This window comes from Mus musculus, chromosome 5 (assembly GCF_000001635.26).
Source record: "Mus musculus strain C57BL/6J chromosome 5, GRCm38.p6 C57BL/6J".
In the NCBI taxonomy this organism is placed as follows: domain Eukaryota; kingdom Metazoa; phylum Chordata; class Mammalia; order Rodentia; family Muridae; genus Mus; species Mus musculus.
Window position 1 is genome coordinate 42,489,944 of NC_000071.6, and position 72,089 is coordinate 42,562,032.

General features: G+C 38.4%; 1 long non-coding RNA gene and 1 pseudogene across 1 annotated transcript; both read right to left on the reverse strand.

Moving 5' to 3' along the window:
• Gm7181 (predicted gene 7181) lies at window positions 8,922-10,485 on the reverse strand (annotated as a pseudogene).
• Window positions 24,025-35,857, reverse strand: Gm40295. The gene is made up of 3 exons (XR_868395.1): window positions 35,753-35,857; window positions 33,020-33,047; window positions 24,025-24,188 (listed from the first exon to the last, which is right to left on the reverse strand). It is a non-coding gene; the product is annotated as a predicted gene, 40295 (long non-coding RNA).
• Between the last annotated feature and the right edge of the window lie 36,232 nt (window positions 35,858-72,089).

Sequence of the window (72,089 nt, forward strand, 5' to 3'; positions counted from 1 at the left end):
GGGTTGTTTTGATTTGCATTTCCCTGATGATTAAGGATGTTGAACATTTTTTCAGGTGCTTCTCAGCCATTCGGTATTCCTCAGGTGAGAATTCTTTGTTCAGCTCTGAGCCCCATTTTTAATGGGGTTATTTGATTTTCTGGAGTCCACCTTCTTGAGTTCTTTATATATATTGGCTATTAGTCCCCTATCCGATTTGGGATAGGTAAATATCCTTGCCCAATCTGTTGGTGGCCTTTTTGTCTTATTGATAGTGTCTTTTGCCTTGCAGAAGCTTTGCAATTTTATGAGGTTCCATTTATCGATTCTCGGTCTTACAGCACAAGCCATTCCTGTTCTATTCAGGAATTTTTCTCCTGTACCCATATCTTCAAGGCTTTTCCCTACTTTCTCCTCTATAAGTTTCAGTGTCTCTGGTTTTATGTGGAGTTCCTTAATCCACTTAGATTTGACCTTAGTACAAGGAGATAGGAATGGATCAATTTGCATTTTTCTACATGATAACCACCAGTTGTGCCAGCACCATTTGTTGAAAATGCTGTCCTTTTTCCACTGGATGGTTTTAGCTCCCTTGTCAAAGATCAAGTGACCATAGATGTGTGGATTCATCTCTGGGTATTCAATCCTGTTCCATTGGTCTACTTATCTGTCACTATACCAATACCATGCAGTTTTTATCACAATTGCTCTGTAGTACAGCTTTAGGACTGGCATGGTGATTCCACCAGAGGTTCTTTTATCCTTGAGAAGAGTTTTTGCTATCCTAGGTTTTTTGTTATTCCAGATTAATCTGCCCATTGCCCTTTCTAATTCGTTGAAGAATTGAGTTGGAATTTTGATGGGGATTGCATTGAATCTGTAGATTGCTTTTGGCAAGATAGCCATTTTTACAATGTTGATCCTGCCAATCCATGTGCATGGGAGATCTTTCCATCTTCTGAGATCTTCTTTAATTTCTTTCTTCAGAGACTTGAAGTTCTTATCATACAGATCTTTCACTTCCTTAGTTAGAGTCATGCCAAAGTATTTTATATTATTTGTGACTATTGAGAAGGGTGTTGTTTCGCTAATTTCTTTCTCAGCCTGTTTTTTCTTTGTGTACAGAAAGGCCATTGACTTGCTTGAGTTAATTTTGTATCCAGCTACTTCATTGAAGCTGTTTATCAGGCTTAGGAGTTCTCTGGTATAATTTTTAGGGTCACTTATATATACTATCATATCATCTGCAAAAAGTGATATTTTGACTTCTTCCTTTCCAATTTGTATCCCCTTGATCTCCTTTTGTTGCCTAATTGCTCTGGCTAGGACTGCAAGTACAATGTTGAATAGGTAGGGCGAGAGTGGACAGCCTTGTCTAGTCCCTGATTTTAGTGGGATTGCTTACAGCTTCTCACCATTTACTTTGATGTTGGCTACTGGTTTGCTGTAGATTGCTTTTATCATGTTTAGGTATGGGCCTTGAATTTCTGATCTTTCCAAGACTTTTATCATGAATGGGTGTTGGATTTTGTCAAATGCTTTCTCAGCATCTAACGAGATGATCATATGGTTTTTGTCTTTGAGTTTGTTTATATACTGGATTACGTTGATGGATTTCCTTATATTGAACCATCCCTGAATCCCTGGGATGAAACCTACTTGGTCAGGATGGATGATTGTTTTGATGTGTTCTTGGATTTGGTTAGCAAGAATTTTATTGAGGATTTTTGCATCAATATTCATAAGGGAAATTGGTCTGAAGTTCTCTATCTTTGTTGGGTCTTTTTGTGGTTTAGGTATCAGAGTAATTGTGGCTTCATAGAATGAGTTGGGTAGAGTACCTTCCGTTTCTAGTTTGTGGAATAGTTTGTGAAGAACTGGGATTAGATCTTCTTTGAAGGTCTGATAGAACTCTGCACTAAACCCTTCTGGTCCTGGGCTTTTTTTGGTTGGGAGACTATTAATGACTGCTTCTATTTCTTTAGGGGATATAGGACTGTTTAGATCATTAACCTGATCTTGATTTAGCTTTGGTACCTGGTATCTTTCTAGAAACTTGTCCATTTCATCCAGGTTTTCCAGTTTTGTTGAGTATAGCCTTTTGTAGAAGGATCTGATGGTGTTTTGGATTTCTTCAGGATCTGTTGTTCTGTTTCCCTTTTCATTTCTGATTTTGTTAATTAGGATGCTTTCCCTGTGCCCTCTAGTGAGTCTGACTAAGGGTTTATCTATCTTGTTGATTTTCTCAAAGAACCAGCTCCTTGATTGGTTGATTCTTTGAATATTTCTTCTTGTTTCCACTTGGTTAATTTCACCCCTGAGTTTGATTATTTCCTGCCTTCTGCTCCTCTTGGGTGAATTTGCTTCCTTTTGTTCTAGAGCTTTTAGTTGTGTTGTCAAGCTGCTAATGTGTGCTGTCTCTAGTTTCTTTTTGGAGGCACTCAGAGCTATGAGTTTTCCTCTTAGGGATGCTTTCATTGTGTCCCATAAATTTGGGTATGTTGTGGCTTCGTTTTCATTAAACTCCAAAAAGTCCTTAATTTCTTTCTTTATTCCTTCCTTGACCAAGTTATCATTGAGAAGAGTGTTGTTCAGTTTCCACGTGAATGTTGGCTTTCTATTATTTATTTTGTTATTGAAGATCAGCCTTAGTCTATGGTGATCTGATAGGATGCATGGGACAATTTCTATGTTTTTGTATCTGTTGAGGCCTGTTTTGTGACCAATTATGTGGTCGATTTTGGAGAAGGTACCATGGGCTGCTGAGAAAAAGGTATATCCTTTTGTTTTAGGATAAAATGTTCTGTAGATATCTGTTAAGTCCATTTGTTTCATCACTTCTGTTAGTTTCACTGTGTCTCTGTTTAGTTTCTGTTTCCATGATCTGTCCATTGGTGAAAGTGTTGTGTTGAAGTCTCCCACTATTATTGCGTGAGGTGCAATGTGTGCTTTGAGCTTTACTAAAGTTTCTTTAATGAATGTGGCTGCCCTTGTATTTGGAGCATAGATATTCAGAATTGAGAGTTCTTCTTGGAGGATTTTACCTTTGATGAGTATGAAGTGCCCCTCCTTGTCTTTTTTGATTATTTTGGGTTGGAAGTCGATTTTGTTAGATATTAGAATGGCTACTCCAGCTTGTTTCTTCACACCATTTGCTTGGAAAATTGTTTTCAAGCCTTTCATTCTGAGGTAGTGTCTATCATTTTCTCTGAGATGAGTTTCCTATAAGCAGCAAAATGTTGGGTCTTGTTTGTGTAGCCAGTTTGTAAGTCCATGTCTTTTTATTGGGGAGTTGATTCCATTGATATTAAGAGATATTAAGGAAAAGTAATTGTTGCTTCCTATTATTTTTATTGTTAAAGTTGGCATTCTGTTCTTGTGGCTGTCTTCTTTTAGGTTTGTTGAGGGATTACCTTCTTGTTTTTTCTAGGGCATTGATCCCATTCTTGTATTGTTTTTTTTTCTGTTATTATCCTTTGAAGGGATGGATTCCTGGAGAGATAATGGGTGAATTTGGTTTTGTCGTGGAATAATTTGGTTTCTCCGTCTATGGTAATTGAGAGTTTGGCTGGGTATAGTAGCCTGGGCTGGAATTTGTGTTTTCTTAGTGTCTGTATAATATCTGCCCAGGCTCTTCTGGCTTTCATAGTCTCTGGTGAAAAATCTGGTGTAATTCTGATAGGCTTGCCTTTATATGTTACTTGACCTTTTTCCCTTACTGCTTTTAGTATTCTATCTTTATTTAGTGCATTTGTTGTTCTGATTATTATGTGTCAGGAGGAATTTCTTTTCTGGTCCAGTCTATTTGGAGTTCTGTAGGCTTCTTGTATGTTCATGGGCATCTCTTTCTTTAGATTTGGGAAGTTTTCTTCAATAATCTTGTTGAAGATGTTTGCTGGTCCTTTAAGTTGAAAATCTTCATTCTCATCCACTCCTATTATCAGTAGGTTTGGTCTTCTCATTGTGTCCTGGATTTCCTGGATGTTTTGAGTTAGGATCTTTTTGCATTTTGTATTATCTTTGACTGTTGTGTCGATGTTCTCTATGGAATCTTCTGCACCTGAGATTCTCTCTTCCATCTCTTGTATTCTGTTGCTGATGCTCGCATCTATGGTTCCAGATTTCTTTCCTAGTGTTTCTATCTCCAGTGTTGCCTCACTTTGGTTTTTCTTTATTGTGTGTACTTCCCTTTTTAGGTCTTGGATGGTTTTATTCAATTCCATCACCTGTTTGGTTGTGTTTTCCTGCAATTCTTTAAGGGATTTTTTTGTTTCCTCTTTAATGTTTTCTACCTGTTTGGTTATGTTTTCCTGCAATTCTTTAAGGGATTTTTGTGTTTCCTCTTTAATGTCTTCTACTTGTTTAGCAGTGTTCTCCTGTATTTCTTTAAGTGAGTTATTTAAGTCCTTCTTGATGTCCTCTACCATCATCATGAGATACGATTTTAAATCCAGGTCTAGCTTTTCAGGTGTGTTGGGGTACCCTGGACTGGGCAAAGTGGGAGTGCTGGGTTCTGATGATGGTGAGTGGTCCTAGTTTCTGTTAGTAAGATTCTTATGTTTACCTTTCGCCATCTGGTAATCTCTGGAGTTAGTTGTTATAGTTGTCTCTGTTTAGAGATTGTTCCTCTGGTGATTTTGTTAACCTCTATCAGCAGACCATGGAGACTAGCTCTCTTCCCTGAGTTTCAGTGGTCAGAGCAGTCTCTGCAGGCAAGGTCTCCTCTTTCAGGGAGGTGCACAGTTATATGGTGTTTGGACCTTCTCCTGGCCGAAGATGAAGGCCCAAAACAGGATCTTTCCCAGAAGCTGTGTTGCTTTGGCCTGTCACAGAAGCCTTTGTTTCAGTAGTCCACACTCTCACCTGTGTAGACTACTTTCCGTGGAGTCCCGGAACCAAGGTGGCCCCTGCGGAAAGTGAGGCAGAAGCCTCTCGGGCTGGGCAGACCCCTGTGCTCTCACCAGGAAGGTGGTCGGTTGTCTGGAGCCGGAAATGGGGCCGCCTCAGAGGCTCTGTAGCTGTCGCTTGTCCCAGGAGCTGCTGGCCTCTGTGTTCCTACATAAATTATTCTATGCAGATTTCAGAACTAGTCTATAAATGTGCTAAATATATTCTTCCTATTTTACAGTTGGGTTCAAGAAAACTCAGACAACGTGGATGATTGGTCCATGACTGCAGCTGGTTAATGATCAACTTCTGCCTGAACCTATAGCCCATGAACCCAGTCACTATACTTTGGTGCTTTTCTGTTTATTTCTTTATCCTTGCGTATATTATATTGGATCTTTTGATAGCATTACCAAGTTTCTGATTCCATGTTTTTCCTTGGAATTGGAGGGAAGACTTGATTTTAGTTAGTTCCTACAAGAACCCTTATCAGGTCTTATTCACTTTTCATTTTTAGTAATTATTTACTTTTTAAAAATTTTGCATTGTATGCATTAATTGGGCATAATATATTTTTGCATTGTGTATATTCACTGTACATATGCTATATAATATGAGGATAATTTCACACAGTATACACTGTATGTTGACCATATCATTTCATACCATATACAGCTACATGTATTAATGTGAGATTCTGTACTTCCCAAATTCATGCCAAATGTCTAATGCCTGAGTGTCACTCAGTGTGGTTGTGTTTGAAGATGACACCTTTATAAGAGAAATAATCTTCTATATGATGATAAAAGACACAGAGAAATTGAGCTTATATATGCCCCCCTCTCCTTTTCTCCTGTCTTCCCATTCTTTCTCCACCCCTCCAAGATCTCTTCCATTTGCCCACAGAACATGAAGCTGGCACTCTGGTTGATCTTGCTGTTTATCCTCCATAATAAGCCTCTGTTATTTAACCAAATTGTCTGTAAGATTTTATAACAGCCTGAGCAAACTAAATTAATACTTTTTATATGCTACATTATGGGTTCATATGATATTGTATTTCATTATAGGCATTATACTTGTATTGTATCTTGCTTTATGATCTCATTCACTCAGTCTGCCCCATTTATCACATATTTGAAGACACATATTATTCAGCACACAGTAGGCATATAATAATAGTTAGTATGCATGCACACATGAATAAATAATTCCAGCAACTCTGAAAAATCTATAATTGTCAATTGATAGATTCCCTAAGGCAGCTACAGACTGCTTGATCAGTATCTATTGTGAGCCTCTTCTCAGGTCCTGGGGAGAGCCGACCCATTAGTTCTGTAGTCTAACTGGTTTCCTGAAGTGACCTTGGTTTTCTTGGGAAACCTTGGGCAGGTCACCTCTCTTCTTTGTATTCTGGTTGCCTCATCATTATGTATATCACTTTGGGCTCCAGTGGCTCTGACAGAAGAAAATTCCAAAGATCATCAGCTATCATGAAGATTAAAAGAGAAAGACGCATCAGGAATCTCTCCAGGTCATTAATTCATCTAAGAATAAAGGGATAGAGATGCTAAGAATAGCATCTCTAAGCTTTGACTATGGAGACAGAGAAGTCACCAATTGCCTTCACATGCCCATCTCTAGGTCTGGGAAACTTCTCCGGGCAGGGGCTGTGTTTTTAAATCCCCTTTCAACAGGCTATACATGTGTAGAAGCATTGCAGATCACATTCTGGTGCTAGCATGCTTGTAGCCTTTATGGAAGGACTTGAATATTTAACAATGCAAATGCCAGTTCTAAAGGTGGGAGGGCTTGAGTTGGTTGACTTGTACCAGCCACTGCCAGAAGGATAAAACTGAAAAGATAGGTTGGACAATGTTTTATACTGTTCAGACCATTTTCCCCATACTTTCTTTGTTGTTTTAAATCTATGAACTGTGCATCTACAGGCTTCCCATTTGGATAATCCAAAACACTCCCCATAAGTAGATAACTTGACAGGTTCCCATTTGCACCTGAGCCCTCAGGAGCTGTGTTAAAACTCCTGCTTTTGCATCTTTACAGTTATGAATCTGTGATTCATTTGTTCATTTTTTCACTCAATTCAGCCGGCTGTGACTAAGATTCTCCTATGTGCTTTCTCTGCAAGAAAGATAAGCAAACATATTTCTGTGTTGAAGATGTTCTCAGTATGAGAGCAGACAAGTGTGAGATGCAGTGGAGACACAGTAGATAGCATGTTTCCATGAAGGAACTGCATAAACCTTTGCATGGAACTATAGCCCTCCTTGCTTGGGCTGGGTGTCCAACTTATCACAACAGACCTGCTTCTCAGATTTGATTTCCACTCTTATTATCTTGAAACACTCAATAGTCAAATAGGTTAGTTACTGAATATCCTGATAGTTCTATTGTTCAAAGCGGTTTGATTGAACTAGGTCTTAAAAGATTTCCTGGACGCCCTACAATACTCATCCTAGAATGTGGGCTGTACCTGTATGGGAAGCCATGTATCTGAATTACTAGAAAACTTTGAAGTTAGAAAGAGATTAGAATAAAGGTTCCCACTGTACTGACTTTTACTATTTCCTGGAAAATAACATTTAAAACTCAGCGACCCTAAATTTCCTGCCTCAGAAATAGTATTTATCAGGGCAGTTTATTCTTAGAGAGCCTGGTAAATGACATTTAATTTAAAAATGTTGTGACTGTGAGTAAATATTAGAAACTATAGTAAATGTATATATTTGCTGAGAGGCTATTGGTTAACATATACTAACAGGTAGAAATGTGTCTATGTGTTGCAGCCATGGATAGTTTTGCATTACAAGGGCCATAGGTAAAAAAAATCAAGAGATATTTTTGGCCTTTGTAATTTGAGGAGGAGAAGGAGGATCTTGGTGACATATAAGAAGAAGGGATGCTGATTGGAATCTTCTAACACATAGAAGAGCTGTCAGAGCAAAATGCATCCACCTAAAATGCATTTAGAGTTGAGAAGCTGGGGTTTGGCTAAAGGCATCAGTTTATGGTGACAGGAGGTATAGTTGGTAGATACTTACTCATCGACCCAGAACTTTGTCAATCTTCTCAGTCTTCCTCTTCTTCCTACTTCTTCCTCCTCCTCCTCTTCTTCTTCCTCCTTCTCCTCCTTCTCTCTTCCTATTCCTCCTCCTCCTCCTCCTCCTCCTTCTTCTTCTTCTAATGGAAACTTAGTATGTCTTCCAGACCCCTCCCTTTAACTAAGAAACAGAACTTTTGGTTGTCTGGGAGTGATGTCTTGTAAATGAGGCATGAAGAGGAAGGCTGAACATCACAGTTTTGCATTGTTTCACGAAAATAATTTAAACTCAGTACATAGTAAAAATGGACCTGTAGAAGAATGTAAAAGCCATGATTGTATTGAGATTGTTGTCACTGTGATACAGAAAGGCAGGGTTTATGACAAATTTGGCTAATAGAGTAAACCTCCACTCAACTTCTCTGTTTACACAACGTTGTGTGTGTGTGTGTGTGGGGGGGGGTGCTTTCACAATGACCATTTAGTACTATAAACCAGTTAGTATGTTCTTTCCAAAGGAGAACCACCTCTTCCAGCTCCAACCTTCTTCAGATGTTTATAGTTCTTTAGATGGAGTTGAAGCCTCGTGGGCTTTTCCCCATTCACTTTAGAGTGTCTGTTGGTGTCATCCTATTTTGGTTCACATTTAGACAGACATGTTGGTAAGAAATTATCCATATGGCTTCTGACCGTACCAGGATACACAGTCTCTTAATAATATCCCTGATTCCTTGGATTTCCCAATATGCTCTCTCCCATTTCAGAACATTCCCTTAGGTACTAGAGTGTTCTGAAGGCATATCCACTGGGACTGACCTTCACAAACTCTGAATTTTGATTGATCATGGTTTTCTTTCTTTCTTTCTTTCTTTCTTTCTTTCTTTTTCTTTTTCTTTTTCTTTTTCTTTTTCTTTTTCTTTTTCTTTTTCTTTTCCTTTTCCTTTTTCTTTTTCTTTTTCTTTTCTTTTCTTTTCTTTTCTTTTTTCTTTTTTTTAACACAATGGATTGCCTTTATTTTGGTATGCATCCACATTTCAACACTTAGTGTTCCTGAACAGAGTGGGGAGTGTGGCAGTGATCCAGGAGGCCAGGCCCACGGATCTGCAGATGATCTGCAAACATGGGGACACAGAGCTCCTCCCGGTCACTGCAGAAGGTCTGAGAAGCAACACTGAAACCTGAGTCTACAGAGTCAGGGCCTCCTGTTCCAGCTGTTAGGCTCCACATCAGACCCGATGGGTGGCCAGGGTGACTCGAGAGCCCTGTTCAAAGCTCTTCAATGTGTAAAAGCAAAGCAATTATGGGAAAAGGAACCAACTCAGAACCGTGTGCACTGAGGACTCTCCACATGGCCTTTCTCTAGGCATCTTTTCACCAAGAACCCTGAGCACTGGCCGGTCTGAGTGGCCCTGTGACTGCTCTGTTTACCTCTAGACCTGAGCTCAAAGCTTGAGGGCTGATGGTGGCAGCAGGGTTGAGGACCCGGCTCTCCCTTCCCAGGCTGGTGGCAGGTGAGTGTGGTCCGGAGCTAAAGGTGGGGGACACGGGAAGCCCTGAATTCCTTACCCGCGGCCAATTTCAGAGGGAGAGGAGGATTACAATCTAAGCTTTGGCCAAGGGTGGGAGTGGAGGAGTGGGGACCATGGCTTGGATGGGGCATCACTTAAGACTTAAGAAAGCAGGGGTGCAGCCAAAGCGCCCCAAGCCCAGCAGTAGTCAGTCCCACAACTGCTACCTGGGCGGGGCGGGCAAAGGCAGACCCAGGCCAAGGGCCAGCAGCAGGTGATTGTGTGACGTGTTTGTTCACAGTTGCATTAGCTGTGCCCACTGCTCCCACAGGGAACCGATTTCAACACCTTCTTGATCTCAGAAGTTCAACCAGGCAGACAGCAGTTACACTCGATAGTTGATGTTATACAGCACAATTTAGGTATTTCAAATGGACAAGAAGTTATTATCAGAACAGTGTCTCAGTATGAAGGCTGAGTGGAGCTGAGTGGAGCTTCCTCTCGGGTACTTTGAGGTCTACAGATGTATCTAGAAAATACACTACTGTGGAAAATGAAGGCTTGGGTTGGATGGGGAAGGGAGGCCTGGGCCTTGGTGACTAACTGCTGTAACACTGTTTTTCTGGCAGCTGTGGCAGCTTCATGTTCTCTTCTGACATCATCAGGAGCCGCAGTTCCTGCAGGATGACTTTGATGCTGTGGGAGTTCTGCCACTTTGCCAGCACTGCTGTGGCTCTTGGATCCACCACTCCATTCAAACTGCTCATATTGACTCTTGTTATGAATCTTACAGACGGGGGTGCCTCTGGGTACTTAGGCCCACACTCTATCTTAAGGCTGTATATTCGGTTTTCATAGATTGTTCATGGAGACCCAATTATCATGCCTGTCCATCTTGTAAGGGTGTCATGTCCTCGTTGTCCTCCAGACCCCAGCTAACTGTGCCGTCGCCTCCTCCTTTCTGTCCTTCTTCCAGCTCTTCCAACAGTCGGAACTTTCGAGGGACTTTTACTCCCGAGCCTGTGGTGGCTGCCATCTTGCGTCACTGTCACCCCGTGATTGTGGTTTTCTATAATGGTATCTATTACTATAAAGACTTTTCTTGATGACAGGTAAAGGATATACTTATCTGTGGATATAATGAGAAATGTTTATAGGTTGTTATTAGAGATTATGCTAGTTTAGTAAAGTGAAGTAATTTTAAAGATGTCAGTTCTAGACCATGTTTTCCTAGTCTCAGTGAAGAATATTTCTAAACTTCATGTCTGCTCCATTAAGCTCTGTGTATATAACCTGCGTACTCCTACAGTGAACAACCTGACCCAGCTCTCCCTTTTCCTGTTGCCTGCCACTTGAGATCAAGGTTTTTATTCCAAGGAATCTTTTGTGTATCTAATGAGATTAAAAGATTCTGTTTATTCATGTGGTGGAGTATAATTCATGTTTGTGCATGTTGAAAAATTCTTCCATCTTTGGGTTGAAGATTCATAGGAATAAGGTAGAGAGAAACATTGGAGAAGTCTAAATGTATGAAGGACATGTAAGGAGATGGAATGAGTGAGATTGGGAACTTAGACAGGGGTTTAGCTTTGATAATCCACACATAGCACCAAATGTTATGGAGATTTATATTTATTTGTTTGTTTGTTTGTCTTCAAAAATCTATGTAAAGATATTAGAAAAAGAAATTATCATCTAGAGCTTTGAGCTCATGACCTTGTCAATCTGGACAACAGCCACTGTGCCTTTGGAGAATAGGGCTCATTGCTGTGCAATTAAGCCATTGCACTTTGCCTTCCTTTAAAAACTTTAGCAATGTGAGAAAAAAAAAAAAAACAGAAGAGCATCATATCCATAGCAGAACCAGTGTTGAAGCCTGAACCCAGTTGCCATGACTACGTAACAACATAAATATTCTCTTCAGCTCTAAACAAGCTGGAGTCTGGTTGTGGTACTTATTTTGTCCAGTGTTGACTAGAGACATTTGGAAGAAACTGGTGTGGGCCTCAGTTCATCCAGGTACCACTGACAAAAAGAAAATAGCACTTTCACATAGCACATTTTAATAGTAAGTTTGTAAGAAGAGTACAAATAAGTAACTCCACTGAAAACTATATACAGTAAGCTATATGCACTGAAGACTATATACAGAAACATTGGTGATTACAGTAAAATGTTACCTCATAAAACTTGGTAAAAAATAATCAAGAAATGCATTCCGTTGCAGACAACAAATATGGGAAGTGCATGGGAGAATAAAAATGAACCTTGATTAAATCTCCAGAATAAAACTCCGTAATTTCAGTTGTCTTTCCACATATACCTCAATTTTTAAATGTTATTTTCCTCTTCGGGATCAGTTAGTAACAGAGTAGTCTTTGAAGAGCGAAGGAGGAAGATCCATTAATCTCAGGCTTACACTTATTATTTCTAGCTCCAGTCCAGTACTGGAAAAGGAAAAATTTTAAAGTTGTCCCATTCTTTCTGCCATGTTTTAATTAAAACAAGGAAAAGTGCAAAAATGAAAAAGAAAGAAAGAAAGAAAGATATCACAAAGAAAAGGACTCATTTCTTAGACATTTAGCTACAGTAGAGACATTTAAACTTGGGGTGTTCTGAACTTATTTTCATTGTTTTTAATGAAGTGCCTGTGTCTGTGTGTTGGTATGTATGCATGAGGACAGATGTTGATGGAGCGCAGCGCCTGTGTTGTTAGCTGATATGTAACTGGGGTGCTTACCTCTGGATGCGAGCTGGAGCACATTCATTATTAGTGAGTTTTGACTACAACTTGTTATGGAGATTTCATTGCTAATGTGACAGAGACATCCACAACTTTCATTTCTGCTCTGATACTATGAACAGGCAAGTACCATCACCAAAGTCGGAGCTCTCTCTCATCCTATGCTTAGTCTTTTCGGTCGCTGTAGCAAGATGATTTGACACCAATCAGGCCGATTCTGGTTTTCTATAGAACAGATGCATGTTTGGTGCTGGGGTTTCCAAACTTTATTTTAATATTCTCTCTTGAAGGTGACTCCTTGTCAAGAAATACTGCTTGATTTAAGCCAAAACCACACCACAATCAAGATGAGAAGCTAGAAGTGCAAATCGTAACTCTCCAGAGCTCTAAGCACGGGGCTTCTGAGGATTTTCTACAGTTCACAGAAAGCCAGTGATGGGATTTCTCTGTGGCAACAGCCTCTTTCATTATTGGGGGATTTGCATTAATGACACGACTGCCCAGCTGTTGAGGAATAGTACACTCTCCCATGTTCCTTTTCAGTGCCCTTGGGCCAACTCTAGAACTAAGCCCCTCGCTCCCAAGGTACCACAATGCACACGCTCTATCACTCCCAACACCGCACTGTTGCTTGGCAACAGCAATCCTGTTTTCCCTTGTAAGATGGGAAAAAGACAAATGGATAACCAGGAAAACCTCCAGCCTTGTAATTCCTCATACCATTTGTAGAAAGGCAAAATGTGAGTCTCAGCCTCAATGCTATCTCACAGTTGCAGCCTGGAGATATTTTGGTTACATGAAAGGACTTTTAGTGTCAGTCACAGTTAACATCAGGGGCCATATAAGTTCCCAAAGCTTCAATGGTTCAGAGAGTAAATCTGTATTTAGTAACCTGGTTACAGTGCTGAAAACTAGGAATATTAATAGCAAATACTCTGAGAGTTAAGGTACAGGAATGTTGCTGTAGGTAAATCCGTCAATCACTTGTTCAATATCCATTGAGGACTGTTTAGGAGTAGTAATAGCTACCATTTAGTAAATACTTTCTAGGTGTGAAACTTCATGCTTAATGTTCATATATGTCACCATGTTTAATGGTCATGAGACTCTTGTGAGACAGGACCCTTATTTGTACCTTAGAGGTAAGAAAATTGCTGCTCAAACACGTTGAATAAATGGTTCATTTTTATACCAAGTGTCAGTTTTGAACCTTGGGCTGTTTGACTGAGTCTCTTAACCTGCTAAATCATCTTTCTTCTCTACCTGAAGTTCACATATCCCTTGTTGGGCTCTTAGTCATTTCACACATCCCAGTTACTCTTCGGATTCTCATGATTTAGGAGAATAGCCCAAGGCTGGCCAGTAAGGGCTGCCTGCTTGATTAATTCTAATCATATCCATTAACTTCTTTGTATATTGTATTAAGTCTTAGATACAAATATTGGCTCCAAAAAAAAAAAAAAACCAAATATTGGCTCCAATACTAACAGGCTTGTGGTAACACTGTTGAATCCAGTTGTTTTCATAATTATCAATCTGTAGTGATTATGATCTATATTTGCATCTGTCAAGAAGAAATGAAGGTTTTGTTTGTTTGTTTGTTTGTTTGGGGGGGTGTTGGGGGGTCCTTTCCTTTTGCAAGGCGGCGTGTTAGTGTGTCACAAGAATATGTCTGCAAGATATATGAGAATCCTGTCTCAGAGGCATAGACTTTATCAATGTCAACCCTGCAGGTAATAGGAGCTTCATGCTCACATGAGTTTTCCTTACCCCACCCACTGTTCAGGAAGTGTCTGTGTTTTCACTGGGGCTACATCACATCTAAGGATATGAAGAAGAACTCCCAATACTTGCATCAAAAGTGAATGTTTATTACACTATTCAGGGAAAAATGCTTTCTCTGCTTAGAAGGGAGACACTAATTCTACCTTCTTAGGCAAATTGCAAAACAAAAAAATTGAAAAATAAATCAGAAGAATGTTTGCTTCAAAACGTGTAGGAATCCATGCAAGATACATGGAAATTATTTTAGAGTATTTAAAAGGAGTATTATGAAAAAAATTTCCCTGTGCTCTATCTGCCATAGAGGTAATAACTGATTCATGTTTCATGGGTGAGTGGGTAAAATAATACACGAATGGAAGCTGATGCTAAGATGCTAAGAGTGGACTTAAAGACATAAAAATAGGAAAAAGATTTATATGAGAGCCAAAATGAAATTGATTCATATTTAGCTCCACAGTAATTAGCAGTAGGGTCTTATAGATGGGATATAGTACTTATGACTCTTGTTTTATCTGTAAAATGGAAGCATAATATATTTATTCAGAGGTATAGTGTTATTGAATGAGATGCTCTGTGAATTACATGTATACACGTGCATATAATAAATATTACATATACATATATCTACATAATATTACAGTACAATAAAATATAAGACATGAATACACAATAATTTATGCAAACAAATTAGTGAATGCATGCACGTTTTATGGAGCTTAGATTATAAAACAGCTTTTAGATGCTACAAACAATGGGAAAGAAGGACTCCATCGCCCAGGAGATGCTTCTGTTTCTCGTTACTATTATTTTTATAAACTTTTTACTGGTGTACCTAATTCCTACTTCTCTTTCTTTCTCTAGACCAGTGGCTCTCAACCTTCCTAATGCTGAGACCCTTTAATACAGTTCCTCACATTGTTACCTCTAACCATGACTATTTTGTTGCTACATCACAACTGCAATTTTGATACTGTTATGAGTTGTAATATAAATATCTGATATCCAGGGTATTTTATATGTACCCTCTGTGAAAGGCTCACTATTTCTATTTCATTCTAGGTCCAGGTACCTAGGGAAAGGTGGCACTTGGTTCCTCAAGGAAGACTATTTTCATCAGAGATGACTCTACTGTGGGCTGGGGATGCAAACTGCAGGGAGTGATTTACTCATAGGAAGTTGTTTTAGTAGCATGCTCTATGAGAAAGAGAAGCTTTAAGAATCCTGGAAAACATATGGAAGGCAGAAGCCCTAGTGTTATGAATATATATATATATTGGTGGTGACTTTTAGTATTTGTAACCAGAGACCTGAGTAGCATGTATTATTAAGAAAAGGAAAATTGAGATATGCAGGATGTGTCAGAAAGATGAGATTGGTTGTGGAGTGTTATAGCCAGGAGGAGAGTAGCTTCCTTTCCTAATAGGAAATGAACTATAAAGCGAATAAAACTCTGCAGCTAGGAATATGTTCTTATTCACTGTTATAGTAGAACTCTGTTATGTTCTAAGTCAGCGTGAAGAGCAGAAAGTAGATGAGAAGTAGGTCTCAGATGGGTAGGGGAGAGAAAGCTATGGGAACTAAGGTGGGGGGTGCAAACAAGATCTAGGTCCTACAGATGGCTGAGGAGCATGTCCCATCCTCACAGAGAAGCAAGAAGAAAGCATTGAGATGCATAGGAAGAAAAATCCATAATCACAAAAGACTGGGGCATTATAGAGGAGGGCAGACCCAGGTAAATAGAAGACAGGAACAGCATTTAGGAGTCACTGTAAAAGAGAAGAATTGATATGCTGTGATAACATGGAAATCAATGTTGTAAGGGAATAGTTTCAGTGGAACAGCCTAGAATGGTGGTCTAACAGATTATGGCACGTGAAGAAAAAGCAGTCATCTATGAGAAAAGCATGATACATTACCATGCTCACTTCACAACCAAGAGTGTTTCACATCACAGGTGCATGCTTCAGAGGTCCAGCCATGTTCAAAGCATTATAAAACAAATACACAAACTTATATGCACATTCATCTGAAATTCAATTGCTGTCCAATAGCTTAAGAAAGAAATGCATCTTAAATACACCATTTTATTAATTCTTTGAAAGTTTTATGTATGCATACAGTGTATCTTGATCACATGCAACACACTCCTTCTTGTTCTTCTCCCCATTCTCCTACTGCTCTCAACTTTATACCCAGTTTGTCTTTCTATTACCTTTATAGTCTACTGAGTTCAATTTGTGTTTTCCATATGTTCATGGCCATGGGGCCATCACTGGGTTGTTATCAACCTACCAGAGACTTTTCTTTCCACCAGAAAATGGATTTCTCTGTTGGGGTAACATGATTTTTATGAAAATACACTGGGGTGAAGAATGGGATAGAAGCTATAAGCACAGCTATGCCATTTAATAGCGTTTCCATTTTTTTAAATTAGGTATTTATTTCATTTACATTTCCGATGTTATCCAAAAAGTCCCCCCCCACGCTCCCCCCCCACTCCCACTTCTTGGCCCTGGCATTCCCCTGTACTGAGGCAGATAAATTTTGCACGACCAATGGGCCTCTCTTTCCACTGATGGCCGACTAGGCCACCTTCTGATACATATGCCACTAGAGACACGAGCTCTGGGGAGTACTGGGTAGTTCATATTGTTGTTCCACCTATAGGGTTGCAGATCCCTTTAGCTCCTTGGCTACTTTCTCTAGCTCCTCCATTGGGGGCCCTGTAATCCACCCAATAGCTGACTGTGAGCATCTCTGAGTTTGGTATTTACTTTTTATTTTTTCAGAAAAATAAAACAGAAAAACAAAATAACTAGACTGCAGATTCATGTAGAGACAAGCTTTGGACTGTAACCGATTTCTTATTTTTTATTTGTATAAGCCGGGGAAAGACATCCCAAGAGCTTATTTTTATTTGCCTTTTTAACCAAGGTGTGAATACCTCCTGTCCTAGTTCATTGCATATATAGAGAATCATCAGGCCTGGGTTAATATTATCACCTATCCATTGTAAATCGATAAATGGAACTTTAGAGCATTGATAATATATTTTATGAAAGAAGAGAAGTTAGTAGTTAATTCTAGAAGAAAGTAAATAGTTAATTCCATACCAGTTAGAAGCCAGATTAGGAACATAGACAGTCTCTTCCGAGAATTCAACTGAAAGCAGTTTGCAGTAGGTAATGGATTTTCAGGGGCTTTCCATATTACTTCCTGTGCCTATTGAATTTCCTGAAACTTCTATCTTATATTCACCAACTACAAAAACAATATAATTTTAACCAATAGCTGTTACAAAATCAATTCAGAGACACTGTGTTGGTAAGAATTTTTAACGGGAGATATCAAGTTAAAAAGAACTTGAATTCTAGTATAGTCTTCCACACTCGAGGGACATGGAGGAAACTGATGATTTCCTGATACAAAGTTCATTTGGCAAGAACAGCTGAACAGTTGTTTGCATCAAGTAGATAGTTAAAGTCAATGTCTTATCTGACAGGGATGAGAACCCATGATTTGCTTTTAAAGGACAATCCTTGAGCTAAATTGTAGTCTGTTCAGGGCAATGGGTAAAACATCCCATTTCATTGAGGTAACCATTTCAAGAGTTTTAAGTGAAGGGATAAAGTGGAATTTCTCTTTAAAATGTTCTCCATCCAGCTTTGATATAAATGCTACCTTCCAGGGAAGTTGCAGGGTTGAAGTTCATCTTTCTTTACTGATTCCTAAACACTTAACCCCAGCTTTCTCCCCTCTTATTATTTTTATTAAAATTCCATCTATGAATATATTAGTTGATACAGTTTTCTATTGTAGCCTTCCCATTTATATAAGACTCTTAAAAAATTGTCATGTTTGCTCTTTAATTTGCATGGTTTTCTCTATTGTGGCATCATCCTTGGTAGAGAAATGACAATGTAACTGCTTATTGGGCCAAGAATAACAAAACATGGGAAGTATTTTGTTATAACCACTATTAGTTTAAAAGTTTGTAAGGATACAGGAATGTCATGAAACCAATAAATCCTAAGCTCCATTCAGCCTCACAAATTTAAAGCCTCCTTTTATTGTTGGCATGGTTCACCTATTGGGTCAGTTGGTTCATTATAGCTAACCTGTGCATTGTTGGGTGTCGAACAATATCTCTGAATTCAGTGTTAGCACTCGCATCTTATTGTGACACTCAAGCAGACTTAGACAAAATTGTACCATGTTGATAACCACTAATCTAATATGATAAATTAAACCAAAAGAAACTACAGTCTTAGCCTATGACAAGGTAAACTGCTTTTGTATACTGAGACCATTTCCCTTCATCTACTTTATGAATAGAATTCCTTAATAGTTTTTTATAATTATTTTAATAATATTTCTTATACCATGAACAAGAAGGAGTTTGTTAGCCCAGAACTTTAATAGAAATACAAAAACTTGGTTTGACAGATACAAAGGGGAGGGCTTTATTATAAACACTATTTAGGGAAGGCAAAATTGTTATGAATGTTGGGGAGCCAGGGAGAGAACAACAACAACAACAACAACAACAACAACAAAAAACAGAATAAAGCAAAGCAAAACAACAAAAATGACAACACAAACAAACAAAGGGCAACAAGAAAAAGACAAAAGAAATCTAGGCTATTCATCAGGACACTAGCAAAAATCATTCTTAATGTGTGTTTGGTAGGCATTGCCATTATTATGCATTATATTGTTACACATGTGGTTTCTTTGATTATCTTCAGTCCTACCATCCAAAAATTTTGACAGTGTTGCCTCCACAGCCATTAAACTAACACATTTTCTAAACCCCTGCTCTTTTGCATTGTTCTCTGTTGTAAGCATTTGATTATCTGGCATTTAGGAATATGCTGAATCTTAAAAGTCAAGATAGGCTATCCAAGTGCACACATGGCCTTTTGGCTTCTAAGGTGGAGGCAGGTTCTGTCTTTCACTAGGGCTGTGCCCTGAAGAATTTGCTAAGAATTAGATAAAAGTATAAATTTCAGAAAGTTGCAAAGCAATATGCTCTAACATAAACTACAGCAATAACCAATGGTACTTAAAGTAGAAACAAGCTATCTGCATATACCCTTTGTCTGTTGAGTGAGTAAACATTAGATGGGTCTAGTTATATTTATCTCTCAAGAGAAGTTTGGCCATTTGGTCTCTTGTGGAAGTAGGAATCCACAAACTAATCTTTAGCCTCCCACTGCCTATGAAACCCTTGACTGCACCAGCAGTAGATACAGGGAGAAGGAAGAACTCTGCCATTCTCTGAAGGCCCATTTCCCCTAGCTCTATTCCTCAATATGCCTTGAGTGGCTCCCAAAACAAGGACAGACACAAGATGCTCCGACTATCAAATTGCAATAGCATTTGCTAGGTTTCCAGAATGCATTGTGTTTCAGCGTGGCAACCCTGTCCTCTGCGTGCTAGTCTGCAGAACAGTCAGCACCCTCACAGATAATTCAAGCTCCAGCAATTTCTCAGCTCAGATGGAACAGTACAGCTTTGCTAGAGTGGAAAACAGATTACAAACTGCAAACTAATTAATTCTACAAATGTTTGCTATACTTAGGAAAAGCCGTTTCCCATCATTTTCTTCATCTCCTTCTAGAATCAAGTTGGCTCTGTTTGAACACTTCCTAGTAAAATCACTCCAATGAATATGCAAACTCGGGAGCACAAAGGAATTGTGCTTTAAGTTTGTGAGCAGGGAGGAGAACTAACTTTTCTAAGCCTCATTTTTCCTTTTTAATACACTCACTGTAGTTTATTCTGGAGGTGCCAAGTTGTGCCAGTGTAGCAAATTACTCCTAAATCTTAATGACAACACAAAGTTGCATCTCTAAACAGATTAAATCTGTCATCTTCTCCCAGTGGAGTTTGTTCTATATAATTTACTGTCACAGGTATGTGCAGGGTATCATAAGGACAGAGAATGGTAATTAAACCACATTGAATAAGGACAAAGAGTCATTCTGGACCATGAAAAACCTGGCATGAGACCTCATGGATGTGGAGAAGTTGGACTTTAAGTGCAATTGTCAATATGAAAAAGTGCATGTGTATGCAGAATGTTAACATTGTGAAGTCAAAGATGCCACAAGACAATAAAGAAAAACAAAACTAGAAAGGATCAAGTTACTAGAAGGGATAGACATTTGGAAGTGTGGGCTTTAAGCTATGTAGGAAGGAAGTTTAAAGAGGCGTATCTCAGAGTATAAAATAGTCAAATTTATTTCTGGAAATGTATAGTTAATATATTAAGACAGGACCTAAGGACAGGGAGACTAGCAAGGACTGAATATCCAGAGTCCAATATAGAGACTGAGAAAAATTAGAAGAATGAAGAGGAAAAAAACAAACAAACAATACCTTTGGAATTACAAGTGACAGAGAAAGTTTGTGATTGACAGGATGAAGGAGGCAAGAAAGTTAGGTTATAAACCTTGTTTCTTTAAACTGATAACGATCAGACTTTCAGAGAATGAGAAAGATAACCTCAACAACTTAAGAACACATGATTCATATTCAGACATCAATAAGATTGAGCAGTTAATTAGGTTAAAAAAATGCTGTCAGATGGGCATGGTGGCACATGCCTTTAATCCCAGCACTTGGGAGGCAGAGGCAGGTGGATTTCTGAGTGTGAGGCCAACCTGGTCTACAGAGTGAGTTCCAGGACAGCCAGGGTGATACAGAGAAACCCCTGTCTCATAAAACAAACAAACAAACAAACAAACAAAAACAAAACAAAACAAATGCTGTCATTCAAAAGAAAAGTCTATATATATTCATATATATATATATATATATATATAGTGACATATATTCACAGGAGTATCATTATGTAAATGACAGACCAAATCCTTAAGGTAAATAACATCAGCCATAGTAATTTAAAGACAAAAGTTTGCAGCCCACACGAGAAGCTCCAATATCCTTTCTTAGGTGCAAAAGAGAAGATGGAGGAAGCCATTAGGTAGGCTGAGAAGGAGCCATCACAAAAAACAAGAGTTTTAATAGTCCTGGATCATCAAAGAATTAGAAAATTTAAATAAAATGATCCAACTGAGGGTGCAAGGTACAGAGCAGTCCAGGAAACTAAAAATGGAAACATATCCATTAGATTTAATCATGAACTTGTCACTTAGAATCTCAGTTTATGTCAATCACTGTGGACCTATTTGTTGAATATTTATTGGATATTTGTTCATTTACGATCTTGCACTGAGCTGAGTACTGCGAATCAGGGTGAATAAAACAGGTGTAGACCGTGGGGAACCTAGACTCTAGTGAATGACAAGGACATAGTAAACAACCCCATGTGTAAGAAAAGCAATTACTTTGCTGATGCATTATGAAGATAGGTTTTATAAAATAAATTAGAAGGGTCAATAGAACATGCTTTAGAGACTTGATCATCAAGGACTCTTTTGAAACCAACTTAAACTAATATGCAGAATACAACCTTAATTCAAGGTAATTTTTGCAGTGAGATGTATGAAAAAAAATGTGAAGGTTCACACTGGTAATTATGTAAGAACAAGGAGGGATAATTGATAAAGCAAGGCCTGAGAGACACAAAGGAGCCCAGCGATTCCTATCAAGAGTTGGATTTGCTTCAGGAAAGAAAACTTCTCTTGAAGAAAGTCTAAAAGGCTGAAAAGAATAGACTGAAAGATATGGTGAGATTGATATTATTGCTCAAGGAGGAACCTAATCTCTTCGGTAAGGACAAGAAAGGTGACATTTAATTAGAAAGCATGTAGAAGGAAAATAATTTGTTTTCTTAATGAATAGCTTCCAAATGCTTACAAACTCATGTAATGTCTTCAGAGGCAAGGTCACATATGCCTGACACTTGGAACTTTGGCAGTGTACTCTCTTATTCCTACATTATGTAATTCAACATTGGACCATGTGACTGGGCATTGGTGAAAGCAAGCTAAATGAACAGACGTTGTACTTATGTTCAGACCCCCAAGGTATCCTATGTGAATTTATAGTTCCTAGAAAGGGCAAGTTCTACATGACAGAGCTCTCAGACATCTGAGACATCATCAAGCAAGATAAAATGAATTATATTTATTGACTTTTATTATGACATAAATGAGACATAAGAATTTTTTTCCTAACTTAAAACACTGGAATTTTAGGGGTGCATTTTTAATGAGTATATGTGATGCCTAATTTTAATTATCAACTTGTTACAAGAGAGAATTATCTGGGAATGGGGTATCAGTGAAGAGCTGTATAGATCAGGTTGGCCTGGGGGCAAAGCTTTGGGTATTATCTCGATTGTCTGAACTGAGGTGAGAAGATCTTCATTTGTAGGCAGCAATGTTTGGATTTGGGCCCTGGACTGTATGAGACATACAACACAGACAGGAACGTGTGCATCCTTTCCCTCTCTGCTCCTGAATGTGGATGTAGTATGAGCAGTTGCTTCAAGTTCCTGTCAACACTCGATAATTACTGAATGTCACCTAGAGTTGTCAACCAAACAAGCCCCTCCCCAGTTAAAGTTGTATTTGTCAGGATATCTCACATAGTAATAGGAATGATAATAGGACACTCCCTTTCCTGACAAACACAGCTGGTATAAAGTATCGAGACATTAACTTTATCTTATGTTTTCATATTCATATGCTTCATTTGTTATTTGTTGTTTTATAATCAAACATGGGTCTAACAAGACACAGTTATGCTTATTATTTGAATTTTCTGGTTTATTTCTTTTGGAACTAATGTAGAAAGGCCTGGGGCCTATATAATAACAGGGACAAAGACCTCACTTCTTAAGAGCACAATTTGTCCTATTGATAAGATCCCGCACTCAACGACTTGGACACATTTCCCAACCCATTTTTGTGCTTTCAGCATCAAATTGCTCCTCTCCACGTCTAAGTCAGAACTTAGGTCTCCACAAAGAGGCAGGTATTGATCAGCCAAGACAAAAAGAAAAAGTATCTCTTTTTCTTGCAATAATAACCATACCTTCCAATTATCTCTGAAGGGAGAGAACATGTAATATAAGACCTTTCAGAAATGTACCATCCAAGATTACAGACCTCAGAGCCTCTCTACTTTGCCTTCATTTATTTATAAATAAATGCCTTCTAACCTCATTCTTGTCCTTTTGTTCACAAAACCTTTAAACATTTCAAGCTCCACTTTAACCACAGTTGCTTTTTTTCTGTTAGATTTGAAGGATATTAATAAAAGCCACTACAAAACATAGCAGCACAAGATTTGGGCAATTTAATGAGAATTGAAAAAAAGAAAACCTTTTTGATTAACTTTTTCTCTGTAATTTTTGAGTCATTACACGAATTTATGATATGTATAATCTGGACTTCGTAGTTAATTAGAAGAATCTTTCATTTTCTCTTTCACAGAATAAGAATAATCCCATTTCTAATCGCAATCTGAGTAAAAAGTATACCAAATATATGTAACACACTTAGTACAGAATTTAGCACATATTTCTAAAAATTTTAACTAATCAAAATTGTAATTATGTATAGAAATATAGTATGTGCTAGATAGATATTATTAGTATATTATCTCTAATTCTAATTGTCATGTTGGCAAGTGGAAATTTCTGTAATGATAAGAACCATTTTTGTGTTTATTATCTTTTATAGACATAACAAAATTCCAGAGATAAATAACTTAGAAGGAGATTAAGGTTGTTATTGCTGGGTTTTGTTTGTTTTGAGTTTTGTTTTTCATGTCATGGTTTCAGAAGTTTCAGTACATCATATCCTGACCTCATCATTTTGTACCTTTGAGGCAGCAGAGGATGCTGGTTAGGGGTATGTGACAGAGTCAAACTGCTCATCCCAGATGATCAGTGAAATAAAAAAGAATCTGAAGGCACAGGATTCCAATATACCCTTTGTTACTTTTGTCTTTCAGTTTGACAATATCTGTAGTTATTTGAAGAAGTCTTCAGGCACAGTTGTGAAAAATAATTTGTACCAGGGTGTAAATCACCTTTTGTGGTTATGCCTATAAGGAATTATCGTCATTAGATTAACTGAGGTGAGAAGAATCACTCTAAAACTCTGTTTGGATCCTGGACTACATCAAAAGAAGAAAGTTAGCTGGGCACCAGCATACATTATTCTCTTCTTGACCATGGACACCATGTGACCAACCAGCTGCTTCAGGCTCCAACCGGTGTGTCATGGTAAATTACACCTTCAAGCTGTGAAGAAAATTAAATGCTTAAGTGACAGTGTTATGTAAGTTGCTTTTGTTAAAATGAAAGCAACACACACACAAACATACACACATACAAAGGATTAAGACACTGTCTTAGGATTTCTGTTGCTGTGATAAAACATAACTAAAAGTAACTCAAAGAAGAAAGGACTTACTACCCCTCATAGAAGCCATGGGGACTGTGGCTTACTGACTTGCTCCCATTGCTTTCTCATCCTTTCTTAAAGGCCTCAATAGTAATTTGTGTCCTCCCTCCTTAATCATTAACCAAGAAGATGTACCAAAGGCTCCTACACAGGTCAACCCAATTAGGTGCACTTTCCCAATTGAGGTTCCATGTTCCAAAAGGACTATCTGGCTAGTTGACATAAAACTAGCCAGTGCAGACACCCTTCAAAAGACTGTTCCAAATGGTCTAATTCTTCCAATTAAATACAGTCTCCTAAAACTCTGAGGACAGAGTCTTCAAAACATGATTTTGATGGGCATTTAAGGACTAAACCATAACAGTGTTATGTCTATTATGTCTCCCATTAACCACTTGTTGCTACTGCACACATTTCAAGAGTGCCTACTGCTGCTGGAATGACACTTAATGTTATTTATCTTGAATAATATAAATTGTAATGCTCCAATATGCCTAGCATCTATTGTCTTGGTCAATATCGTATTAGAACAGCAATCAATGTGCACACCACCCTTTCCTTGTAGAGCACAGAGTAATGACAGAAATGTTTGGGAACCTATTCAAAAATTTACAAACAAATGTGTGAGCTGGGATTGTACCCAAATTTGACCCATTCCCTCATTATGCATATTGTTGCATTGAAAAAGAAACTTAAACTCTATTGAGTCCTCAGTCCTTTTGTAAAGGTCACTTGAAATGTTTAAGTAGTTGCCTTACACTATAGTCATCAAACTGAAGAAAGCCTCAACCTGTTAATTTAGTTCAACGTCCTTCTTCCTGACCCAGGCCGTTCTCCTGCATATTTTTGCAAAGGTAATGCTCTATGATGTATGTTTCCACAGATGATGGTCCAACCTCCTGCTGTACATATACTGCCAGTGCCAGATGGCTTGAAACTTCACAGTGTAATGTTAGTTGCTATCACAAATTCTGTCTTTTCCTTGCATTCATATGCAACTTGATGTAGATTCCTGAGGTAAATGATTACAATCTGATCAAGCTGTTAATACAATGTTTTCTCAGCTTGCAAGTCTCTGTCAAGCCATTGCATACAAGCTTTAGTTTTGGGTACTGGGCATACGATGATGGGAATAAAGGAGAGAGAGAGAGAGAGAGAGAGAGAGACAGACAGACAGACAGACAGACAGAGACAGACAGTCAGTGAGAGACAGAGAGACAGAGAGAATTGTGCTTGTGTGTAAGATGGGTTAGCATATTAGATTTGTTGGATAGGTCCATCTGGGAAATTCATGATGATGAAAATGCTGAAACAAGAGGATTTGTCAGAGTGTGATTCACACACACCTGTTAACTGTGTTCCCATGGAAACTAGCCAAAATTGCCATAGGACTATTTGATTAGAGAGTAGAAAAGTGAGTTGAGAATAGTCCTGGGACTTTGATACTGGCAGAACCACCATCCAATTGATCAACAATGAGAACCGGTTCCTTCTGCTTTATAAATAAAAGAACCACTTCCTCTGAATTTGATGAGAGTGGCTTTTATCTCAGCTCTTCAAAGAAGCCTGTGAGGGAGATGAGATGAGTCAGAGGGAAAAGTTCATAGGAGACCAAAGTCACTCTCTGCTCTTCCAGGTTTTCCCAATTAGCAGTCATTCAGGAAGAATATCTAATTTGGACTTGTCTGAAATTTTAGAAGTTAGTCATCTTACTTAACCACACTTGCCACAAGTTCTTCCCTGTGTTAACAAGAAATTAGAAGCTCCTGAAGCTATAGAAAATCTTCAGGTACCAGTAAACTTAAAAAGCTTATCTATACCAATACTGGAGAGAATGATGGGCCATCTTCTTTGTAAAGGTAAGGACCTTTCCCAATAACCCCACTGTTTTGATTTGATATTTTCTTTGTTGTGTCTTTAATTTTGTCCTCAGACATCACTTTACTTGACTTTGAGCCCACTGTAACCTCCCTTTTTTGAAGCCCGACATGTCCAACATCAAAACACAGTTAATTATCCATACTCTCCAACCAGGGTATTTCCTTTGTCTTCACTAAATGGTAAAGGTTTCAGAAGCATTACCTGAAATAGCTGTCTCTGGGTCCTCTTTTCACATTCCTCCTTCTATACAATGCAATTGGTTTTACTTCCATCAATCTGCTGGAACTGTTATTTCTCAACACTGATGCATATTTTTCTGAAGGGTCCTTTGGGTCCCTTCTCTTACCGAATTGCAGTGTCTATAAGTAGCAGAAGTTTTGCTACTCTGCTTTGGCTTTTGGTGGGTCATGCTATTCTAGTTACCCACCCAGCAGCTCTTTGGATTTGCACTGAAACACACACACACACACACACACACACACACAATGCCAATTAATTTTAATCTGCTGTGACTAGATCAAGACTGCGCAATTCTAATACTCCACCTGCTACCCCAGGCCCAATAAGGTAAGTGGCCATTGGCCACTTACCCAAATTCTTATATGGTTCCTTGGCTCTCTCTCCTGCAGCTCTAAATCTAATGCATCTCCCACTGCATCATGGTGATCCTCTGTCTGCTCCTATCTCCTGTATCCTAGCCTGCAGGAACCTAGAGGACCCAGCTCTCTTTCTGCTTATCTATTGGCTGTTGGCTCTTTATTGTTTAAAAAATTAATTAATTGGTTAATTAAAAAAAAACAATTGGGAACAAGGACCTTCAGCGTTTGGACAGGAAGATTTCCCATTAAATCAAAGCATTAGAAGCAGTCCCCAACATCTATACGTTATTTACTATTTCTCCAGAAAATGCTTCCTTCCTTTTGACCTGTGTCCAATATACTTTTGTTTATCACTTGATACATTTTTCTTAAAATACTTTGGGTGCTCCAGTTTATATACATTTACCTATTGCTTATGGTACAAACATGTCTTACTTCAACATAACACTTAAGTAATTTTTGAGTGAGATTCCATCTTACATGTGGCTCAGGTCAATTTTCATATTATATTTCTATCCATAAGGCATTATTTATTATTTTGTGCTTTTAGTGATGATACATACACATATAACACATTAAAGTCATACAATTTTAGAAGGATCAGAACAATTCAAAGTCTTTTATAATTTTAGAGTGATGTTTATTAGTATTTAAAAGATTGCAATATATATATATATACACATATATAGTCCAAATGCAACAGATTAAACACACTGTGAACTCTTCTTTCTAAATTCAGATAGCTAAAACAAAACTATTATCTTTGCAACATTTTGTAAGGATCTAGTCTTCATTTTAACCGGTTTGTCTAAGTTTATTTATTTTTTATTATCTTGTTCATTTCTCTTTCCAAGTCTACATTCAGTCAACCAAATCTCATTCAGTCTCTTGGGTGTTGAGCACGTTTTCTTCTCTTTCCTATTTCTAAAGCCTTCCTATAGGGCACTGTTGATAATCATCCTCTGGACTGCAGGTACTGACCAATTTTATTTGATGCTTTAGTTTATCATCCCCTCTTCAAACCTCATCTTCATGCTGTTTTTATAAGTCCTTTAAGACAAAACCTAAACATGTCACTTCTTTCCATAAAACTCATAAATTTTTCATCCCCCAGAGGCTACCAAGCAATCTTTGAATACTATTTAAACATCACTCTAAAATTATAAAAAGATTTTGAATTGCTCTGATCCTTCTAAAATTGTATGTCTTTAATGTGTTATTTCTTGACACTTGCCATGGCTTTGTTTCTCTATGATTTTTTTTTAATCTACCAAGGTTTCAACAGGCATTTTCCTTCTATGTGTGTTTTAAGCTCTTGGAATCCAGCTATCACAGCGAACTCCAATTTTCTATACCCCAGTCACTCCTGGGAGAAGGACTTTTTTTTTTTTTTTTTTTTTTTTTGAGACAGGGTTCCTCTGAGTACTCCTGGCTGTCCTGGAAGTCACTCTGTAGACCAGGCTGGCCTCAAACTCAGAAATTCACCTGCCTCTGCCTCTCAAGTGCTGGGATTAAAAGTGTGCATCACCATGCCGGCTGAGAAGGCCATTCTTAACACAGAGATATTATGGAGACACTCAGATCTCAGTAGAAGTAAGCCCCAACTTGTAGAGACCAAATCTCAATTTGTAACTTGTCCTTTATACCACTGATGGCTACTTGAGGAGGTCATATAAACATTCCAAAAGTCTAAGTCAAGATAGATTTCATGGGAATTCTAGTAATGAGTCAACAGGAGCATATTATTACACTGATGAACTGGGAAGGCTTTCACTTAGAACAGTCCCTGGCTAGTTACCAGGTGAAGAAGTTTAAAGATGTTGGCTTTGAATAACAGCTAGGAAAGAGAAAGAAAGGATGGTGACTTTTAAGATGAAGGATCTAGGGTATCTATAATTCTGTGGCCACATGCCTCAGCCCCTCTACCTAGACCATCTCCTCTGCTTTGTGACTTGCTTTTGACCCTAAACCAACTTCCCACCAAGGAATCTACAGGCAGCATATGTGGCAAGGATTGAAGAGCACACTATTTGTGTTCTCCTTCTCCTTCCTTGTCCATTAAGGTGTCCCTAGGGCCCCCATGAGACAGCTCCTGCTACCTGCCTCTGTCCCCTCCTCACAGCCTATTTCCATTTCTTTGGGGTGACTATACTAGTTCTGCTTTCTACCAAAGACCAACAGTTTCCACATGAGATAAGGACCTAGGCAGGATGCCTTAACTATCCCTTTCTGTCACTCCGATGAATCCACCCATGTGATAATCAACCTCTAGATCTTACCTAGAACTCACATCCTGTGACCCCTCCAGTAAATTCACTGAACCTTAGTATACCCAAACCTGCTTCCAGGCTTAGTTTAAGTCTTATACCCTCCTTGTGGGTTCAATTCAATCAGATTCCGTTGCACTATTCCAACCCCTAGATGTACCCAGTGTGCTAACCTAGCCTGGCTGGCCCTCCTTTTTTTTTTTTTTTTTCCATTTTTTATTAGGTATTTAACTCATTTACATTTCCAATGCTATACCACAAGTCCCCCATATCCACCCACCCCCACTCCCCTGCCCACCCACTCCCCCTTTTTGGCCCTGGTATTCCCCTGTACTGGGGCATATAAAGTTTGCAAGTCCAATGGGCCTCTCTTTCCAGTGATGGCCGACTAGGCCATCTTTTGATATATATGCAGCTAGAGTCAAGAGCTCCGGGGTACTGGTTAGCTCATAATGTTGTTCCACCTATAGGGTTGCAGATCCCTTTAGCTCCTTGGCTACTTTCTCTAGCTCCTCCATTGGGAGCCCTATGATCCATCCATTAGCTGACTGTGAGCATCCACTTCTGTGTTTGCTGGGCCCCGGCATAGTCTCACAAGAGACAGCTACATCTGCGTCCTGATCATAGCTTTCCCCACAACCTTCAACCTGTAGTTTAGCCTCTGTGAAGTGCTAGGTTAACGATCTCTCTGACTCCATGAACGTATCCTCCTCAACCTCTAGTCCTCACTCCACATTTTAGCTGACCTATACCATGTCACATATCTTAGCTTTGCCCAGATTATACATTTTTCAGAGGGTCCACACTGGTGAATACCTGGAATCTCGTCATCTAGAACCCTCAGGCTTGCTGCATAGACTACATACTGACCTAATTGGAGACTGTTTAAAATCATACATTTGAAACACAGCCAAAGAATGAACTGCACATGCCATGGTCTTATAATGACACCAATAATATTAAAGGTCATGGCAGTATGGATATCACCAGTCTTACAACAAATGCAGTGAGAACTGCTTAGATTCTAGATCTAAAGCACAGGACACATAACTCAATTGGAAATCTCATGGGTAAGCCTACCAATTAGAATAGACAGCATGGATGTTAAAATATCAGGACTTAAAGACAAAGTAGAGGAACTAGACCAGACATACTAAGAATATGGAAAATAGATAAAAGCACATGAAAGGAATATTCAGGGAATGTAGAACAGCATGAGAAGATAAAAACCTCTTAATTATAGCCAGATGAAGGAAAAAAATTCAGGTCAATGCTGTAGACCAGGTCTTTGACATGATCATATTAAAAATACACTTCCCATAGTAGCAGTATTCATAATAGTCAGAAACTGGAAACAACCTAGATGTCCGTCCTTCAAATCAGAAATAAAATGTGATACATTTACACAATGGAGTATTGCTCAGCTGTTAAAGTAAATGACATTATGAAATTTGCAAGCAACTGGATGAAACTAGAAAATAAAATAAACAACAACAGCCAAAAAACATTGCACATTTGGTAACCCAGACACAGAAAGACAAACATGATATGTACTCACTTATAGGTGGATATTATCTGTTAAGTAAAATAAGCTTGCTACAACATACAGACTCACAGTCTAAGTAACAAGGTGACCTCAGGAGAGGAGTCATGGAATACCCTGGGACTGGGAAACAGAACTGATTTCGAGGGTGGATTGGGGGAAAGTTGGAGATAGAAATAGAAAGGATCAGGGCTGGGGTGCAGGATGTGTGGAGAGAGAGTACTGCTGGAAAGGATTGGAATTGGGAGCATTTCAGGAGTGATGTGGAAATCTAGTGAAGTGGGAACTACCTGGAATCTACTAGGGTGACCCTAGTGAAGTGTGTTAGAAATGAGGGATATGGACCCTTAACTAGCCAACTTCTGTATGATCAAAGCTGTTGCCTTGCTTTAATCTCATGGGCATGTTCTTTATGTGTCTGGAAAGATGCTATTGTAGAGTGGTTGTTGATGGACTCTTCAGCCACCCTTTCCAAACTCAAAGTTAGTTTTCATCTGATGGTTGTGAGAGTTGGGCAAATAGATGAGACCTTCTTCTTTTCTTATCAACTTTAATCTTATTTTACAGTACAGTTGTTATATCCCCTCCCAGTCTGCTTCCTAACAGTTCCTCATCCTATTCCTCCCCAACCCATCCATCTCCAAGATTTAGTCCCCACCCTACCAGGACTCCTACACTCCCTGGGGCCTCAGGTGGGGTTAGGTACATCTTCTGTCACTGAGGCCAGGCCAAGCAGTCCTCTGCAGACCCCTTCTGACTCCTCTTCCCTCCATATTGAAGGAGAAAATACAGTATAGAGCACCAGCATACTGAAAAAAATACAAGTTTACAATATTGGGCAGAGATTAAAACAGTATTTTCTCAGTATGTGTTAGCAGTTAAAATGAAGAGTTATGGAAGGGGGAACATCACAAAATGTTACTGAGACTCCATGTTTAATAGGAATGAATGGCTACAGTTTGGCCAAGTATGATCTTACGCAGGATGAAAATATCCAGCCTCTGCTCAGGGATGTGAAGAAGCAAAACACCACCCCTTGCAGGGAGCAAGTACCAGTAAAGTGCCTGCCTTGCTGCAGGTATTTGAATCCTCCCAGTGGACAAAGCCCACAGATACAAGAAATTCTCTGAACCATTTGTGGACCAGAAACACTAAGAAAAAGAGTGCAAAGATCAATGTGTCCTCCGTCCATTGTGAATAAAGAGAAAGGCACTGACTGAGAGTCAAAATAACATGGCTTATTACTAAAGGGCACACTGCCTAGCCAGAGGAGTGAGACGCTTACCAAAGTCAGAGCTGAACATGTCACTCTGTTTTATAGCTCTGCTTATACCCACACAGTGTGTCCAGAAGAGATTGCTAGGTTAAAATCTGATCATACTGTTGAACAAATTCCTTGGTAATTTAGTGTTAAAGTTCTTAATCTAAATTTGACCCCCTTCTTTAAATTTTCATTATAATATTCACATAATTACATAATTTATTGTCATGCAATAGAAAATATAATTCTCTACATACAGAAAGTATAATTATCAAAGTATGTCTCACTTTCCTGCATCTCTTTTAAAATGACTTGCATTATGTGGTTTTCTCTTTTAAGACACACAAACACTTCTCATATTGTAGGTTTCAAACACACACACACTCACAGAAAGCCAAGGCCACAGAATCTTTTTCTGTCTGCTAACTCCCGCAGCCTATCTCAGCTCACTCAGTCTCTTCCCTTTGTTCTCATCTATAACACCTGTGAACAGCCTAACACACACGATGAATTTTCTCCCAATCAAATTATGTGTGGCTGTATGCACTCTGTCTCAGGAAGTATGAATTTGCAATTTTTTGACTTGAATGATATCACTTCCATTTTCTATGTGACTGCGTGTTTCTCAATATTCAGGTGCCAGGGCAATTGTTGCTTTTTAGAGCTGTATTTTATGATTGAAAATAAAGCCAGCCTGCCCATTTGAAATCACTGCCATTCACCCACTGCTATATTCTCTCCCATTACCCTATTTTGTCTGTATACATGGTATCATCTTATTTACTGTTACCAGTTGTTTTCTCCATTAGAAAATATAGTCCCTTGACGGTGATGATTGTCAGCTTTATTTATTGCAGTAGCTCTATACCTTAACAATATCCTCAGCAGTTACTTTCAGTAAACATTTGTTGACCGCCTGATTGACTATCATTCCCACTAAACAATAATCTGCCACCTGATGGAAACTGTACCTTCTATATTCAGATTTTTATAAGTCCCAGCATGTGCTATGCACTTAAATATATGTTGATCAAATGTGTGATGGTGAATTAGCCAACCAAGAATAGCTATTCAATGAAAGATCAAGAAGGCAAACAAATTCAGGGACTGCTGTTACCTGGGAGGGTATCTCCAGTAAAGGTTGGCTGAAAGAGAGCAAAGGAGTTAAAAGAAAGTCAATTAGGATACTAAAGAAGGCTCTCTGCTTAGCATGAGCTTAGCATATGTTTATAACATTGATTTGACAAAGTGAGTTTTATACTTCAACACAATTAACTTTTTAGAAAGTACCATGTGAATCCTGCTCTAGGCTCACCTGCTGCTTCATTCAAGAATGTGTGAAGGGGATGAGTTTCTGTGTGACAGGTGTCCAGCAACATGCTAACAGCCAAATCTATTGAAAGCCCAATGTTGACTCTCAAGAAAGCTTTTCTTTGAAGCTTTTCCCCACCCCCATGCCACATAAAGAATGTTATTCTCTTGAGGCATCACAATGGTAGTCCACAAATGAACCTTCATCCTTTGAGAGAGACTAACTGTAGGGGAAAAAGATAATTACTTAGTTCTTTTATCTCCAAATTATTTGTAATAAAATCTGAAATCGCACCACAAGGTCTTTCATGAGGATGTCATAAATTAAGATGCATCAGTGTATCTGGTACATCTGTTCCATTCTCTGGCCCTTTGTCTTCTGCAAAGAGCACACCAACCTCAATACCCAGCAGACAGCATTTACGCAAATGATGTCGTGGTCTACAGCATTAATATTCAGTGATTGTCTGTCATAGACACCTTACTGTACATCTGTTATGCAAATGTATGTTAATTCTGACTCCCTGACAGCTGCCTAGCTTCCCTCCCTAAAATGATCTTTTCCATTTTGAAGTTTGCAATCTGTTCCCCAAAATGTTAATCCAACAATTAGCTGAAATTGCTAAACAGAAATTGTACATGTTCAGTCTAAAATAGAAGGTAGCATTTTAAAATAGATGATGAACCTTCTTCCCACATCATTTATTTTATATGTGCTTGCACACAATGTAAACATTGATCTCAGCACAGCTTGGATGGGGCTAAGTGGCAGTTTTTCTTACCCAGGCCCTTGGAGTGTGACAAGAGAGGAGACATCATTCCTATCATCTACACGACTTTGTGGTCAAGGATGATTTTAGTGCTGCACTGTTTATTTCCAAGTTCAAAATGTCTCTATCCCAAAAATAGTTTTTATCAAATACTTGTATATTAAAAAATAGCAACATGGAATTATAAATGATGAATGACCTAAGGGAATATCACAGGACACATACAGCATAGCAAACACTCTCTTGGTACACAGTTGATGATTGATAAGTAAAATATACGTCCATATTTACTAACTGCTCATCCCAAGGCATAGGTGAGAGCCCTTGAGGAAGTCAAATGCATAAGGATTTCCAAGAGGATCATATAATTTGAAACAATAACTTATGACATAAATTATACCAAATACTTGGAGAAAATCTGCCAAGTCAGAGGAGATACACTTGTAGGTCTATTACATGTTGGCCATATGAGTAAATGCTTAATCTTCTTTGGAGGTTTGTGCCATTAGGCATCCTATTTAAATCATGACAATGAAGGTGGGAAGTGACTTCTGAAAACATGGAGTCTTCATGAATTTTGTTCAGTTATCTGCTCTGAAGCAAGCACACAGAGGAGAACCATTGGATATTTGTAGTGCAGCAGGATACAAGCTTCTATTTTCGAAGTATGAATGAATGAATGAATATGAATGTCTGATAATTGATTTGTATGAATGTCTGATAATTGATCTTCTGGAATATTCAAAGCATAATTAAAGGATATGGTTTTGGATCTATTCTTTATTCTATTTTTAGGAATTGGTACATTTTTATTTATTATCAGATCCATACTTTTGTCGCTCTCACAATCTACTTCTACAATGTTGGTGCTAAAATTAACAATGTACAGTGTTCTATTGTCCTGTGTCCTTTGTAACCTATTTCTACATTAGTAATGAGACAAAACATGGATAAAATATCTTAAAGATACTCTTAATGTGTAATAAACCTTCACTGATTTTCAATGGCCCTATTAGGGTATAACCATTATAACTAAAATATTGTTGACTTTTATGTGATTGTATTATTTCAAGAGTGTCCAAGACATTTAAAAAATTATAAATCTATATGCATATCCACTTCAGCCTGAGAAAGTTAGTCTTAGATCCAACAGTTTTTAAAAATTTGCTACTTGTATACTATAATTTCAATAAGTCACTGTAACAAAATTTCACAACATTTTCTGACTAAATGTGTCTTTATATAACTCTTTAGAGATGCAAAATGGTGAATGTGTATGCAAAACCCACTATCAGTAAATTCACTAAGTCCGCAGACTCCAATCAGAGATTGAACACAGAGATCAAACACTGATGTATATGTCCCATTGAAGCATAGATCATTAAATGCCACAGGGTCACAAGTCATTATCTTCCCTTACTTTGAAGTAGACAATGGGAAAAGATAAAGAGACAAAGACACGAGCAAAAGAGGAGAGGTTTCTCTCCGAGGAACTCCAGGGCAGGACTGTTTGGAAGAAGCTCTATTTCATTCATGCACAAGGAACTCTTGTGGAAACAGCATAGAAATTATACGCATTTTTAGTGATACAGCGAGAATTTTGAAACCCTGCATATTCACGGCTCTCCTAGAATCTAGACTCTTCCTACTAGCCAAACCTCAAAGAATTGGGGTGGGGGCCAGGGGCTTCTGCTTCCCAGGTTTATTTTTTTTTCCTCTTCCCCAGATGGTGTGTGTGGCTTTGGCTATCACTTTCAAGCTTCACTGACCTGGACGATGGACGAGGATTTGCTTTGGACCTTTGAGTTCAGGCTGGAGTACAGGTGTCAGACTCAGTATGGGTTTTATCCACTCCTGCAATAGCTCCAAGTTGAACTGTTCCTAGCAAGTTTATGAAAATTTAGAATCATGAGTTATTCAAGTCATGGAGAGTGCAACCTTTCCATTCTTTGAAGCAGTGCTGGAGGGGAATTTCCCTCAGCATGCTGCTGATATTGTTTCTGCATCTTACATACACTGCAATATTAGGCACAGAGACTAGATGGAATGGATCCAGCAAATGGAAGGAGCCAGTAATACAAGCACACCTCAAATCAAAATATGTAGTTGTTCTCATTAAGGACATGGCATCTCCCTCTCTTAGGGCATCTATTTCCAAAGGCATATTTTCAGTATTTTGAATTTCAGTGAAAATTCCTTTATTTAATGCCATTGGAATAAGTTATTAGTTGGCTAACAAGAAAAGCCAGTTAAATTAGAAAATCATAAGAAACAACATATGCTTTTCTTAAACATTCTAAATAATTTTCAACACAAGAGTGTACACTAATTAAGCAACGTTTAGATGTCAGGGCAAGCCATTTTCTTTAAAAACCAGCCCCTTGAAAATACCCCATTATATCTTTTCTATAACCCTGGATCCTAGTGAATACCTCATGGTGACCGGTGTCAGTTGTCTTAAAATGAGGTAAGACATCCTGACAGCTCTGAGATTCTCTGAGTTTAATCTTTGTGGAATAATATTAATTTTCTATTTTTCATCAGTCTTGCTTTCATGTTGTTTAATTTTTTAAGTGAATTATTTTCTATACTCCATTTGAAGCATTGAACTTTGTTTCAATAGGAACAATATCAGTAACTTTCTGTTGATAGCTCTGATGCCTCAGGAGACTTAATATTTAATTTAAATTTGTAATTATGGAAGCAAATACGACCAATGTAAGTACACATGTGAACAAAAGCAGTCTACTATTGCTAAATCAATTTGGTTTTGTGTTAAAAAAAGACAGAAATATCTATGTATAGTCCACTATCTACAATTATGTTGATAGTATTGATAGTATTAAGACCATCTGTCCATAGACTTGTGAAATTAGCTAATATAGATTTATCTAAAAAAAAATACTTCCCGCTGGCCAATCATGTTGTACTCTATTTTCTTAGGGTCTTATTAATGACTCACATTTATTAAACATGTTGCAACTATCCAGAAATCCACACCCTTACATCATGGTGATTTTATGATTATCTTTCATGGTATATTTTTTAACCCATATTCACTTTAGGGTTGAAGAACATTTTTCTTTTGTTTTTCTTCTCCAATTCTATATTCTTTCCCTCCTAATGCTATAAAGAATATATGCACAATTCTCACCTTTAGGACTTAACCATGGACACTTGTGTTCTCTTGTTCATTGGCTGTTTTCATTTTCCAAACTTGACATTTCTAAGGGTCAGCACATGGACCTGCTATGTCAGACCAACCTGGTAGACAGGCCTCAAGTCAGTTTTTTCCTTTTTTTTTTTTTTCATTTGTTTGATTGATTTTTCATTGAAACCTCTATAACAGTCAAACATTGTAACAAAATATGAATATGGGAGAGAAATAAGATAATAGAAGCTACACATGGAATATATAGGTAGATTGTGGGGCAATGGGCTATACACAGACAGTATGGTCTCCAGTCGACCTGAGGTTATGAACCCTGGTGAAACCCGGTGGTGGTAGAAGTTTTCACCTACATGGGACAGAAGGAGTTCCCTCATGTCTCCTGGACTCCTGGCTCCTGTTGAAGGTACTGCCTCCACAGCCCCCACAAGAGATGCATGTGGCTAGTAGTCACATAGACATTGTTCAAAGCTTCTGACCTTCAGGTTAAACTCTTCCCAGTTACCGAGCAACAACAAGGTAACAGCCCACCAGAAGAGGGGCTGTTTGGTCCCACCTCTCATTCTCTTACTCTCTCCTCTCATCCTCTTACACTCTCTCCTTTCTCTCTCTCTCTCTCTCTCTCTCTCTCTCTCACGCTCGCATGCGTGCGCACGCCTTTCTTCTTTCTTTCCTTTTCCCCCTTCTCTACTTTCTCCCTGCCTTTCTACAATAAACCTCTAAAACCATAGACTGTCTCTGTTCATCAAGGCCCACTGTGCTTGGACGATGGGATAGGCTTTGTCCTAATGAGCTGTTTCTAATCTCCTGATGGAAGGCCTTTCTGTGCTCCAGTCACCAACCGAACTTAGGATTCTCACCTGCATGGGAACCTCTCTCCCTCTGCCCTCTCTCCCATATCCCTGGGGCCCCTGGTATTGGGGCTATCCCTTGTCCCACATGTGGGGACAGTGGCTTAGATGCCTACCTAGGCCAAGAGGAAAGCATCTGGCAGTCCTCCCAAGTCTACCTGACCAGAGCACAGCAGGAACTCTGGCCTGATGTCAACTCTCTCCCTCCCTCCTTTCCCCTACACCACTCAGCCCCACAGTAGATGGGCTCAGGCATGAATGTGTGACTTTGTGTGTGTGTGTGTGTGTGCGTGCGTGCACATGTGGTGTGCGCACATGTGTGTGCATGAGTGTAAAAGCAGAGTTTTATCTTGCTAACAAATACAAGCTAATATCTATACATGTAGAGCTGACTAGAGACACCAGGAGGCTTCACAGGCTGGACAACAGTGAGTCTCGTGGGAACTCAGTCTTGAGATTTCAGCAAAATGCAAATTTGAACTAGTGGACACAATGAGGTCACCATGCCCTACTAGGTGATATCTGCCTCACTTATGGGTCATTAGGAAGAGGAATTGGTGACATACAGTAAAAAGATCAATGGAGAGGATCTTGGCTCTGATCATAACGTATAAGTATACAGGCTGGGTTTGGAAGATTAATGAATTTCAGGAATAAGAATCCAAAGTCAAGGAAACTTCCCTTATACATCTCAGGGAAAATCATAAAAAAAAGCAGTGACAATTATCCTGAGTACTGAAGCCTTTTCTTTCTTCCTATACCCTCTATAAAATGTCAGCTCTCAAAGAGGTGTTAACAAGCACAAATATGATTCAGAAAGATGATTGCTTTTCTAGCACATGAGATTGTCTTGGAAGATGAATTGAGCTCAGAGATGCTTACATCACTAGCAAGTAATGTCATTAGCATCTTAGAGGCTTTGTTCAAATTAACAAGGACTCTGATTCCTTTTAGATTCCTTTTCACAAAAGCATAGTTTGTTACACAGGAGTCAAAATTAATATGTTTGAAAAAAATTAGACATTCTATCAGGATTACATTTTGTCAACTTAACACAAACTAAGACATACCTGAAAAGAGGGACTTTCAACCAAGGAATTGCCTTTATCAGATGGACTTGTAGGCATATTTGTTGGGCATTATCATCATTGCTAATTAATGGAGGAGTACCCAGTTCCCTGTGTGCGGTGATAAGCTTGGACAGGTAGGTCTGAGCTTTATAAGAAAGATAGCCATACAAAACAGGAGCTAACTAGTAGGCATCTGGACTCCATGGTTCCTCCCTCTGCTTCTTCTCGACTCTTTGCCTTGATTTCCCTCAATGATGGATTATGATCTAGACTTGTAAACCAAATAAAACCCTTTGTTCCTAACTTGTTTTTGATTATGGTGTTTATCATGGGAACAGAAAAGCAAAGTAGGACATATCCTCTCAATTTATCTAGTTGATGTGGTCTAGAAACAAGAGGAATAAATAGCCTTAGATGCCCCCATCAATCCTGTTTCTCCACTTTCTGACCCAGGATGAAGGCTCTTGATAAATGAGCCTCTATTCAAAGAGGCAGAGAATTCATTCACCTATTGTTCCAAGCCTGAGGCACTGAGACACCTTTTCTTGTTCCAAAACACCAATAGCTTTAAGTAGGTCACTGAAGAAACTCAGAGGTCTATCACAAATTATAAACAAGAATAATTCATATGAGAACACATCAGTCTTACTTTTCATCATCACTTCCACCTTTATGTCACCTTATTTTTACCCAAAACCCTTTTGTAAACATTAATCAGAGACTCCTATCTCTAGTAAATGGTGGTGAATACAAAGACTCATGGCAGCTCAAAGTGCGCTGAAGACATGTAGTGCTGGATAGCTTAATGTCACCTTGACAAACTAAAGTCATCTGAGAGGAGGGGACCTCAATTAAGAAAATGCCCCATAAGGTAAGGCTATAGGCAATACTGTAAGGCTTTTACATAATTAGTTATTGATAGAGGTGGACACAGCCTATGGTTCACAGAGCCATCCCTGGGCTGGTGGCCCTTGGTTCTATAAGGCTGAGCAAGACAGTAAACAGCCTCTGCACCAAATGCCTCTATCTTCCTTCCTTGTTTGAGTTCCTATCCTGACTTCCTTGATGCTGAACAAGAAAATGAAAGTATAAGACAAATAAATTTTTCCCTGAACCACTTGTTTTTTCACTTTGGTGTTTTATCACAACTATAAAAACCCTAACTAAGACAGGTAGCCTATGAATAATAGGTAAATAAAAAGGAAAACTTAGGAGATGTGTATGCTTGGACTCTACTGATCACACAGAAGAGATACTTGTGCTAACTCACAGATGTTTGTTGGGGAAAGAAGATCTTACTGAGATACCATTGCTCTTCTTTCCTACTCTTAGAAAGGCCATGCCTCACATAGCTAAGGGTCTAGTTTTCACTTTTCTTTTCTAATATTCTATTCTTTCACCTTGCATATATTGGGACAATCTGGACTGGATGAACTGGAAAGGAGAAACAGGAAGTCAAAAAGTTTCCTAAGCATTTGGACATTTTGGGCCAAATCCAGTTTTTATTTAGTATATGCCAAATTTAAAGAGCTCTCTAACACAAAGATCACCAACAACATTTAGCTACAGGTTATGAGACATACATTTCATGTCAAGTATGCAAAGGATTTGCCATCAACTTTCCTAGTGCCTCATTTGAAGGTCCTCAGACCTAGAGGAGAAGGGCCTGATCCAGACTCTTAAGCCAGCCTGTTTTTGAGAGCATATGCAGGCCATCTGGGTGTCCATTTCTGTTCAGTGTAAAAATAAAAGTTAAGTCACAGTTTGCAAAGCCCAAGAGTGTTACAGATATCATATAGACCAAAGAACTTATTTTGCAGAAAAAGAAATAGTGTATACAGAGAAGAATTGGTGTATACCTGGTTAGGTCATACACACTAGATACTGGCATCTGTCTACTGACCTTGAATCTAGAGGTGGCCCCTTTTAAGCTGATGAGACCCTTAAAGAGGTGCAGTTGAATTCTGAGACAGTGTCAAATGTTAAGAGTGATTACAAGGCCTTAATTTTGCAAATGCCATTGAAAAGCATTAGGCTAGAAAGTCCTTGCAAGGTTTGCCTCTCTCCTAGTTACAAACTGACTTTTATTCCCAGTCAAATGATATAATGCCTAAGACTTTTATTACATAAGTCTTTGCTAACTGGATGAATATTATCTATTTTACCTTGAAATGACTTTATCTTCTAAACGTTTTTACCCATAAAACCAATTCTGGAAAGTCCAGTTTGGTTGTACAGGTCAGATTCATTGAGAATTAGGTTGTTGAGAAAAGATATTCTATTCTCTTGGCAAGTCGAGTTTATACTGTGAGTTTTAGAATTAGAGTTGCTCATGTATACAAGAAAAGTAAAAATGTTGCCTTTACTATTTTCTCTTATCATTTCTTGTTCTGATAGCCCATTTTACAAATTTTGTACACATTTGGGAAGCAAAATGAAGTGATAACAAGAAATTCTGCATAATAGTGGAATTATAATATTTGTTCTTGTTTTATAGGGATACTATTAATTACTACTTTATGTATTCATACATTAAATTTTGTGAATGAGTCAACAGTTTTATAACATGTATTTATCTATTTTTAAGATTAATAGTGAAAATTTCCATTTTTATTTATCCATTTTCCATTTTTCCATCCATTTAAAAGCATTAAATATCACTAGTATCATATTTTTCAGTTGTCTGTTACAAATTTCAATAGAAATCTGTACTGCTTGGAATAACCAGTTATTATAAACATAAACAACTCTGCTGGTTGCATTTTATGAATTTGACACAAGCTAGGGTCATCTGGGAATAGGAAACTCAACTTAGAAAATGACTCAATCAAATTGGTCCATATTTCAGTCTGGGTTGATTTGCTCTTGATTAATGACTGGGGTGGGAGTTTACAGTCCACTGTGGGCTGTGCTACTCATAGGCATATGTTTTTGGATTGTATAAGAAAACAGGCTGGGCAAGCCACTGGGAAAGGGAAGTAAATGGCATCTCTCCACACTCTCTGCTGCAGTTCCTAACACCAAGATCCTGCTATGAGTTTCTGAGTTTCTGCCCTGACTTCCCTTCATACTAGATTGTTAGCTGTAGGATGGAATGAACCCTTTTCTCTCCAAGGTGCTTTTGGTCAATATTCTATCACAACTAAATGAAACAAACTAAGATAACATCCTCACACTGATATCTGTCTTTTGATTTTCTTGAAAATACATCCTGATTTTATTTATTTATTTATTTATTTATTTATTTATTTATTTATTTTAAAACTCTTTAAGCCACTTTTTACTTTTTTCATTCTTGAGTATCAAGAAGGTTTAATCTAAAGCTCCAAAAGGGACAACCATACCCATTGCAGAGTGATTACACCAAGAATGTAATAACATGCTTAGCATAAGCACAGAAAACAAAACTGGTCTGCCTGGTATGGCTACTGAAAACTGTGAAAGGCAGGGAGTTAACACTCTCTCTAAGGCACAGGAAACATCTTGGAAGAAGGTACAGAAAGAGTATCAGTGCAGAGGATGGGCAGATGCCCAGCAAAAATATGCCTTCTGGACATGAAATGGCCATTACACCTGTGAACTGCCACAACTGTAGTTACCTCCTCATGACTGGGTAGATTAGAAGCCCAGAGGGAAGATTGTTGAGACGGTGTCAGTGGAAGAGGGAGGAGAACAGAAGATGAGATAGAGGGGAAAATAGCCCAAATTCACTATGTTATAAATGTATGAGAGTGTTAAACAACATTATTCTCTTGATTAAATCCCCACCATCTTTTAGGTCTGAGGAGACAGACCTCTACAGTGGCCTGTCAATATCCCCTAAAAGACAAATGTGAGGAAAAAGAATGACTCATACTTAGAAAGCAAGTCACCCGTATCCCAGAACAATCTGTGTGGATTGGGATTATTGATGCTTCATTCCACCTATTTAGTGGAAGAAACTATGAGCCTCTTTTCCTTTTATCATGCATGACCCATCACATTGTTCTGATATTTTTATCTAGAGATAGCAAGAAAAACTATTGGATGAACAAAGATGATAGAAAATATAAATGAAAATAAGAGCTAAACAGAGATTAGAAAGAAATCTACCTAAGGCACAGGATTGTGAACTTAATGGGAAAGGTCTTTAAAAATAACTAGGTTGATTATAATAAAGGAAAATGTGGACAAAATGGGGAAGTATTTTAAAGATATATATATATATAGAAAGTGGATGATTAAGAATAGGAAAGAAAAATAAGTAAACATGTATAGAGCTAGAATTATGAAGATGCTGGATAATTTAGCAGAAGCCAGGACAGGGGAGATGATAACATCAAGGACAGGGAACAGGGGATGTACTTGATCTTTGGCACAAAGGGAGAGGGACAAGAAAAACAAACCCATGTGCCAAAGGTTCATGAATGCTTCCAAATTCTTTCCCCTGTGTCAGGGGTAGATAGGAGAGAATAGTTCACAAGCAATACCTAAGGGAATATTGACCTAAAAGTTAAAATGGAAGCAGAGTTTTAACACAATTATGTATTTATAAGAACATAAATATATAACTCTACACGTATAATTTAATAAACAAAATTAAATGCTTCACAATCTACTCCGTGATAAAGGGAAAGGAAAATGTTAGAAGTACATAGGTGTGGTTTTTTCTTGCTCTGATTTGGCTCTTTTGAGGTAGGCAGTCAGCACATAGCCTACGCTAAATTCGTATTCACTGGAATCCTGTTTCATCCTTCCTAGTGCCGTGATTAGCAGTGTGAGCCCTCATGGTCAGCTGTGCTCATGCTTTGTTGGTGCACATTAACTGTATCATATAATATCAGTGAACAACGGAGTCATGCAAACATCAATACTTCTTGCAGGCCTGGGAGGAAAACAGTGCTAAATTTATTTGAATTCAAAATAGAAAAATGCTAGAAGGACCTGAAGTATCAGATTTTAAATTATGTAACAGAGTCACAAAAACAAATCAGTACTGGTCAACCTGGCATAAAAAAAAAAGACATGCTTAAGAGAGTAGAGTAGGATGGAGGACAGCCTAATAAACCTACCAGCTACAATAATCTGGCTCTTGACAATGGAACCATCAGCATGCCTGGGGAAAACTATTTTCTTCAAATGGCACTGAGAAAACTCAATACTCACATACTTCTTGCAGTAAACAATGTCAAGTGCACCTTTTAGTTTGCCTAATTAGTTTCTCTGAATTCTGTTTTTGACATAGAACTATCAAAATGTTCAATATCTATTATATACTGGTCTCTAAGACAACATTCTGTCACACTGAGTCCTAATCTCCACTGGCATGGATCATATTGAGAAGCAAACAAATGATTAGGATGATCACCAAGCACACATGCGTGCCATTTGGATGGAGCCATGACTTCTCTACAGACAGTCAGCTAGGTCATCTCATCATTATGGATCCAGACCTGACAGATTTCTATAAAAACAGTCACCTGGAAGAAAGACTCTGCCGGACCCATGAGATCCTTTATTCTGAGATTTTATTCTCTTATAGTTCAATGTCCATTGGCTTTTTATTTTTCTGATATCTGTTTGAGGATCCCAAGACTCACGCCACCACCCACACCTCTTGAAGAAATGTGGTGATGCTTAAGTCATCTGTAGAAACCACATCACTTAAGTTTATTTCGGTTGCTCACCCTTCGTTGTTTTTTCATTTCTCTCTTGCAAAGAGCATTAATTTCTTAGAATTTCTCAATTCATCCTGAAATCTTAGAATTTAGACTCTTGAGTGTATTTACATTTAAATGGAGTTCTTGGGTCTTTGGGTATTTGGAAAGTCTTTTGAGATTTTTTAATGAACTTTTAAATGATGCTTGAGTTGAATCTATTCATAAGGTTAGGTCTGTTTTGAACAGCAAGAATCTTGATTAATTAGGAACTTCAATAGTCCTTAATGCAGAAAGAAAGTGAGGCTTTAAATATCTGCATTGTTCTTGAGTCCTTACTTTCAATAAGAAACTTTTCATTGATACTCATTTGCCAACCTGCTCTGTCAGGTTCATCTTTCACAAGAGCTTCACCAGACTGTCTCTTCCTTATTATCTTGAGCTTGATGCTTGATATGCTTGATCCTGGAGCATCCTTCTTCCAACCTTATTCAGTTAGTTACCTTTCAAATTGATGTATGTGCTCTCTTGGAATGATTTTTACCTTAGCAATTATTTATAATTTGTTCTCTGTGTGCGTGTCTGTGTGTGTGTGTGTGTGTGTGTGTGTGTGTCTGTCTCTGTCTCTGTCTCTGTCTCTGTCCTTCTCTCTGCCTCTGCCTCTGCCTCTGTCTCTGTCTCTGTATCTCTCTGCCTAAAAAAAAATACCTAAGAAGGTATGATGTGCTGTTTCAATACAAGCCACCACCACGTCAAACACCCTTTACAACTTTGTGGTGAAATAGCTAGTCTTCTTTAATTGTTTTGAAACACTGCTGTTGATGTCATACAGTAGAACACAAGAATGTATCTTTTTTTCTCTCAGATTTTTAATTTTAGTATTTGAGAGTGAATATAGTTTCATATAGGCTAGCATTGAAATCACTATGTAGCAGAAGATAACCTTGAACTCCTGATCTTCCTGCTTCTGTCTCTTAAGAGCTGAGATAACCAGTATGCATGACCTTAAAACTGCCTCCTTTTATCTAGGACTAAATTTGTAACTCTTAATTGCTCAACCCCATACCCCATGTGCTCTTAAGGCTATAATTTTTTCTGTCATTTGATGATTTAAGAGAAATAATGTGAACAGGTCTCAGAATTCTTTGGATTAGAGATTCACATGAATCTTCAGAGTCCATATGAACAATCACATAATTTTGGTAAAATGACCTGTGGTTGGTTTTATATGAGTTCTTATAAATATATGCTTGATTATGAAGTTCCTATTCTCAGAACAAAATCAATCAGTATGCTTCACTAGCTATGGAAATTAGGGTGAGTGACTTTCTGTCTCTGTGTCCTAGAATTCTCATCTGAGTTTCAGATTTAATAAGAAGCTATGTATGCAAAGGACATCGAGAGGATTAAGTGAAGAAATGCAAAAGCTGAGGACAATACCTGGCAGACATCAACAGCTCTAGGAAAGTTAATTACTTCCATTAGCAAACATTTCCCTCCCTGCTCCATGCTAATCTGTGTTATTTGAAAACAAAACCAAACAAACAAAAACAAAACAAACATAATAGTATGTGCTTATATGCACTCTCTTCTTTCCTCACACTCATGGATAGGCATCATATGCTCACAAGGCCCGAAGATATGCAAACTATAATAGCAGATTTAAATATTTAATAGACACACAATTGAATTGAGCTCAGAAGAGCAGTAAGCTCTGTCCTGTGAAAGGCCCCCCCATATTACTTAACAACTAGAACTGCTATTGAGTAAGAAAGCAAGTTTGACTTCCAAGTGAAAATTGCTTTTATTTACTTCCCAATCCTCAACATTTAGGAGATGAAGCCAAGCAAGTTTTTCATAATGGTGTGCTTATCCCTTTACTTCTGCCTGCTTTATATTTTCCAATGCTGACCACAATAGGGGACATGTTATAGATAGAGGACTTTTATTTTTCTAATTTACATAAAAGAACTATGATATTCCAGTATTTGATTGAGTATCCTAGGCTGTTCCAAGCTGAGACTTTTGATCTTGAACTCAGACCTGCCGAGAGACCCTATCTCTGAGTGATGGATGGCTGTGCTGGCATCGTATTTTCATCGTGTTTGTTCTTCTTCTGTTGCATGTGCCGAGCCACCACTAAATCACAGACACGGAACACTGAATAAAGTAGAACATCCATGAATGAGAAATGAGTTCTTTCACATTTTTATTTGCTTATTTTATCCCATGCTACACTTTCCATTATTCATCTGATTTTCCAAACCTCCCTATATATCTTTCTCTTTGACCTTTATTTAGATACTTCACATTTCACAAGAGGAAGCCATTGGGGCGAAGGGCTGCGAGGTCATTGTTGACATACTCGTTTGTGGCCTCAGATTACTTTTTACTCCATTTTGTGACTTGAGGGATCATTAATTTTTTTTCTACTTACCAATAAACAAAATATACTACTTTATCTCTGATTTTTTTTAGCCTAGAATTTTAGATTTTTGTATTTTAAAAACGAAAACCCATTGAGATTTCTGTGTATTTTGTTACTTTAACTAACTATAACTCATTACCATGTTTCCCATCCAACTTCTTTTAACATTAATGAAATAATCTGCATTAAATATTAGAGAAAAATTCAGGTTCTTCATTCATTTTTTTTCATGCTTTTTATTCCTCTACCCCTTGGTTTTAATCTTCTATCTATTCTAAATTCCTCTTTGGAGGCTGAAGATACAGTTCAGAGTTTAAGCAGGCTTGGGGCTCTTACAGAGAACCCAAGTTCCATGCCAAGTACCCACATAAATAAGGCAGATGACACCTGCTGTAATCCCAGCTTCAGGAGATCCAACAGTTCTTTCTGGCTTTTGCAGATAATGTCAAACGTGTGCATACATAGACTCACACACGCACACACACACACAAACACATGAACATAAATAATAAACATAACTTCAAATCAATTTTGCTTGTCTCATGATTTTTTAAACTTTAATTTAATTCATTAGTAAAGTCCTTTTTAAACTTATTTCACAAATGTGTAGCTGCAATGGGTCAAAAGTTAGGATGTTTGGGAATTTTAAAATCCCCAATAAACAAAATTCTCTCCTATCTTACTTGGAAACTAGTTGATAAATTTAACCAGGAATTTGATGGATAGAAATAAAATGTCCTTATTCAACTGTTGTAAGATTCTGCTTTTAGTCTGATAGTAAAGCTCAGAAATGGAAACATTTTCAAAATCCTACTCCAACTCATTGCTCAGACAAGTCCTTCAAGAGGAATGTCCACGCTATCTGAGTGGAACACCATGGTGTTACTAACAGATCTCTGTATGTATCCTAGAGCAGAATAATAGTAATATTGCCTGGAAATGTTGCAGCATGTAAAGAGGCTGTGGGCACCACCCTTACCACTCTTGTCAAGTGCATCATCTGATAAAGGGATAGAGCTTGGGTGGTAATTAGAAACTGGGTAAGTATTCATGGGAGGCAAAATTGGAATATACCATGACAGAGTATTTAAAAAAGAAAAGTTCCTCTTGAAATCAAAGGAAGCATTCCCCAGGAAAGTGAATCTAAAACAGAAAAATCAGAAGAAACATAGGAGAGAAGTGATTGTCAGATACGTGTTTCATGGGTTGTGGAGAAACCCACCAAAGCTCATGATACATTTAGAGAAATAGAATTTGAGCAAGAAGAACAGTGAATGAATGAATGATTTAGATGAGGAGGGAGAGCACAGAAGAAGACCAGTTGTGTTGGGTCACACTTAGAACCCCAGCACTCAAGAAGCACAGAAGCAGTTTCTGAAATTTGAGGCTAACTTAGGTTTAGCAAGTTCTAGGATATCCAGGGCCACATTCCAAAACCCTCTCTCAGAAAACCATTGTGCCTGTGCCCTTGAGATAGCTCAGTTCATAAAGACACCAGCCTCTAAGACTGATCACCTGAGTTCAGTGCCTGGGATGCATATGGTAGAAAGGAAAAAAATGACTCCTTAAAGTTGTCTGCTAATTTCCACATGTCTAAAAACAGCATGAACTATTCACACTCATATGCACACACACACACACACACACACACACACACACACACACACACACACACGTCAATAAATCAATGTAATAAACAGTAACAACAAAAATAAGCAAGCAAACCACCCTCCCTGAAAAGAGTTTGGGGAATGTAACTATGTGTTGCATGTCAGGTAAGGATGCTTTGTCCACACCGAACACAGACTGCTGAAGGAAGGCAATGTAAAGAATTATTAATGACCTTGAAAGGAGTTGACAAATAGGTTATGCATGAATCTCAGAAAATAATTCAAGTCTGTTCTCTAAGTACAAGAGGAAATGACTATCTTTGATCATGTGAACTCAGCCTGTAAGGTACTGTGCCAAAGACCAGAGTACTAGGGCCAGACGACAAACCAAAATGAAAACCAAAGTTTGAGCATGACTTCATAATGTGGCCAAAAATGTCAAATGGGGTGAGACCAAAGAAAGAAACAGTCAGACTTAATGCAGTATAGAACTTGTTCAGAATAAATGATTTCAGTGGAGTTGGTAACATGAAAGAGAGGTCTGCAAGGGCTTTGACAATCTTTCAGGGTCAAAATGTCATATAAAGTTTTTTTTTTTTTTGCATAGCCTTCTTTTTTTTATTATGTATTTTCCTCAATTACATTTCCAATGCTATACCAAAAGTCCCCCCCTCCCCCCACCCCACTCCCCTACTCACCCATTCCCATTTTTTGGCCCTGGCGTTCCCCTGTACTGGGGCATATAAAGTTTACCTGACCAATGGGTCTCTCATTCCAGTGATGGCCGACTAGGCCATCTTTTGATACATATGCAGCTAGAATCAAGAGCTCTGGGGTACTGGTTAGTTCATAATGTTGTTCCACCTATAGGGTTGCAGATCCCTTTAGTTCCTTGGGTACTTTCTCTAGCTCCTCCATTGGGGGCCCTGTGATCCATCCAATAGTTGACTGTGAGCATCCACCTCTGTGTTTGCTAGGCCCCGGCCTAGTCTCACAAGGGACAGCTATATCACGGTCCTTGCAACAAAGACTTGCTAGTGTATGCCATGGTGTCATCGCTTGGAGGCTAATTATGGGATGGATACCTGGATATGGCAGTCTCTAGATGGTCCATCCTTTTGTCTCAGCTCCAAACTTTATCTCTGTAACTCCTTCCATGGGTGATTGTTTGAATTCTAAGAAGGAGCAAAGTGTCCACACTTTGGTCTTCATTCTTCTTCAGTTTCATGTGTTTTGCATCTTGTACCTTATATCTCGCTATACTAAGTTTCTGGACTAATATCCACTTATCAGTGAGTACATTTCATTTGAGTTCTTTTGTGATTGGGTTACCTCACTCAGGATGATGCCCTCCAGGTCCATCCATTTGCCTAGGAATTTCATAAATTCATTCTTTTTAATAGCTGAGTAGTAGCTCCATTGTGTAAATGTACCACATTCCCTGTATCCATTCCTCTGTTGAGGGGCATCTGGGTTCTTTCCAGCTTCTGGCTATTATAAATAAGGCTGCTATGAACATAGTAGGGCATGTGTCCTTCTTACCGGTTGGGACATCTTCTGGATATATGCCCAGGAGAGGTATTGCGGGATCCTCCAGTAGTACTATGTCCAATTTTCAGAGGAACCGCCAGACTGATTTACAGAATGGTTGTACAAGCTTGCAATCCCACCAAAAATGGAGGAGTGTTCCTCTTTCTCCACATCCTCGCCAGCATCTGCTGTCACCTGAATTTTTGATCTTAGCCATTCTGACTGGTGTGAGATGGAATCTCAGGGTTGTTTTGATTTGCATTTATCTCTCTCTCTTTTTTTTAAGATTTATTTATTAAGGATGTTGAACATTTTTTCAGGTGTTTCTCAGCCTTTCGGTATTCCTCCAGTGAGAATTCTTTGTTCAGCACTGAGCCCCATCTTTTAATGGGGTTATTTGATTTTCTGGAGTCCACCCTCTTGAGATCTTTATATATATTGGATATTAGTCCCCTATCTGATTTAAGATAGGTAAAGATCCTTTCCCAATCTGTTGGTGGCCTTTTTGTCTTATTGACGGTGTCTTTTGCCTTGCAGAAGCTTTGCAGTTTCACGAGGTCCCAATTGTCAATCCTCGAACTGAGAGCACAAGCCATTGCTGTTCTATTCAGGAATTTTTTCCCTGTGCCCATATCTTTGAGACTTTTCCCCACTTTCTCCTCTATAAGTTTCAGTGTCTCTGGTTTTATGTGAAGTTCCTTGATCAACTTAGATTTGATCTTAGTACAAGCAGAGAGGAGTGGGTCGATTCGCATTCTTCTACATGATAACAACCAGTTGTGCCAGCACCATTTGTTGAAAATGCTGTTTTTCATCCACTGGATGCTTTTAGCTCCCTTGTAGAAGATCAAGTGACCATAGGTGTGTGGGTTCATTTCTGGGTCTTCAATTCTATTCCATTGGTCTACTTGTCTGTCACTATACCAGTACCATGCAGTTTTTATCACAATTGCTCTGTAGTAAAGCTTTAGGTCAGGCATGGTGATTCCATCAGAGGTACTTTTGTCCTTGAGAAGAGCTTTTGCTATCCTAGGTTTTTTGTTATTCCAGATGAATTTGCAGATTGCTCTTTCTAATTTGTTGAAGAATTGAGTTGGAATTTTGATGGGGATTGCATTGAATCTGTAGATTGCTTTTGGCAAGATAGCCATTTTTACAATGTTGATCCTGCCAATCCATGAGCATGGGAAATCTTTCCATCTTCTGAGATCTTTTTTAATTTCTTTCTTCAGAGACTTGAAGTTTTTATCATACAGATCTTTCACTTCCTTAGTTAGAGTCACGCCGAGATATTTTATATTATTTGTGACTATTGAGAAGGGTGTTGTTTCCCTAATTTCTTTCTCAGCCTGTTTATTCTTTGTGTAGAGAAAGGCCATTGACTTGTTTGAGTTAATTTTACATCCAGCTACTTCACCGAAGCTGTTTATCAGGTTTAGGAGTTCTCTGGTGGAATTTTTAGGGTCACTTATATATACTATCATATCATCTGCAAAAAGTGATATTTTGACTTCATCTTTTCCAATTTGTATCCCCTTGATCTCCTTTTGTTGTCGAATTGCTCTGGCTAGGACTTCAAGTACTATGTTGAAGAGGTAGGGAGAAAGTGGGCAGCCTTGTCTAGTCCCTGATTTTAGTGGGATTGCTTCCAGCTTCTCTCCATTTACTTTGATGTTGGCTACTGGTTTGCTGTAGATTGCTTTTATCATGTTTAAGTATGGGCCTTTAATTCCTGATCTTTTAAGACTTTTATCATGAATGGGTGTTGGATCTTGTCGAATGCTTTTTTCGCATCTAACGAGATGATCATGTGGTTTTTGTCTTTGAGTTTGTTTATATAATGGATTACACTGATGGATTTTCATATATTAAACCATCCCTGCATCCCTGAATAATACCTACTTAGTCAGGATGGATGATTGCTTTAATGTGTTCTTGGATTTGGTTAGCGAGAATTTTATTGAGGATTTTTGCATCGATATTCATAAGGGAAATTGGTCTGAAGTTCTCTATCTTTGTTGTATCTTTCTGTGGTTTAGGTATCAGAGTAATTGTGGCTTCATAGAATGAGTTTGGTAGAGTTCCCTCTACTTCTATTTTGTGGAATAGTTTGTGCAGAACTGGGATTAGATCTTCTTTGAAGGTCTGGTAGAACTCTGCACTAAACCCATCTGGTCCTGGGCTTTTTTTGGCTGGGAGACTATTAATGACTGGTTCTATTTCTTTAGGGGATATGAGACTGTTTAGATCATTAACTTGATCCTGATTTAACTTTGGTACCTGGTATCTGTCTAGAAATTTGTCCATTTCTTCCAGGTTTTCCAGTTTTGTAGAGTATAGCCTTTTGTAGAAGGATCTGATGGTGTTTTGGATTTCTTCAGGATCTGTTGTTATGTCTCCCTTTTCATTTCTGATTTTGTTAATTATGATGTTGTCCCTGTGCCCTCTAGTGAGTCTAGCTAAGGGTTTATCTATCTTGTTGATTTTCTCAAAAAACCAACTCCTCGTTTGGTTAATTCTTTGAATAGTTCTTCTTGTTTCCACTTGGTTGATTTCACCCCTGAGTTTGATTATTTCCTGCCGTCTACTCCTCTTGGGTGAATTTGCTTCCTTTTTTCTAGAGCTTTTAGATGTGTTGTCAAGCTGCTAGTATGTGCTCTCTCCCGTTTCTTCTTGGAGGCACTCAGAGCTATGTGTTTCCCTCTTAGAAATGCTTTCATTGTGTCCCATAGGTTTGGGTACGTTGTGGCTTCATTTTCATTAAACTCTAAAAAGTCTTTAATTTCTTTCTTTATTCCTTCCTTGACCAAGGTATCATTGAGAAGAGTGTTGTTCAGTTTCCACATGAATGTTGGCTTTCCATTATTTATATTGCTATTGAAGATCAGCCTTATGCCATGGTGGTCTGATAGGATACATGGGACAATTTCAATAGTTTTGTATCTGTCGAGGCCTGTTTTGTGACCAATTATATGGTCAATTTTGGAGAAGGTCTCTTGAGGTGCTGAGAAGAAGGTATATCCTTTTGTTTTAGGATAAAATGTTCTGTAGATATCTGTCAGGTCCATTTGTTTCATAACTTCTGTTAGTTTCACTGTGTCCCTGTTTAGTTTCTGTTTCTACAATCTGTCCATTGATGAAAGTGGTGTGTTGAAGTCTCCCACTATTATTGTGTGAGGTACAACCTGTGCTTTGAGCTTTACTAAAGTGTCTTTAATGAATGTGGCTGCCCTTGCATTTGGAGCATAGATATCCAGAATTGAGAGTTCCTCTTGGAGGATTTTACCTTTGATGAGTATGAAGTGTCCCTCCTTGTCTTTTTTGATAACTTTGGGTTGAAAGTCGATTTTATCCTATATTAGAATGGCTACTCCAGCTTGTTTCTTCAGACCATTTGCTTGGAAAATTGTTTTCCAGCCTTTCACTCTGAGGTAGTGCCTGTCTTTTTCCCTGAGATGGGTTTCCTGTAAGCAGCAGAATGTTGGGTCCTGTTTGTATAGCCAGTTTGTTAGTCTATGTCTTTTTATTGGGGAATTGAATCCATTGATATTAAGAGATATTAAGGAAAAGCATTTGTTGCTTCCTTTTATTTTTGTTGTTGCAGTTGGCATTCTGTTCTTGTGGCTGTCTTCTTTTTGCTTTGTTGAGGGATTACTGTCTTGCTTGTTCTAGGGTGTGGTTTCCGTCCTTGTATTGCTTCTTTTCTGTTATTATCCTTTGAATGGCTGGATTCATGGAAAGATAATGTGTGAATTTGGTTTTGTCGTAGAATACTTTGGTTCCTCCATCTGTGGTAATTGAGAGTTTGGCCGGGTATAGTAGCCTGGGCTGGCATTTGTGTTCTCTTAGTGTCTGTATAACATCTGTCCAGGCTCTTCTGGCTTTCATAGTCTCTGGTGAAAAGTCTGGTGTAATTCTGATAGGCCTCCTTTATATGTTTATATGTCAAGACCTTTCTCCCTTACTGCTTTTAATATTCTCTCTTTATTTAGTGCATTTGTTGTTCTGATTATTATGTGTTGGGAGGAATTTCTTTTCTGGTCCAGTCTATTTGAAGTTCTGTAGGTTTCTTGTATGATCATGGGCATCTCTTTCTTTATGTTTGGGAAGTTTTCTTCTATAATTTTGTTGAAGATATTAGCTGGCCCTTTAAGTTGAAAATCTTCATTCTCATCAATTCCTATTATCCGTAGGTTTGGTCTTCTCATTGTGTCCTGGATTTCCTGGATGTTTTGAGTTAGGATCTTTTTGCATTTTGTATTATCTTTGACTGTTGTGTCGATGTTCTCTAAGGAATCTTCTGCACCTGAGATTCTCTCTTCCATTTCTTGTATTCTGTTTCTGATGCTCGCATCCATGGTTCCAGATCTCTTTCCTAGGGTTTCTATCTCCAGCGTTGCCTTGCTTTGGGTTTTCTTTATTGTGTCTACTTCCCTTTTTAGTTCTAGTATGGTTTTGTTCATTTCCATCACCTGTTTGGATGTGTTTTCCTGTTTTTCTTTAAGGACTTGTAACTCTTTAGCAGTGTTCTCCTGTATTTCTTTAAATGAGTTATTAAAGTCTTTCTTGATGTCGTCTACCATCATCATGAGATATGCTTTTAAATCCAGGTCTTGCTCCTTGGTTGTGTTGGGGTGTCCAGGACTAGGTGGCATGGGAGTGCTGGGTTCTGATGATGGTGAGTGGCCTTGATTTCTGTTAGTAGGATTCTTACTTTGCCTTTCGCCATTTGGTAATCTCTGGAGCTAGTTATTATAGTTGTCTCTGGTTAGAGCTTGTTCCTCAGGTGATTATGTTAGCCTGTATCAGCAGACCTGGGAGACTAGCTCTATCCTTAGTTTCACTGGTCAGAGTACTCTCTGCAGGCAAGCTCTCCTCTTGCAGGGATGGTGCCCAGATATCTGTTGTTCTAACCTGCCTCCTGGCAGAAGTTGTGTTCCACTCACCAGAAGGCTTAAGATTGGTGGAGAGTCTTGTGTGGACCTTGGGGGTGTCCAGAAACTCAGCGCACAAAAACCCCGCTGCTGGAGTGGACCGGAAGGGACTTGTGTCTCTTATCAGGCTGAGTTATCTGCTTCCCTAATTAATGCAGTCTCAGGTCCCTCGAAATTGGATTGGAGCAGGCTGTGTGTTCCACTCACCAGAGGTCTTAGGATCCCTTCGGGGATCCTGTGTGGGTCCTTGCGGGTGTCTGGAGACTCCCCGGGCCAGGAACCCGGTGCTGCAGTGGACCAGAAGGGACTTGTGCCCCTGATCAGACCGGGTTATCCGCTTCCTTAATTAATGCAGTCTCAGGTCCCGCTCGATCAGATTGGAGCAGTTGCTGTGTTCCAGGGACACTGTTCTTTAGTTACATAGTTAAAATAAATATTGTGGAAATCAGCTTATGTCTCTGTGATAAAATACCTCATAAAAATCACCATAAAGGAGGTAAGGTTTTTGCTGGTCCATAGTTCAGAAGTTTTTGCCCATTTGCTCCCAGGCTTATACATGGCAAAGAAGAACATTGTGGCCGAGAACATGCAGTGAACTCGTGTGGCTTGCCTCATGGAGGATAAGAAACCTATGGAGCTGAGAGCAAGACTTCTCTTGTCTAGTTGCAGAACCTTGGCCTGTCTCACAGTTCTGCTCCTTCCTTCAGGGTAGATCTCTTTCTCCCAAGTTGCTGTCTCACATACCAATCTTCTCTGAAAACAGTTTTATAGACAGACTCAGAAATGCATCTTACCAGACTCCCAGGAATCCCTCAATGCCATCACAATGGCCAATACAGAAATTGAAAAGTAACAAAGAAATTTTTTTTTTAAATTTGAAATAAACATTTGAGGTGCTTTATATCATGGGTGATGAGGCCAACATGGATATAGACTGAGTAATATCACGTGGGAATATCTGTCTACATAAAACCAAATAATAGAGCTCAGAGCACATGGAGGTAGAAATGTCCATAAAGAATGGCCTGGTGAGATTGACAGCAGCATCATGTAGATTAGGATTCCTTGGCTCTTCTCACTCCCAATACACCAACTGGGCAAGAACTCAGGGGCAAACTTTTGTGATCATTCAGATTCTAATTGAGTGGTTCCTGGTCCCCACTCAGTTAATTTTTTTCTGTGCTAGGACCTCTGCATCTGGCCCCTTAACATGACACTAGTAGGAAAATATCCCCCAGACAGCTTCACCAAAGGGAGATGTGGTTTCTTTCTATTATCAGTATCTCAGTTCCCTAGAATATTGACTTTTGCTTTGTCAACTTTGAAGGTCTAATGTGTCTGGGACAGTCTAGTTACAGAGAGCAGAGTGCATGCAGGAGGTTTGGCTGATGTATGCCTTTGACCTTCTCATTTACTCCACACAGAGTATACTTAAAAAAAAATCCTAAGCAGACAAAGAGATTGATGAATCAGAATAAATTCAAACAAGTGAAGTGCACTAGCCTTCTATAAATGTACCAAGAACTCAAGAGTGGGAAGGGTAGTTTATTCAACAAAAATACTGAGAAAGAAAGCTGTGGATACACTCACAAAAAGAATGACATTTAAACCTTCCTTTATACCACAGACAAAAACAACTGAAAATATCATACTTTTATGCACACAGTATAAAATTCCTGATCAAAAAGAAGCAAAAGGAAAACCATTCTAGCATTGAACTTGACAATAAATCCATGTATATCTCACCAAACCAACAAATAACAAAAACAAAAATTACCGAGACAACATAAAAGGGCAAATATATTGGTTGTTTTTCCAGGACTATAATAAAATACGTGAGTCAAGATACAATTATAATTTTTCCTTTTTCCCCAAGAATTAATTAATTAATTTACATCCGGATCATTGCCCCCATTCAGTCCCTACTTCTAAATTCCCTGCCCCTCTCACTGCTTCCCTTTTGCTCTGTGAAGGTCAAGGCTGCTCCTTGGTATTGCTCCATGTTAGCATATCAAGTCTCTGCAGTGCTATGTGCATCCTCTCCCACTGAGGCCAGACGAGAGAGCCCAGTTAGGGGAATGGAACAATGGAAAGGCAATGCTTTAGGGATAACCTTATTCTATTTGGGCTGGCACCCACATGAAAACCAAGCTCCACATCTGCTTAGTGCTGGGGAGGGGCTAGGTCCAACCTCTGTACACTCTTTGGTTGGTTGTTCAGTCTTTGAAAGCCTGAAAGGGTATAGGTTAGTTGACTTTGTTGGTCTTTCTGTGGAGTTCTTATCCCCTTTGGGGCCCTCAATCCTCACCCACTCTTTCATAAAGGTCCCAGAGGAGAAAAAATGGGTTTAAGACTGTGTGAGGGGGGATGACTGGGTTGGGGGGAAGTAAATAAACAAATTAAGTAATGAAAAAAAAAAAGAAAATTGTGAAGGAGTATAGGACACATAAAATATAAAAATAACATACATTTGCTGAAATAGTTCTTTTCAAAAGAGAAAAATATATACCTTTATAGAGTAGAGAAGGCTAAGAGTTCCCAGTTGAAAAGCCTCAATGACCTGGCATCTGGTGAGAATTCAAGAGCATAGTGATTGAAGCATGTGTGCCACTGAGAGATCACATCACAAAACAGACAGGGTGTGATTCACAAGCTGGCCTTTCACTTTTAGCCACCCCCTCTTGAAATTGCTCGGGAGTCACATAAAACTTATTTTAACCCCTTTCTATGACAGCTCCTATGTTACTTAGGGACCCTCCACTAAATCCTAGCTCTTAAATCGTTAACATCTTCCCTACCCTGACCACTCCAGGGACTGAGGAAAGAGTACATACTCAAGCATAGCAGGAATCAGTAAGCTGGAGAAAGATGCTTGTTGGCCAGGTACTTGATAAAGGGCAAATCCCCAGGAACACTCCTGTAAATCAGGAGTCTAACTTAAGCCATAGGGCTGCCTCAACTGGGCATGAAGATCTGCAATCCTAACTTCACAGGAAGAAAGACAGTAGGATTCAAGTTCAATGTCAACCTGAGCAACTTAAAAAGAACTGAAGACTTAAAGAGACATTTCTCCAAAAAGGATATCCAAAGCCTTCATGGATATATGAAAACAGTTTATCTTGTTTGTTTTGTTTGTGGGACAATATCTCTTATAGTTCAGCCTAGACTTCAACTGGATGTGTAGGTGTCGCCTGGCTTTGAGCTCTAAATCCTTCTGCTTCTACCTCCAAAGTGCTGAGATTACAGATGTGTGTTACCACACTGGACATAAAAAACTATTTCATATTATAAATCTTGAGGGAAAAATAAATCTAACCCACAGTGATCAGCTTGGCTATTGTCACAAAAAGGTGACAACCATTACCAAGAGATTTTTGGAGAACCTGAGACCTTTGAAAATAGCTAATGGGAATCCAACATGGTAAAATGGTATTCCTCAATAATTAGAGTTAGCATATTTTACAGAAACCCTTCTTAAATAAGTCTAAAATGATTGAAAAGATAATCTCAGAGAGGTGTTTGCACTGCTTTGTTCATGTGATGATGTGACGATGTTGAAATAACCCAAGTATCCATTACGTGGGTAGATAAAGAATACACACTCACAGACTTACTTTAGCTTTTCAAATGAATACAATTATGCCACCCATGACACATATGACACATGGATTAACTCTGAGGACATGATGTATGTCAAGCAAGGCAGTCTCAGAAAGACAAATACTGCATGGTCTATTTACATGAAGAATGAAAACAGCCAAATTCACACAATGAAAATTCAATGGGGCTAGACAGTAAAAAATAGAGATTCTCGCCAATGGGCAGAGAATGACAGTATAACAAGATGAATAAGCTCTTTCCAATCTGTTGCACAGCATCAAACTGATAGTCAATGACACAGATTTGCTGAGTGCTGACCTCATGTTAAGTGTTCTTATATTCAGAAGAAAAAAAATGACAGTATGAAGGGGTGAGGTTTGATTCAGACCTTAAATACAGAATCTCACAAGTAAGAAAACTTTATAAAACCATTCTCTCGCTCTCTGTCTCTGTCTCTCTGTCCCTTTGTCTCTCTCTGTCTCTGTGCCTCTCTCTGTCTCTGTCTCTGTCTCTGTCTCTGTCTCTCTGTCTCTGTCTCTCTGTCTGTCTCTCTGTCTCTGTCTCTGTCTCTGTGTCTCTGTCTCTCTCTCTCTCTCTCTCTCTCTTTCTCTCTCTCTCTCTCTCTCTCTCTCTCTCTCTCTCTCTCTCTCTCTCTCTCTCTCTCTCTCTCTCTCTGTGTGTGTGTGTGTATGTGTGTGTGGTGGGGTGAGGCCATAATAGAGATTCCACAGCTAATATAAAGCCAGTAATTTTGACTACATTTCAGGATCTAGGTGCACTGGTTCTAGAAAAAAAATATAAAATGAAGGACGAGACAGTGGGGAAGATGCTATAAAAAAGGGGGGATATCTCAGCTTTGTTAGAGCAGAGAACGAGGGTTACAGTGGGATACAGTTAGTGTAGGGGTATATGTCCTCTCAAAACTATCCCCCTCCCTTTCTAGCATGCCCCAAAACTTCTGTCTCCAAAACACCACTGAGAGAAGGCATTAATATACAGGAGAATTTTATAAGAGATTTGGAAGCATTGGCAGATACATGGTACAAAGAAATTATACACACACCCCATAACTGAACATGTAATTCTAAATAGTCCTACTGTGCAAGAGGGGCTTCACTGAAGCCGAGACAGTTAGTTTGCTATGTTTGTTTTAAATTTTTTTTTTGCACTGAAACTTTCCTCTTCACCTTTGTTTCTGTCACTGTTCTGCCTCCCTCTCTCATACCACTTAACACCCAGGATTCTTTACAGAAATGGCATAGAGTGGTTTAATTATCTCTCCATCACTCTGGTACATTTGACTGGTCTTCAGAATATCTAATAATATAAATTCTTCTATATAGGATTTTTTTTCCCCTTGAGAGACTTTTGCAACTAGGTTTAAAATCTGTGATTTGGTTTCCTATTGTATATTTCTCACTGGTTTGCTGATTTCCTTTCTGTTTGTCATCTATTTTGCTTTGTGTCTCTGTGTGTGGATGTTAATTCTGGTATGTATGTGTGGGTGTGTGTGTGATGTATCCATGTGTGTACAGGCATGCTTGCCCATGCATACAGATGTGGACAACACAAGTCAGCATTGGTCACTGGTGTCTTCTTCAGGCATTCTCCATTTTATTTTGTTTGATTCACAGCATCTCTCATTAAACCTTGACTTTTATGATCAAGTAGGTTTGCTGACCAGTGAGTCCCAGGCATCTTCCCATGTCTGCTCTCCAGTGCTGTATTAACAGATGTGTGCCCTTACTCTAACTTACATGATTCTTAGAGATCCTAACTGAGGTCCTCATGCCCTCACTTCAAGCACTCTACCCATTGGCTCATCTCCCAAGTCTTCACCATTCTTTTTATTATACACAAGCATAAAAAAAAAGTGCTTCCTGAGAAAATGGAATATGATTCTTCACAATCAATTTTGAATTGTATTCATGATTTTCTTGTTTTTCAAATCACAAGGAATGGTTCTGAAGCCTGTGACTAAAGCTGAGAACTAAATGTTTATCAAGTCATTACATTAACAGAACTTATAAAAGTCAAACAACTTTCTTTCTTTTTTATTAGATATTTTCTTTATTTACATTTCAAATGTTATCCCCTTTCCTAGTTTCCCCTCTGAAAACTCCCTATCCCCTTCCCACTCCCCCTGCTCCCCAACCCGACCACTCCTATTCCTGGTCATGGCATTCCCCTATACTGGGGCATAGAGCCTTCACAAGACCAAGGGCCTCTCCTCCCATTGATGACCGACTAGGCCCTCCTTTGCTACAAATATAGCTAGAGCCACAAGTTCTACCATGTGATTTCTTTGATTGGTAGTATAGTTCCAAGGAGCTCTGAGGGTACTGGTTAGTTCATATTGATGTTTCTTCTATGGGGCTTCAGTTCCCTTCAGCTCCCTGGGTATTTCTCTGGCTCCTTCATTGGGGACCTTGTGCTCCAATGGATGACTATGAGTATCCACTTCTGTATTTGCCAGGGACTGGCAGGGCCTCTCAGGAGACAGCTATATCAGGCTCCTGTCAGCAGGCTCTTGTTGGCATCTGCCTAGTGTCTGGGTCTGGTGGTTGTTTATGGTGTGGATCCCCAAATGGTGTAGTCTCTGGATGGTCATTCCTTCAGGTTCTGCCCCAAACTTTGTCTCTGTAACTCCATCCATGGGTATTTTGTTCCCTATTCTAAGAAGGAATGAAGTATCCACACTTTGGTCTTCCTTCTTCTTGAGTTTCATGTTTTGCAAATTGTCTCTTGGGTATTCTAAAATTGTGGGCTAATATCCACTTATCAGTGAGTGCATATCATGAGTGTTCTTTTGTGATTGGGTTACCTTACTCAGGATGATATCCTCTAGATCCATCCATTTGCCTAAGAATTTCATAAATTCATTGTTTTTAATAGATAAGTAGTACTCCATTGTGTAAATGTACCACATTTTCTGTATCCATTCTTCTGTTGAGGGACATCTGGGTTCTTTTCAGCTTCTGGCTATTATAAATTAGGCTTCTATGAACATAGTGGAGCATGTGTCCTTACCACAAGTTGGAACATCTTTTGGGTATATGCCAAGGAGAGGTTTTTCTGGATCTTCAGGTAGCACTATGTCCAATTTTCTGAGGAACCGCCAAACTGATTTCCAGCGTGGTCAAACAACTTTCTTTTGAACTGCAATATTACCAAATCAATGAGAATCAGCTATCAATCATCATCATAAATATTCGACATTGGGACACTGATGTTTCTTGTTTTTTGTGATGTTTTACATAAAGCTGAAAGTAAGTTCTCATTCATAGACTGTATATTTAACATTCATAAATGTCAGTCAGCACTCATTTGTATCTCTTGCCACTAGTTAAATTCACCTCAGACATAACTACAATTTCCCCAAGCTAGAATTCAGAAACCAAGTAAATATAGAACATAGAAAACTGGCATTTCTTGGTACTTGACCGAAAGTCTTCATGACTTTGGAAAAATTCATGGAGAGGGACCAGGTTTTACATCCATATCTGTAAGTTGGTTTTATTGTCTGATCACATTAAAAGCTGTAGATGAGGATCTAATTTGGAAGTTTAGTAAAGAGATTGTGTACTTTCATGCTATGCAGGGTAACTTGTCTTGACTTCATGCAATGGAATTTAATCTTCTCCCCATTGTTTAAAGCCTAACTAGGTTCTTATCTCTTCAATGTCTACTCCTCACAGCTGAAGAAAAGGCTTCATACAGAAGAGCCAGGTAGCTGTCATTCATAAGCTATATATAAAACAGTGGGAAAGTAGCCAACCCTACTAACTGTCTTATCTCCATGTCAATAAAATGCCTCTATGTAGAAGCACACATACCATCCGGTGATATTTCTTAAATTATAGAGGTGGTGAGTTATAGAAACTGAGCAAAAGGCAAAAGTAAGCCTTATGTTTCTTGATAGCATTGCCCAAAACCTGGCAAAACCTCAGATATATGAGCAAAGGGAGGTTCACTGTTGTTTCTCCGAGCTACTCTTATGCTCTCATTTGCTGCAAATAGCCTCAGCGTCTAAACTAGAAACATTCATGATGTTTTCCATTCTTCTTTCTATTTTACATCCTGTCAATCACAGAGCCCTGTTGATTTCACTGCCTAAATCTTCCCACTCTCAGCTGCTACACTCTCCCATTTAGATTTTCAAATTTTGTTTTGTGTGGATGATTGCATCGGCTTCCTCCTGTGCTGTCCAAATCCATTTTCTTTTCACTGTGTTATTTCATTTATTACTTAGTTACCAGAATGAGTATTTTTTTGTTTTGTTTTGCTAAGCATATCTTCGCTACCAGCGGTTCTCGTTTCTGCTGCTTATCATGTCTGGGAAGTTGGTGGGTCATTCCGTAGCTCCTTAGCGTTTTCATGCAGTGGTTGTGAGGTTACATTCCTCTCAGACTTCTAAAGGACTGGTCAACAGTCCTAGCAGACTGTGAACTGCCCCCCACCTAGGTTCATGTAAGCATCTTAATCAAAGGATGAAAAAGAGCAGGGAAATTAATTAATGCAGAGTCATTATAGGGGAATCAATAGGCTCAGCTCTGACATGATTCTAGCCAGACCCCCATTGGCCTTATGCAATTTTGGCAGATCGAATTTCAGGGATAAAAATCTCTCACCGAAGGGTCTTCATTTTCTTCTTATCATCAAGGATAGACTTTAACCATAGCCTGAAAGGTCTCTGGGCCTTTTCTGGATTTCACTTTCTGCTACCTTGTAGGAGTTTTCTGTAATAAACTGGACATATCACCTTGTCTTAACTTTCCTTCAGGAAAGATTTAACCAACTCACGTCATCTGTCTAATGCATACAGTAAAAGAGCTTTCTCTGTAGGGTCATTAGAAGAATCAAATGAAAGGCAGTTATAAAAGTAACAACTGCTTGCATCTTCTGATGCTATGAAAGCATTTTTTTACTGTTATCATTGTTAACTTACAACATCACATTTTAGATAAATCATGTTTAAATATTCACTATTATTTTGCAAAGATTCTTTCATTAAAGTGTGGGAAGTAATATTTGTACATCACAGTCAAATTGCAGTGATTCCTCTAGACAACTCCCTTCCTATTTGTCTGTGCACAATCTCTATGTTATTTTTATTAATACTCATCTTTTATGATTTGCCCTCTCCAGAGGCTCAATCCTTCAAAGTCTTGTGCATTTGTCCTATTTTTTCAAGTCTATAGTGCTTTGGACACTATCCAGAACATCCTGGTATTAATGGAATATATTTATTTAGTGATAGGTTGTGTGAGTGTATTCATCATCTGATTTGGTAGCAGTGCAGGGAAGTAGTCTACGTTATTACTCATATTGTGAGGACTGAAATTCCTTTGTACATGATTAGAATCAGGACATCTAATATGTTTCCATATCAACCTTCAACACATAGAGTACAGTTTGTGAAATTTAAGTTAAATAGCTGCCCTTGGTTTTAGTGGGAGAACACCATTAGTGGAAAATAGATGTTATTCTCTTGTAAATCACTTTGTCCTTCCACAAGTTCCTTCAGCTTGAACAGCCTATAACTCTAAAAATGAAGTCAAGCAAGAGCTACAAAAAAAAAGAAAGAAAGGAAGAAAGAAAGAAAGAAATAAAGAAAGAAAGAAAGAGAAAGAAGAAAGAGAGAAAGAAAGAAGAAAGAAAAGGAAAGGAAAATCAACATTACTCTTACTATCATATTTTTTATCTCCTTCCTTCAATGAGAAATTTAATGGAGAAAGTCTTCCAGAGACATGATTGATGTGTTAAAGTTTTTTAAATCCATCCAAAGATTTTTATACTATATTTATGTATATTTCCTTTTGTTTTTTTTTTTTTGTGTGTGTGTGTGTGTGTTTGTTTTTGTTTTTTGTTTTGTTTTTATTCACAGATCATCTTTTACAGGCACCAGTAAAGGACAATGATAATTGTAAAGTTTACCAGGTTTATCTAATCATTGAACAAATAGTTGCCAAGCTCTCAGAACCAGGTAGCTTTCAAATTACTGTAAGCATGAAGGCTAAGAAGAGAACAGATGAGTCCAAGGTTTTTCTCCCCTTGTTTGTTTTGTTCTGTCACCGGTTTGCCTGTTTTTCTAGGTGTGCAGAGCTGTTTAGTAGTGTGAGGTCCTACTTGTCCATTGTTGGCCTTGCTTCCAAGTAGATGGAGTCCTATTCAGAAAGTCTTTCCCTACACCTAAATCTTATAGGGCACTACCCATGTTTTCTTCTAGCAGATTTATCATTTCAGTTCCAAATTGAACTCTTTAATCTGCTTGGAACTACTTTCTATGCTTGGTGATAGATAAAGGAAACAATCCAGTGAATGTAGAAGAAGCCCAGAGAATGAAGATATGCATTGACAGTTGTATATCTGACAAGGATTTAGTATCCAGACTACACAGAAGTCAGAAAACAATAACAACAACAACAAGTACTCAAGGAAATCAATGACTCAGTTTAGTAAAAGCAACAGGTGGTGATGGGTATCTAGAAAGCTACAGTGTTCTCAATAGAAGAAATAAAAATGGCTGAAAATCCCCTCCAAAGTGTTCAAAACCCTTAGCAAGTAAAAAAATGCAAATTAGGAGCTAAAGGGATCCGCAACCCTATAGGTGGAACAACAATATGAACTAACCAGTACCCCCTGGAGCTCGTGTCTCTAGCTGCATATGTATCAGAAGATGGCCTAGCCGGCCATCAGTGGAAAGAGAGGCCCATTGGTCGTGCAAACTTTATATGCCTCGGTACAGGGGAATGCCAGGGCCAAGAAGTGGGAGTGGGTGGGTAGGGGAGTGGGGGGGGGGTGTATGTGGGACTTTTGGGATAGCATTGGAAATGTAAGTGAGGAAAATACCCAATAAAAACATTTTTAAAAAATACAAAAAAAAAAGGAAAAAGAAAATGCAAATTAAAACAACTTTGAGTTTTCATCTTACCCCAGTCAGAATGACAAATATTAACACAACTGACAAATGCTGGCAAGACTGTAGGGGAAGGGAAACCTACATTCGCTATTGGTAGGAATGTAGATTGTTAAGGCTACCCTGGAAATCAGCATGGAGAATCCTCCAAATTTCAAAATAAACCTACCATAGGACCCAGATATACTAACTCCTTGGCATATTCTCAAAGGACTCAAGATTCTATCCCCACAACTCCTTAGCCAAGTTCACTGCCTTCTTGTTTATAAAAACTGGGAAATGGAAACTACCAAAATTTCCTTTAATAGATGAATGGATGAAGGCAAGTGACAAACACACACACACACACACACACACACACACAGAGAGAGAGAGAGAGAGAGAGAGAGAGAGAGAGAGAGAGAGAGAGAGAGAGAGAGAACACCAGTGTTGACAATGCTCTCCACAAGAATCAAAGAATAGCAAAATTCTCAGGACCAGGCATGAGAAATCTGTTTTAGAATGGTTGGTTAGGGTAGCTCAAGTAATTGCACTAAATATAAGGGGAGGGACATGGAAGAAAACAAAACAAAAAACCATAAAAACCCACAGCTGTTTATGAACATTGAGTAAAATGAAGTCATATTACTTTACTTTTGCTTTTAATTGTGAGATTTTTTTCCAAAGCAAATATTATAGCAATGTAAAACCATGATCCTTTAAGACAGTGATTCTCAACCTGTGGGTCCCAATACCTTTGGGAATTGCCTGTTTCTCATAGGTCACCTAAGACCATCAGAAAGCACAGACATTTACATTACAATTTATAAGAGTAGCAAAATTATAGTTATGAAGTAGCAGTGAAAATAAATTTATGTTTGGGGGTCAACACACCATGAGGAACTGTTTTGAAGGGTCGCAGCTTGAGAAACACTGCTCACAGGAATGGATGAAACATCAGTGCTTCCCAGGTCTAACTGAGTATATGGCTCTAAGTCTCCTTCAAGATTTTACAGTTTACAAGGGTCTCACTTTGGAGTGTGTGAACTAGCCTCAACATTAACATCAAGTAGAACTAATTAAAAATCCAAACTGTAGGCCCCATCCAACCCTCTGAATCTGAAACTAGACTATGTGGTCTAAATCCCTGAACTTGAACAGTTTTTTTTTTTCATGATTCTAATACACAATAAAATGCAATGAGATTTCCCTATCTTAAAATTATATTTTCATAGGTAAGGAAAATGAGTCTCAGAAAATTTTAGTCCAGCAACACATAGGTCAGAAAGTAAATATACTGGATTCCAGAGAGTTTGCACAGTGAATTTTCCCTTCTATGTCATCCTTCTAGCTGGGATTGCTTAGAGGTTTATTGCTGACGAGAATTTCTTGTATTTACAACAGAAAATGGCTTTAAATACAGGGAATATGATCTTGCAATGGATGTTAACATGAAAATCCATGTATTTTTGTATACATGTACATGTATATATCCATAGGAAAGTACTCAGTTGTGATAAGCACTTTGTCCCTAGGGTATACAGACACAAGAAGGACAGAAGAATCAAGTACAAAACGAGGTTTGGACCACAACAGCTGATCTTCGGGGTACACTTATTTGTGTGGATTTTTGTAATTTTATGAGTTTGCAATGTGACATTTTCTATTTCATAAAGTACTAAAGAATTTTCCTGTGGGAAAAGAAGGGTCCTGAGTTGAGATGGAATTCTTCTATGGTCTGCACCCTCCTCCTACTCCTCCTTCTTCCTCCACAAAAGCCTGTGCTGGGGCAGATGCTTTTCCGTTTCATTTTCCATTTAGGTGGCATTTTCAAATATAGAAAACAATTTTATAAACTCCCTGCCGTTTCTGTTTTGCTTGGGCTCCACAGAGGCCCAAATAATTTATGGAAAAACAGCACCTGTGTTTTCCCCAGGAATGGCATTCACAACATTGATGAATTTCAAATGAAGGGCATTTACCTCATTCAAGATAAACGGAGAACGAGTTCCCGTCTCCATTTCCAGAAATTGATTGCAGAATGTGCCCGAAAACTATTTTCTTGTCCCATAAAAGCATTAGGCTGGATGTAAACATTTCATACCAGGCTAGACCCTTGGAGGGAAAAGCAGATAGCCAATTTGAGCTGTTTTATAAGAGAAAGAAATTCAAAGGTTGGTGTTTTCTGAGGTTTCCACCTATATAAATTCATTATTTCACTCATTCATGCAACAGAAGTGTGGGCAATGCTCAGTCATCCATTAAGCAAATAATTCACAAAGGATCTGGGAAGTGAAGACTCGTGCTAAGCAGTAGATAGGTTTTATTGGTAGAAGAGGCAAAGAAGATTTAGTTCAACATTTCTGATTCAGCATTTGAGTTGGTTGCTGCTTTATTCTGTAACGAAAGTCAGCAAACTGCAGCCCGTGAAGTGAATACTCTATTTTATAAACAAAGTTTTATTTAGCCAAGGTTACAATATTTTATTTATATATTGTCTAATGGGATTTCCCATCCCCTTCCCGTCCTTCTGTCTGATCTGAGTTGTTTTTTTTCTCTGGGTTCCATTTTCCCTAGTTCCTACTTCTGTCTTCATGGTCAATCATCTTTTTCTATTCTACAATGTTAAGCACATCATTGATCTCACTTTTTTATTGTTGTTTCCAAATGTTAGATTTGGTTATCTGTCTGTCTGTCTGTCTGTCTGTCTGTCTATCTATCTATCTATCTATCTATCTATCTATCTATCTATCTATCTATATCTATACTATTTAATTATTTTTGAGACAGTTTAGGTAAGTAGCCATACAGATCTCTATCCTTAGCACAGGACACACTGCCATTGAATTCACAATATTCTTTTTTTTATATATTTTATATATTTATTCATTTAACAAAGTATATTTCTATTATCATATATGCTACAGACATTATGTGATGCATATAAGACATTTCAAAGATGAAAAGTCTGGATGTAGACTCCTTGTTACCAACTGCATGATCTTAAATGAGTAGTGTGATATCTCAGAGTCTTCATTTAGCTATCTATTGAGTGGGTGGTGTGATGTGCTTACACACGATTGTGGTAGGGGAGGGGCATAGTAAGTGACTTTACTGGGACCTACATATCTCTTTTTTTTCATTTTTTATTAGGTATTTAGCTCATTTACATTTCCAACGCTATACCAATCTTTAGCCTCTGCCTCCAGTGAGATGAGATTATAGACATGTACAGCCATGCCTGGTCATTGATCTTGTGTGTTTTATAACATCTGTACTTACCTCTGTGTCATTTCTAAGTATTTTTTATTAGTTTCATTTGGTTTGCTTGCTCCTTTTTCCTCATTAGGAGTCATATTGTCTTGTTTCTTTGTGTGCCTAATAATTTCTCATTAGCTGTCAGATGCTATAAGCTTTGTCTTATTGTCTGATCAACATACTTGATGTAAAAGTATGTGTCACCAAATATAGCCCAACTATGTGAAACTAGGAAACATGCTACACAATAGGACTAGAGGAAATTAGAGGTAGTCCTCAATATATTGGGCCAGAAATTGTGTTTGTGCCTACTGCAGACTCATGCAGCCTCCATGACTGCTGCTTCAGCCTCTGGGAACCTCTAATAACCATGCTTATTTGATACTGTGGGCTGTGATGTTCTAATGTCCCGACCCCTCTGGCTCCTACAATTGTTCTTACCCCCTTACCATATGGTGCCTTGAGCTCAAGAGGAGGGTCCCAGTGGAGATCTCCAAATTGGGTTCCTTCTCTGCTGAATGTTGTCTGTGGGTCTCTGAATCTGCTCCCATCAGCTGCCAGAGACAGCCTCTGTGATGAAGATTGGGGTAGGCCGATCTATGACTATAGCAGAATATCACTAGTAGTCATTTTATTAATTATTTTTCTAAACTTGGTCTCTGAGCTACCCAGCCTAACTCTTTTAAAGAAGAGTTCAACGCATCTTAGGTTAGATACACTCCAGTGAAGGTCATCTCTAAAGACTGCTACTCACTTGCTAGCTTGGAGAGCTAGATTTCATTTACTGAGAAAGCCCTCAGCAGTTGTACAAAGATTTGGCAAGTTCATTAGCACCCTTAATAGCTTCCAATTAAACTGTTTCAGGAAAGCTGTAGAAAAATTTTAAAAATTCAATGCAAAGTAACACCTGTAAAATGTTTTTTATGCGTTATGCAAAATACAGAAACTGAGCACAACTGATTCATGGATCCCCTGCCTCCTCTTACCAGCCAGCCTCTGAGGGAGGAGTGGCTGAGACAAGACTGTTTAAGACATTGTGAGGCACATGTCATGCTGTGGTGCAAACAAAGTACCAGAAGTACCTGAGGCAAAATGGGAGTAGGTGGGAGTGGAAGGGGTGGGAGATTTTGGGAGCTCTACCAAATATCTACGATAAAGGGACACCTCTGCCATTTATTTATCTCCAGGTTTTAATATTTCTAGGGCTGTAGAGAATGTATATAGACATACAGCATCATCAAGTTCCCTCAGTGCCTCACAGCTTAAAATATAAGCCAGTCTGTCATGTGATTCATTACCATCATCAATATGCATCGTGTGACTGTGCCTATGATGCACGTTATGCTGGGCATAAACAAATACAAAGGAGTAGCCACTGACCTCAATCTCAGAAGCCAGTGAAGAAGGATTGGCTCCCAGTAGTTCTATGAGCTGCACACAGTCAGGGACATAGTATCTTATAGTCTTCTTCCCAGCATTTTAGAAGGCAAAGGAAGTTTTGGCATAGGCTCTATTGTATTTTACTCTGCAATTTTCGTCAGTACTTGGCTGTTCACATTGTTCATAAGTAGATGAATATAGGAAATTAGTATAGCTCACTTTCCATTTACTGATCTTTCTAACAGACAACTTTAGCAGTCTTGTGTTCATGAAGAGGCTTGGTCTTTCTTAACAGAAAGTTCCAGAACACAATAGTTAGGCCCAGATTTATGAGGAAGCCAGCAGCTGGCATTTTCCATCGAGGGAGCTTAAAAAGGTGTCTAATAATCCTTTGCCTTATTTATCTGCTTTGAAGCTACTACACCAGTACAGAGAGCAACAAACAGTCTCCATCCCTTAATGAAACCAGTAATTCATTATGATGAGAAGATAAGAGTGCCTGGGCCTTAATTACCAGCACCTTGGAAGACATAAAAGTGCTGGAAACCGGCCTGATAGGCACCAGAGATGGCTGTAGCATGACAGAAAAGGACAATGCTGGATCTTTAGGAAATTTAATTCTCTGTTTCCAAAAGAGGGAAAACAAACGTCGAGGGATGCTATTTTCTGTGATATGAATTAGCCTTTGAGTATGATAAAGGTTACTGCTGGCTGGTCTCTTCTTTGTTTTCTGGATGAAATTCAAGGGAAAAGGAAGCATAAATTCTTGGCCTTCTATGAATTGAACTCAGCTTGAGTATTATCATAACCCAGATGAGGCTCAAAATAACATTTATTGAACCGTTTCAGTCCTCTAATTAGTGGGACTGTTTTCATATGGCTGTGTCCACACCTATTGTGTGTATGTGTGTATACCATTGTCTTTTCTTGGATCTTTATAATTAAAAACACAAGCCAATGCACCAATGTGATTATCAGTCTTTAAAACAATGGTTGTATTTTAATGAAACTCCTGAGATGAGTCCTAGAATTCAAAGGTATATTCGTGAATATCTGTAGTATAGTGTGTATGTGTGTTTGTGTGTATGTGACTAAATATACCTAAATATATATATATATATATATATTTGCGGTAGTTCTATTTATCTGTGGAAGAAACGTTCCAAGATACTTCAGCTCTAGATAATTAAAACTCAATAGATATTATGCTTAATGCCACACATATGTAAATTTAAAAAACAATTTAAAATTATGTACATCAAAATAATTTTAATTAACAATTAGTAAATGTTCAACTACTTAATAATTAAATAATATGGAATAATTATGAGAATATATCTAAGTTATTTAACATTAAGGAATTACTTCTCTGAAATTTTGTACTTACTGTAATTGGCTATTGGTAACTGAATGTGTGTGCATATATAAATACATATTTACATATATATATATATATATATATATATATATATATATATATATATATAATGGTAAAAGATGCTTACTGTAATTATACTAACCTTAAAAGGTATGAATTTAATAGAAACTATTTCAATGCCTCTCCTTATTTTGCTATAAAACATAAGAATGTGATTTATAGGAGATGAAAGTTACATATTTATATAATTATGATAAAATATCTATTATACAGAGTCTTTGTTTAGGAGGAGACTTCATTTTAAGCTCTCTAAAAATCTGATAGGAACAATTACAGAAATTAAACTCTGATGTAAGTATTATTA